Source organism: Agelaius phoeniceus, chromosome 6 (genome assembly GCF_051311805.1).
Source record: "Agelaius phoeniceus isolate bAgePho1 chromosome 6, bAgePho1.hap1, whole genome shotgun sequence".
Lineage (NCBI taxonomy): Eukaryota > Metazoa > Chordata > Aves > Passeriformes > Icteridae > Agelaius > Agelaius phoeniceus.
The window spans coordinates 48,356,882-48,428,388 of NC_135270.1; the positions used below are offsets into that span (position 1 = coordinate 48,356,882).

Consider the following 71,507-nt stretch of genomic DNA (forward strand, 5'->3'; position numbering starts at 1 on the left):
AAAAAGAAAAGTGGGAAATTTGGGCAATTTAGTGCCTATAAGAAAATGGCCCGGCATTCTATCAGAGCAGTGCAAAAAACCAAAACATGCCAAAACTAAGCTCACCGATGTTGCAGAAGCAGGGGAAAAAGTGAAGGAGAAAGAAACAACTCGGAGGGGAAGATATAATATGCATGGCATGGACACTGAATAAAACTTCCAAAAAAAAGGAATAGGTCTTTCCCATATACTATCAAGTGCAGGCAGATGCAGCAAAGCATGCCAAAATTGATCCGCGCTGAAGGCCAAAACAGAGAAGAAGGACTTAGAAACCCGCTGGAAAGGAGATAGCATCAAAGGAATTGCAATTGGAGGAGAAAAAAAAGAAAAGTGGGAAATTTGGGCAATTTAGTGCCTATAAGAAAATGGCCCGGCATTCTATCAGAGCAGTGCAAAAAACCAAAACATGCCAAAACTAAGCTCACCGATGTTGCAGAAGCAGGGGAAAAAGTGAAGGAGAAAGAAACAACTCGGAGGGGAAGATATAATATGCATGGCATGGACACTGAATAAAACTTCCAAAAAAAAGAAATAGATCTTTCTCGTATACTATCAAGTGCAGGCACATGCAGCAAAGAATGCCAAAATTGATCCGCACTGAAGGCCAAAACAGAGAAGAAGGACTTAGAAACCCGCTGGAAAGGAGATAGCATCAAAGGAATTGCAATTGGAGGAGAAAAAAAAGAAAAGTGGGAAATTTGGGCAATTTAGTGCCTATAAGAAAATGGCCCGGCATTCTATCAGAGCAGTGCAAAAAACCAAAACATGCCAAAACTAAGCTCACGGACGTTGCAAAAGCAGGGGAAAACGTCAAGGAGGAAGACACAACTTGGACGGGAGGAAATGAGGGACATGGTATGGACACTTGAAAAAAACTAAAAAAAAAAAGGAAAAAATCTTTCCCAAAGTCCAAGCCATCAAAAGGCATGGCATGCAATCAAGTGCAGGGACATGCACCAAAGATTCCCCTCTTGGTCCCCATTGAAATCGCAAGATTCCGTTTCCCTTCCCGAAAGGAAATTTCATTTCCTTTCGGGAAGGGAAACGGAATCTTGCGAGTCCGCAAAGAAAGGCTTACAAGCACTCTGGAAAGGAGATAGGATCAAATGAAATGCGATTGAAAAAAACCCCCAAAAAACCAGAAAATCAGGAGTTTTAGTGTCTTCAAGAAATGGTCTGGAAGGAAATGAGCTGCATTGCAAAGGACCAAAACATGCCAAAACTAAGCTCACCAATGTTGCAAAAGCAGGGGAAAAGGTCAAGGAGGAAGACACAACTGGGAGGGGAAGATATAATCCACATGGCATGGATGCTTAAAAAAAATCAATTAAAAAAAAGAAATAGATCTTTCCCATATACTATCAAGTGCAGGCAGATGCGGCAAAGCATGCCAAAATTGATCCGCGCTGAAAGCCAAAACAGAGAAGAAGGACTTAGAAACCCGCTGGAAAGGAGATAGCATCAAAGGCATTGCAATTGGAGGAGAAAAAAAAGAAAAGTGGGAAATTTGGGCAATTTAGTGCCTATAAGAAAATGGCCCGGCATTCTATCAGAGCACTGCAAAAAACCAAAACATGCCAAAACTAAGCTCACTGATGTTGCAGAAGCAGGGGAAAAAGTGAAGGAGAAAGAAACAACTCGGAGGGGAAGATATAATATGCATGGCATGGACACTGAATAAAACTTCCAAAAAAAAAGAAATAGATCTTTCTCGTATACTATCAAGTGCAGGCAGATGCAGCAAAGCATGCCAAAATTGATCCGCGCTGAAGGCCAAAACAGAGAAGAAGGACTTAGAAACCCGCTGGAAAGGAGATAGCATCAAAGGAATTGCAATTGGAGGAGAAAAAAAAGAAAAGTGGGAAATTTGGGCAATTTAGTGCCTATAAGAAAATGGCCCGGCATTCTATCAGAGCAGTGCAAAAAACCAAAACATGCCAAAACTAAGCTCACCGACGTTGCAAAAGCAGGGGAAAACGTCAAGGAGGAAGACACAACTTGGACGGGAGGAAATGAGGGACATGGTATGGACACTTGAAAAAAACTAAAAAAAAAAAGGAAAAAATCTTTCCCAAAGTCCAAGCCATCAAAAGGCATGGCATGCAATCAAGTGCAGGGACATGCACCAAAGATTCCCCTCTTGGTGCCCATTGAAATCGCAAGATTCCGTTTCCCTTCCCGAAAGGAAATTTCATTTCCTTTCGGGAAGGGAAACGGAATCTTGCGAGTCCGCAAAGAAAGGCTTACAAGCACTCTGGAAAGGAGATAGGATCAAATGAAATGCGATTGAAAAAAACCCCCAAAAAACCAGAAAATCAGGAGTTTTAGTGTCTTCAAGAAATGGTCTGGAAGGAAATGAGCTGCATTGCAAAGGACCAAAACATGCCAAAACTAAGCTCACCAATGTTGCAAAAGCAGGGGAAAAGGTCAAGGAGGAAGACACAACTGGGAGGGGAAGATATAATATGCATGGCATGGATGCTTAAAAAAAATCAATTAAAAAAAAGAAATAGATCTTTCCCATATACTATCAAGTGCAGGCAGATGCGGCAAAGTATGCCAAAATTGATCCGCGCTGAAGGCCAAAACAGAGAAGAAGGACTTAGAAACCCGCTGGAAAGGAGATAGCATCAAAGGAATTGCAATTGGAGGAGAAAAAAAAGAAAAGTGGGAAATTTGGGCAATTTAGTGCCTATAAGAAAATGGCCCGGCATTCTATCAGAGCAGTGCAAAAAACCAAAACATGCCAAAACTAAGCTCACCGATGTTGCAAAAGCAGGGGAAAAAGTCAAGGAGGAAGACACAACTTGGACGGGAGGAAATGAGGGACATGGTATGGACACTTGAAAAAAACTAAAAAAAAAAAGGAAAAAATCTTTCCCAAAGTCCAAGCCATCAAAAGGCATGGCATGCAATCAAGTGCAGGGACATGCACCAAAGATTCCCCTCTTGGTGCCCATTGAAATCGCAAGATTCCGTTTCCCTTCCCGAAAGGAAATTTCATTTCCTTTCGGGAAGGGAAACGGAATCTTGCGAGTCCGCAAAGAAAGGCTTACAAGCACTCTGGAAAGGAGATAGGATCAAATGAAATGCGATTGAAAAAAACCCCCAAAAAACCAGAAAATCAGGAGTTTTAGTGTCTTCAAGAAATGGTCTGGAAGGAAATGAGCTGCATTGCAAAGGACCAAAACATGCCAAAACTAAGCTCACCAATGTTGCAAAAGCAGGGGAAAAGGTCAAGGAGGAAGACACAACTGGGAGGGGAAGATATAATCGACATGGCATGGATGCTTAAAAAAAATCAATTAAAAAAAAGAAATAGATCTTTCCCATATACTATCAAGTGCAGGCAGATGCGGCAAAGTATGCCAAAATTGATCCGCGCTGAAGGCCAAAACAGAGAAGAAGGACTTAGAAACCCGCTGGAAAGGAGATAGCATCAAAGGAATTGCAATTGGAGGAGAAAAAAAAGAAAAGTGGGAAATTTGGGCAATTTAGTGCCTATAAGAAAATGGCCCGGCATTCTATCAGAGCAGTGCAAAAAACCAAAACATGCCAAAACTAAGCTCACCGATGTTGCAGAAGCAGGGGAAAAAGTCAAGGAGGAAGACACAACTTGGACGGGAGGAAATGAGGGACATGGTATGGACACTTGAAAAAAACTAAAAAAAAAAAGGAAAAAATCTTTCCCAAAGTCCAAGCCATCAAAAGGCATGGCATGCAATCAAGTGCAGGGACATGCACCAAAGATTCCCCTCTTGGTCCCCATTGAAATCGCAAGATTCCGTTTCCCTTCCCGAAAGGAAATTTCATTTCCTTTCGGGAAGGGAAACGGAATCTTGCGAGTCCGCAAAGAAAGGCTTACAAGCACTCTGGAAAGGAGATAGGATCAAATGAAATGCGATTGAAAAAAACCCCCAAAAAAACAGAAAATCAGGAGTTTTAGTGTCTTCAAGAAATGGTCTGGAAGGAAATGAGCTGCATTGCAAAGGACCAAAACATGCCAAAACTAAGCTCACCGATGTTGCAAAAGCAGGGGAAAAGGTCAAGGAGGAAGACACAACTGGGAGGGGAAGATATAATCGACATGGCATGGATGCTTAAAAAAAATCAATTAAAAAAAAGAAATAGATCTTTCCCATATACTATCAAGTGCAGGCAGATGCGGCAAAGTATGCCAAAATTGATCCGCGCTGAAGGCCAAAACAGAGAAGAAGGACTTAGAAACCCGCTGGAAAGGAGATAGCATCAAAGGAATTGCAATTGGAGGAGAAAAAAAAGAAAAGTGGGAAATTTGGGCAATTTAGTGCCTATAAGAAAATGGCCCGGCATTCTATCAGAGCAGTGCAAAAAACCAAAACATGCCAAAACTAAGCTCACCGATGTTGCAAAAGCAGGGGAAAAAGTCAAGGAGGAAGACACAACTTGGACGGGAGGAAATGAGGGACATGGTATGGACACTTGAAAAAAACTAAAAAAAAAAAGGAAAAAATCTTTCCCAAAGTCCAAGCCATCAAAAGGCATGGCATGCAATCAAGTGCAGGGACATGCACCAAAGATTCCCCTCTTGGTCCCCATTGAAATCGCAAGATTCCGTTTCCCTTCCCGAAAGGAAATTTCATTTCCTTTCGGGAAGGGAAACGGAATCTTGCGAGTCCGCAAAGAAAGGCTTACAAGCACTCTGGAAAGGAGATAGGATCAAATGAAATGCGATTGAAAAAAACCCCCAAAAAAACAGAAAATCAGGAGTTTTAGTGTCTTCAAGAAATGGTCTGGAAGGAAATGAGCTGCATTGCAAAGGACCAAAACATGCCAAAACTAAGCTCACCGATGTTGCAAAAGCAGGGGAAAAGGTCAAGGAGGAAGACACAACTGGGAGGGGAAGATATAATCGACATGGCATGGATGCTTAAAAAAAATCAATTAAAAAAAAGAAATAGGTCTTTCCCATATACTATCAAGTGCAGGCAGATGCGGCAAAGCATGCCAAAATTGATCCGCGCTGAAAGCCAAAACAGAGAAGAAGGACTTAGAAACCCGCTGGAAAGGAGATAGCATCAAAGGCATTGCAATTGGAGGAGAAAAAAAAGAAAAGTGGGAAATTTGGGCAATTTAGTGCCTATAAGAAAATGGCCCGGCATTCTATCAGAGCACTGCAAAAAACCAAAACATGCCAAAACTAAGCTCACCGATGTTGCAGAAGCAGGGGAAAAAGTCAAGGAGAAAGAAACAACTCGGAGGGGAAGATATAATATGCATGGCATGGACACTGAATAAAACTTCCAAAAAAAAGGAATAGGTCTTTCCCATATACTATCAAGTGCAGGCAGATGCAGCAAAGCATGCCAAAATGGATCCGCGCTGAAGGCCAAAACAGAGAAGAAGGACTTAGAAACCCGCTGGAAAGGAGATAGCATCAAAGGAATTGCAATTGGAGGAGAAAAAAAAGAAAAGTGGGAAATTTGGGCAATTTAGTGCCTATAAGAAAATGGCCCGGCATTCTATCAGAGCAGTGCAAAAAACCAAAACATGCCAAAACTAAGCTCACCGATGTTGCAAAAGCAGGGGAAAAAGTCAAGGAGGAAGACACAACTTGGACGGGAGGAAATGAGGGACATGGTATGGACACTTGAAAAAAACTAAAAAAAAAAAGGAAAAAATCTTTCCCAAAGTCCAAGCCATCAAAAGGCATGGCATGCAATCAAGTGCAGGGACATGCACCAAAGATTCCCCTCTTGGTGCCCATTGAAATCGCAAGATTCCGTTTCCCTTCCCGAAAGGAAATTTCATTTCCTTTCGGGAAGGGAAACGGAATCTTGCGAGTCCGCAAAGAAAGGCTTACAAGCACTCTGGAAAGGAGATAGGATCAAATGAAATGCGATTGAAAAAAACCCCCAAAAAACCAGAAAATCAGGAGTTTTAGTGTCTTCAAGAAATGGTCTGGAAGGAAATGAGCTGCATTGCAAAGGACCAAAACATGCCAAAACTAAGCTCACCGATGTTGCAAAAGCAGGGGAAAAGGTCAAGGAGGAAGACACAACTGGGAGGGGAAGATATAATCGACATGGCATGGATGCTTAAAAAAAATCAATTAAAAAAAAGAAATAGATCTTTCCCATATACTATCAAGTGCAGGCAGATGCAGCAAAGCATGCCAAAATTGATCCGCGCTGAAGGCCAAAACAGAGAAGAAGGACTTAGAAACCCGCTGGAAAGGAGATAGCATCAAAGGAATTGCAATTGGAGGAGAAAAAAAGGAAAAGTGGGAAATTTGGGCAATTTAGTGCCTATAAGAAAATGGCCCGGCATTCTATCAGAGCACTGCAAAAAACCAAAACATGCCAAAACTAAGCTCACCGATGTTGCAGAAGCAGGGGAAAAAGTCAAGGAGAAAGAAACAACTCGGAGGGGAAGATATAATATGCATGGCATGGACACTGAATAAAACTTCCAAAAAAAAGGAATAGGTCTTTCCCATATACTATCAAGTGCAGGCAGATGCAGCAAAGCATGCCAAAATTGATCCGCGCTGAAGGCCAAAACAGAGAAGAAGGACTTAGAAACCCGCTGGAAAGGAGATAGCATCAAAGGAATTGCAATTGGAGGAGAAAAAAAAGAAAAGTGGGAAATTTGGGCAATTTAGTGCCTATAAGAAAATGGCCCGGCATTCTATCAGAGCACTGCAAAAAACCAAAACATGCCAAAACTAAGCTCACCGATGTTGCAAAAGCAGGGGAAAAAGTCAAGGAGGAAGACACAACTTGGACGGGAGGAAATGAGGGACATGGTATGGACACTTGAAAAAAACTAAAAAAAAAAAGGAAAAAATCTTTCCCAAAGTCCAAGCCATCAAAAGGCATGGCATGCAATCAAGTGCAGGGACATGCACCAAAGATTCCCCTCTTGGTGCCCATTGAAATCGCAAGATTCCGTTTCCCTTCCCGAAAGGAAATTTCATTTCCTTTCGGGAAGGGAAACGGAATCTTGCGAGTCCGCAAAGAAAGGCTTACAAGCACTCTGGAAAGGAGATAGGATCAAATGAAATGCGATTGAAAAAAACCCCCAAAAAACCAGAATATCAGGAGTTTTAGTGTCTTCAAGAAATGGTCTGGAAGGAAATGAGCTGCATTGCAAAGGACCAAAACATGCCAAAACTAAGCTCACCAATGTTGCAAAAGCAGGGGAAAAGGTCAAGGAGGAAGACACAACTGGGAGGGGAAGATATAATCGACATGGCATGGATGCTTAAAAAAAATCAATTAAAAAAAAGAAATAGATCTTTCCCATATACTATCAAGTGCAGGCAGATGCAGCAAAGCATGCCAAAATTGATCCGCGCTGAAGGCCAAAACAGAGAAGAAGGACTTAGAAACCCGCTGGAAAGGAGATAGCATCAAAGGAATTGCAATTGGAGGAGAAAAAAAGGAAAAGTGGGAAATTTGGGCAATTTAGTGCCTATAAGAAAATGGCCCGGCATTCTATCAGAGCACTGCAAAAAACCAAAACATGCCAAAACTAAGCTCACCGACGTTGCAAAAGCAGGGGAAAACGTCAAGGAGGAAGACACAACTTGGACGGGAGGAAATGAGGGACATGGTATGGACACTTGAAAAAAACTAAAAAAAAAAGGAAAAAATCTTTCCCAAAGTCCAAGCCATCAAAAGGCATGGCATGCAATCAAGTGCAGGGACATGCACCAAAGATTCCCCTCTTGGTCCCCATTGAAATCGCAAGATTCCGTTTCCCTTCCCGAAAGGAAATTTCATTTCCTTTCGGGAAGGGAAACGGAATCTTGCGAGTCCGCAAAGAAAGGCTTACAAGCACTCTGGAAAGGAGATAGGATCAAATGAAATGCGATTGAAAAAAACCCCCAAAAAACCAGAAAATCAGGAGTTTTAGTGTCTTCAAGAAATGGTCTGGAAGGAAATGAGCTGCATTGCAAAGGACCAAAACATGCCAAAACTAAGCTCACCGATGTTGCAAAAGCAGGGGAAAAGGTCAAGGAGGAAGACACAACTGGGAGGGGAAGATATAATCGACATGGCATGGATGCTTAAAAAAAATCAATTAAAAAAAAGAAATAGGTCTTTCCCATATACTATCAAGTGCAGGCAGATGCGGCAAAGCATGCCAAAATTGATCCGCGCTGAAAGCCAAAACAGAGAAGAAGGACTTAGAAACCCGCTGGAAAGGAGATAGCATCAAAGGCATTGCAATTGGAGGAGAAAAAAAAGAAAAGTGGGAAATTTGGGCAATTTAGTGCCTATAAGAAAATGGCCCGGCATTCTATCAGAGCACTGCAAAAAACCAAAACATGCCAAAACTAAGCTCACCGATGTTGCAGAAGCAGGGGAAAAAGTCAAGGAGAAAGAAACAACTCGGAGGGGAAGATATAATATGCATGGCATGGACACTGAATAAAACTTCCAAAAAAAAGGAATAGGTCTTTCCCATATACTATCAAGTGCAGGCAGATGCAGCAAAGCATGCCAAAATGGATCCGCGCTGAAGGCCAAAACAGAGAAGAAGGACTTAGAAACCCGCTGGAAAGGAGATAGCATCAAAGGAATTGCAATTGGAGGAGAAAAAAAAGAAAAGTGGGAAATTTGGGCAATTTAGTGCCTATAAGAAAATGGCCCGGCATTCTATCAGAGCAGTGCAAAAAACCAAAACATGCCAAAACTAAGCTCACCGATGTTGCAAAAGCAGGGGAAAAAGTCAAGGAGGAAGACACAACTTGGACGGGAGGAAATGAGGGACATGGTATGGACACTTGAAAAAAACTAAAAAAAAAAAGGAAAAAATCTTTCCCAAAGTCCAAGCCATCAAAAGGCATGGCATGCAATCAAGTGCAGGGACATGCACCAAAGATTCCCCTCTTGGTGCCCATTGAAATCGCAAGATTCCGTTTCCCTTCCCGAAAGGAAATTTCATTTCCTTTCGGGAAGGGAAACGGAATCTTGCGAGTCCGCAAAGAAAGGCTTACAAGCACTCTGGAAAGGAGATAGGATCAAATGAAATGCGATTGAAAAAAACCCCCAAAAAACCAGAAAATCAGGAGTTTTAGTGTCTTCAAGAAATGGTCTGGAAGGAAATGAGCTGCATTGCAAAGGACCAAAACATGCCAAAACTAAGCTCACCGATGTTGCAAAAGCAGGGGAAAAGGTCAAGGAGGAAGACACAACTGGGAGGGGAAGATATAATCGACATGGCATGGATGCTTAAAAAAAATCAATTAAAAAAAAGAAATAGATCTTTCCCATATACTATCAAGTGCAGGCAGATGCAGCAAAGCATGCCAAAATTGATCCGCGCTGAAGGCCAAAACAGAGAAGAAGGACTTAGAAACCCGCTGGAAAGGAGATAGCATCAAAGGAATTGCAATTGGAGGAGAAAAAAAGGAAAAGTGGGAAATTTGGGCAATTTAGTGCCTATAAGAAAATGGCCCGGCATTCTATCAGAGCACTGCAAAAAACCAAAACATGCCAAAACTAAGCTCACCGATGTTGCAGAAGCAGGGGAAAAAGTCAAGGAGAAAGAAACAACTCGGAGGGGAAGATATAATATGCATGGCATGGACACTGAATAAAACTTCCAAAAAAAAGGAATAGGTCTTTCCCATATACTATCAAGTGCAGGCAGATGCAGCAAAGCATGCCAAAATGGATCCGCGCTGAAGGCCAAAACAGAGAAGAAGGACTTAGAAACCCGCTGGAAAGGAGATAGCATCAAAGGAATTGCAATTGGAGGAGAAAAAAAAGAAAAGTGGGAAATTTGGGCAATTTAGTGCCTATAAGAAAATGGCCCGGCATTCTATCAGAGCACTGCAAAAAACCAAAACATGCCAAAACTAAGCTCACCGATGTTGCAAAAGCAGGGGAAAAAGTCAAGGACGAAGACACAACTTGGACGGGAGGAAATGAGGGACATGGTATGGACACTTGAAAAAAACTAAAAAAAAAAAGGAAAAAATCTTTCCCAAAGTCCAAGCCATCAAAAGGCATGGCATGCAATCAAGTGCAGGGACATGCACCAAAGATTCCCCTCTTGGTGCCCATTGAAATCGCAAGATTCCGTTTCCCTTCCCGAAAGGAAATTTCATTTCCTTTCGGGAAGGGAAACGGAATCTTGCGAGTCCGCAAAGAAAGGCTTACAAGCACTCTGGAAAGGAGATAGGATCAAATGAAATGCGATTGAAAAAAACCCCCAAAAAACCAGAATATCAGGAGTTTTAGTGTCTTCAAGAAATGGTCTGGAAGGAAATGAGCTGCATTGCAAAGGACCAAAACATGCCAAAACTAAGCTCACCAATGTTGCAAAAGCAGGGGAAAAGGTCAAGGAGGAAGACACAACTGGGAGGGGAAGATATAATCCACATGGCATGGATGCTTAAAAAAAATCAATTAAAAAAAAGAAATAGATCTTTCCCATATACTATCAAGTGCAGGCAGATGCAGCAAAGCATGCCAAAATGGATCCGCGCTGAAGGCCAAAACAGAGAAGAAGGACTTAGAAACCCGCTGGAAAGGAGATAGCATCAAAGGAATTGCAATTGGAGGAGAAAAAAAAGAAAAGTGGGAAATTTGGGCAATTTAGTGCCTATAAGAAAATGGCCCGGCATTCTATCAGAGCAGTGCAAAAAACCAAAACATGCCAAAACTAAGCTCACCGATGTTGCAGAAGCAGGGGAAAAAGTGAAGGAGAAAGAAACAACTCGGAGGGGAAGATATAATATGCATGGCATGGACACTGAATAAAACTTCCAAAAAAAAGAAATAGATCTTTCTCGTATACTATCAAGTGCAGGCACATGCAGCAAAGAATGCCAAAATTGATCCGCACTGAAGGCCAAAACAGAGAAGAAGGACTTAGAAACCCGCTGGAAAGGAGATAGCATCAAAGGAATTGCAATTGGAGGAGAAAAAAAAGAAAAGTGGGAAATTTGGGCAATTTAGTGCCTATAAGAAAATGGCCCGGCATTCTATCAGAGCACTGCAAAAAACCAAAACATGCCAAAACTAAGCTCACCGATGTTGCAGAAGCAGGGGAAAAAGTCAAGGAGAAAGAAACAACTCGGAGGGGAAGATATAATATGCATGGCATGGACACTGAATAAAACTTCCAAAAAAAAGGAATAGGTCTTTCCCATATACTATCAAGTGCAGGCAGATGCAGCAAAGCATGCCAAAATTGATCCGCGCTGAAGGCCAAAACAGAGAAGAAGGACTTAGAAACCCGCTGGAAAGGAGATAGCATCAAAGGAATTGCAATTGGAGGAGAAAAAAAAGAAAAGTGGGAAATTTGGGCAATTTAGTGCCTATAAGAAAATGGCCCGGCATTCTATCAGAGCACTGCAAAAAACCAAAACATGCCAAAACTAAGCTCACCGATGTTGCAGAAGCAGGGGAAAAAGTGAAGGAGAAAGAAACAACTCGGAGGGGAAGATATAATATGCATGGCATGGACACTGAATAAAACTTCCAAAAAAAAGAAATAGATCTTTCTCGTATACTATCAAGTGCAGGCACATGCAGCAAAGAATGCCAAAATTGATCCGCACTGAAGGCCAAAACAGAGAAGAAGGACTTAGAAACCCGCTGGAAAGGAGATAGCATCAAAGGAATTGCAATTGGAGGAGAAAAAAAAGAAAAGTGGGAAATTTGGGCAATTTAGTGCCTATAAGAAAATGGCCCGGCATTCTATCAGAGCAGTGCAAAAGACCAAAACATGCCAAAACTAAGCTCACAGACGTTGCAAAAGGAGGGGAAAAAGTCAAGGACGAAGACACAACTTGGACGGGAGGAAATGAGGGACATGGTATGGACACTTGAAAAAAACTAACAAAAACAAGGAAAAAATCTTTCCCAAAGTCCAAGCCATCAAAAGGCATGGCATGCAATCAAGTGCAGGGACATACACCAAAGATTCCTCTCTTGGTCCCCATTGAAATCGCAAGATTCCGTTTCCCTTCCCGAAAGGAAATTTCATTCAAGGAAATGAATTTGAAACTTGCAGCCAGAACCTGTCAAACTATGTAGGAAGATGTGTAGCATCTTAGATCAGCGCTTTGGTCCTGGGGAGGGCATCTGTAAAGTGAAAAGACACCTGTAAAATTTTCTGTGGTAGTTAATGAAGTTTTATGCCCCTTGAGACTGAATATAATATTTTCACCTCGCAGTCTGGCAGTCACAGCATTCTGAGAAGTTACTGTTGATACAGCAGACATAAGGGACTCTATAAATCTGTCAGTTGAACAAGCAAATAGCTCTCTTTCCTTCTTTTGTCTTCCTCACCACCCTGCAAAATCTGGGAACATCAGTTTTGGGAATAAAAATACAGTTCTTAAAGAAGCACCAGGGAAAGAGATATCATTACTTATTCCGGGTCTCACCCAGTAAAGTTTTTGCTATTTTTTTTTTCTAATTTTATAAGTGGAAACATTATTTTTGGAAACTATCATTGATTGCGAAAATGTAAATAGAACAAATGTTAATAGTGTTGCTGTAACCTTTATATCTTTTGAAATCAGCCAGTTGCGAAGATTACACACCACATGTGAGACACTAAATAGTGGGGGTAATGTAGTGGAGTTACTACATTTTTTCAGAGCATTCAGGGGGAATAGCTGTTTTCCAGGTTACATATAAAGTATGATTTATTGTACATAATGATTCTATAACTGAAGAACTCAATATAAAATATATACAGGACTTAAAGGATTTATTTTCTCCCACTTTCAGGCAATCCCTTTATCAATACAGGATCTCTGTTTTAAAGGTTTTGTATGAACAGGGAAAGAGAGTTGCCATGGAATTTACTGTGAGGTAAATAATTATGTCCTCTGCAAGGACTGGAAATTCCCAGGCTGTGGGCAGTTCAGATGTGATCCTAGGACTCTGCCTATGCAATCCTGAATAAAAGGCACTTCTGTCCAACCATTTACTTATCTAAACTAGTTTACATCTGTGAGATGATTCAGTCAAACAAGGACCATGCAATGGCTCTAGAGTGGAATGGGACATGTTAAAATGTGAATTGAATTCCTCTTGCTGGTTAAGCATCTCTGCTGTGGGTATATTTCCTGAACATGTTTTCAGACTCTAATGCAGAGAAGTGCTTGCTAGATGCAGTGGTGCAATAGGATATTTTCTGGATTGAAACACACTTGTTTCTACCCCCTTTGTAAAAGACAGAGGTAATCTAGGCCGTTGGCTTTGGCCCTTCATATTCTGAACATTTTTCATGTCACTTTGGTGTGTAACGATCAAATATTTCAAACATTCACAATCATACCTAAATTTTCCATTGAAGGGATTTGTAACGTGCTTTGAAGGCTGAACAAGTTGAGTAAAGCAAGTGTAAACTGGTAATTAATAAAGTCTCTTAAAAATCTCTGCTTTTCTTAGTGCCTGTGGAGGTGATATATTCACATTAATTAAAATTATGTTTATGTGCAGCTGATTCACATGATTTAAAAGTTGAAGGTTGTGAATTCATTTGGTTTATTACTATTATTAGCAATGTGTTGCTTAATCTGAAATGAGGCAGGATGGATTTTCTATTAACTCATGCCAATACTAGTGCAATGAGTATGTTCTGAATAAGCAGCAGGGCTCATGTCTCCTGCTTGGGCTTAAGTCCTAAGGATGCCCAATGATAATTGATAATTCATATCTATAGACAAACGTTTGGAAGCCTTTGACTTACAGAGGAACTCTTCATAATCTTTCCAAACATTGTATGTTCCCCATTGGAAGAGGATTACCATGATAAGATATAAGGAAATTTCTGTAAACCAGGTAACAACATTCAGATAACTTGATAACAGCCTAGCAGTGAATTTAACCAGAGAATACTTGTAAGATGTGATCTGACAAGATAACAACTAGAGCTCTGGGGAAACATGGATGGAAGTCACCAGCCATACATTCAGCATTATAGTCAGGAGGACAACAGATCCTCTGTAGAGGAGGGTCTGAAGTGGCAGGAGGTGCAAGTGTTGTCTTCGTTCACATTCTTGCTGATAGTTCAGGCATGAGTAGAAACTCTCTGAGAAGCAAATGTGGTGGTTAGTTGTGATATGTTGGTGTAGAAGGTTGAGGAAAAAATAAAGGGGGAAGAGAGGATGAACAACAAAACCTTATGTAGTGCTTTAAGTACATCGTAAGTGTACTTTATGTACACTTTAACAACTATCCTTACTAAGAATAAGCATTTAAGGAAGAGAGATAATAGCCATAAATCTTGAAATGGCTCAAGTACTGCAGGTCTCAGACACTGAGTCACAGATGACTGGGAAGGATGTTACAGTCAGAAGTACGCAGCACTTGGGAATGTGGTTTGACTGGTGGGTTTGGCAGTGCTGGGCCAACAGCCGGGCTCGCTGATCTCTGAGCTCTTTTCTAATATAGATAATTCTGTGATCCTGCGGCAGGGGCAGTCCTGCCGGGTCTCCCCTCAAAGGTTACTGAAAGCACCGCCAGGAGGCTCGCGCGGCCAGCGCCGCTCCCGCCCGCCGGGGGCGGGGCCCGAGCGCGCCGGGGGCGGGGCCTGAGTGCGCCGGGGGCGGGGCCCGAGCGCGCCGGGGGCGGGGCCCGAGCGCGCCGGAGGCGGGGCCTGAGTGCGCCGGGGGCCAGGCGGCTCCGCTGCGCCTGCGCGCGGTGCACCCGGAAAGGCGGCCACGTCTGCCGGAAGCGCTGGGGTTGAGGCGCCCGGCCCGGCCGTGGCCCCGCGCTGACCGCCGGCCCCTCACGGCTTCCCCCGGGCCGGGGCTCCCCCGCGCTTGCAGGAGGTGAGGCCGGGCCGTGCTGAGGCCCCCGCCGCTCCTGAGTGGGGCCGGGCCTGGGGAGGGCAGGCGGTGCTGGGAGTGGGGGCAGCGGCCGCTCTGAACGTCCCTTCCCGGAGCTGGGGGAGAGGCGCCCGCCCCCGCTGTGGTGTCGCAGGCCCCTGGTGCAGGTGAAGGCACCTGTCCGCCGTGTTGGGGTCACGGGAAAGCAGCAGGCTGCAGAGTTTGTGGGGGAGGAGATCCTGGCCTGAGCCAGTTTGGGAATTTGCAGGCCAAACGTCTAAGGCGTAGTTGTTTTCTCTTTGTGATACTCTGTAGCAGCTGAAGATGCTAGACACTGATGCTGTGGTCTGCTTTTAATAACCTTGATTTAAAGACCTAGGTTTTGTCTGTTTCCCTCAGCAACTGGTTTGGTTTATTTCCTTTAGTTACCAGAACAGCAAAATACCAAATAAGCAGAAGAAAAGTATTATAATAACTACAGCACTAATACCTTAACACACTAGTTGTTTAGATAAACAGTACATCTTGCCTCAGTAGCAATCTGATTTGTAATGCTTCTGTCTTTCGCAGTATATGGTCCTGAAATTTTAATTGTACAGAGTTCATCGACCAACACTCATCATGTCTTGGCTTGCTGATCTCGCTGGAAAGGCAGAGGATCTACTCAACAGAGTTGATCAAGGAGCTGCATCAGCTCTGAGCAAAAAAGACACCTCGAGCAGTGCAGTTTATGATAAGAAGAACTTGGACTCTGCCAATGACTATTCTGAAGTGCACCAGCATACTGGAGAACTGAAATACCAGACCTCATCCAAAGCAGCCTACATCTCTTCAGCAGCTGAAAATATTAAACACCAAAAGGCCACAATCCTGGCAGGAACAGCAAATATTAAAACAGCATGTAGGACATCCTCAGAGGCAGCTTCTCCAGTAGAAAATGCTTCCGCACCCAGAGCTGCCTCACATTTTGTGAGAAGAAAAAAGTCAGAACCTGATGACGAGTTGCTATTTGATTTTCTCAATAGTTCAGAGAAGGAACCTAATGGAAGGATAGACTCTAAAAAGGAGAAGAGCAAGGCACCTGTTCTTCAGAATCACTCTCGGACTTCAAGCATTAGTTCTGTGTCTACCAGTACACAGAGTGCAAAAACTACTGAAGATAATTCCATCAGGAGCCAAGGCAATGGTAGTTAAATAGTATTGAACCTAGAGATATTTAAAACCCAAGTATGTCTGGGGTAAGGCTAGGTAACACATGAAGCTTCATGTCACTTCATGAAACATTTAATGGTGGTTATATGTCAAATGGGTGAGGTACAGCAGGGCCTTTCAGGTTTTTTCATCATTGGGGCAATACCAGATACTGTGCGAGTTTGACAGATGATATAACGAAAACCTAAATCCTTTGTGCTCTGGACCTGCCTTATTGCTGCTGCTGCTCAGCCTGGCCCCTCTGAGCTGTGCTCTAGCCTTGCCCCAGCCCCACATGTCCCCATGTAGAAGCACAAGTTCTGCTGCTTTTGTTTGGTCTCTCTTTTGTTTTGTAGCTGTTGTTGCCACGTGGGAAGGGAGTGACTTTCAGCCAGAGCAGTGCCTGGGGTGGGGTGAGGTGTTCCTGTTCCACCACGCAGGAGGGGTGAGCTGGCAAACGTGCTTGTCCTGCAGGAAGCTGGATGCAGGCAGGCTGGTGTAGAGCCACAGGCATGAAGGAGCCAGGGAGATAAAGTCTCTGGCTTTGCCAGCAGTAGTTCATGACTGCAGTCTAAATCCAGAGGCCTGAATCAGCCTCAGGCCAGGCAGTCAAAAGCTGGGGCTGGGCTCAGGTCAACCACACAAAGGACAATGTGGTTGGGAAGTGTCAAGAACTTCTGTTCTCTACCAGACTGTCCAGTCTGTACTCCTTCCTTGTTGCTGTGCTACTTTGCTGTTACTTATTTTTGAAAATTGAAGCAAGTGGTTCTGTTATTAATAATGTAGTTAGAATACTTTATTATTTGTTTAGTACTTTGAGCATGTGAAGTGTTGTAAATACCAGTTTTTTGCTTACTTCATTAAGTATGCTGAAAAGCTTTAGACATAAAAAGGGATAATTCCCAACCATGTGAATATTTTTTCTGAGTCCATGACTTTTCAGTGAGGTTTACTACTAAAAATAAATAATACAGGTATGTTAGACCTGACTCTGCAGCCTTGCTGGTTGGTGCTTAAGAAACATCTGTTTTGTTCAGTATGGCTTGTTGAATTTTCTTCTGAGGATTTTTGAGCAGAGTTTGCATTGTGGAGATGCTAAATAAGGAAGAATGCATTTACAATACAGGATTTGAACATACTGTTTTCCAAAGTTCATTGTACAAATATATCTGTGTCATTTAAATATTCAGCACAGAATCTGTTGAAGTAGTTTATGATGTATTAACTATAGATAAAACCAATTAACATTATACTTTTGATATTGCCATGGTTATAATCCAGTCTATGCTATAAATGGCTCATTTCTCGTTTCATTAGATTAATTAATCTGTTGAATTTTCCAGACAAAGAAATGAGCCTAAATTATTTCATAAGTTGGAAACTGTAAGTAAATCAAAGGAAAGATAATGACATTTCTTAGGATCACTTTAATTGGAAAAAGGCTTGAGAAAACGTGGTAGAAATCTTGTGTCATTGCTGCTACTTGTGGGTGTGGTGTTGCTCAGCATTAACAGTGTGCCCCCGTTCCCTGGGCTTGGGGTGTTAGGGGCTGCTGCAGTGGTAAGAAGAGTGAAGCAGCTTGGTTAATGATCACAAGGGGAAGTAAATATTCAGCAGTAACATTTTGGATTGCCTGTTTGTTTGTTCATTGCTTGCTATGTAATTTTTATCTTGACATTGCTGCAAAGCTTCCAACTATCTGCATGCTGGAATCAAGACTCTTACAGTGGATTTGTAGCTTTCACAGCATTAATCCAAGATATGTGTTGTGCATAATGGGCAAAGACTGTTGGTTCCTCCTTCCCTTGTTCAGAATACCTCTAGGAGTCCCTTTATTGTTCTTTTTTAAAACAAACTTGGCATTGGCAAAATCTGAATGAAAACCAGAGTTTGTACTAAAAATTCCTGCAGTTAGTTGCCATGTATATTTAGTGTTTTCTGTTACTCTTCAGCTTCTGAGGACTACTCTGAGCAGCAAAGTCATAAATCAAGTGTTGATGTTTTGAAATCCTAAAGGTGCCATTTATGTAATAAGAAATTTTATAACTTCTATTATGTTTTGTCTAGCAGTATTAACAAAAACATTGCATGATGCATGTAAATAGTCCTGTTTTGTGCAACCCCTTTTGAGAAGTAGCTCCATATTCCATTCCAGTATGAACTATTTTCATTTATTATTCTTGTTGTTCCTTAACTATTGATGCAGAACATGGAACTACTGTTTATAGAAAGGTAGTTTACGAACACAGGCATTTGTTCTAAGTTGCATCTCTCTGTACAGAAACTCCAGACAGTTCAGACTCTGGCCTGGGAGCCCAAGGGAATGATGGCCTGAAGGATTCATCACCAAGTACAGTCACCAGCCCCAGCCTTTCAGCCAATGATGATTCCAAATCCCATGAGCTGTCCAACCTTCGCCTGGAGAACCAGCTGCTGAGAAATGAAGTTCAGTCTTTAAATCAAGAAGTGGCTTCATTAATACAGAGGTCCAAAGAAACACAAGAAGGTGCTTCAGCTATAACATTAGCAATGTGCTAGTGAACTAGGAAACAGTGCTTTATGTATTTATGATAAAAACTCTCCAGGTACCTTTGCATGTATGACTTCCCATGTAATGAGATGGGAGAAATTAAAAGGCTTGTTCAACTACAAAGATACAACAAACGTTGATTAAAATGATGTGTTCAAGTTAGTTACAAAGCTTACATCTTAATAAAACACTGGCAGGCAATACCATGTTCAAAATACTTTTCCTGCATTTTAATGGCTTTTGCAAAATACTTATTTTTAAATGACCAAATTCCTTTGAATACTTCAAACTGACTACTTTCTGGCTGTAGTAGACTATATTCTCTGATGCCTAGAAACTGACAGTAAAAATATAAAATGAATATTTTTAATATGACATCACTTGCGTCTTCAAAGTTAAATGAAATGAAAATATAAAAAATATGAGTACAAATTAAATGATAAAACAGAGAGCAAACTCCTGCTGTTAGGCATAAAATTGAGGTACCACATTTTTTTCACAGTAACTGCATAAGCCAGATAATTTTTATATCCAGTTTAAGTGTAATGTGTGATGTTAGTTTAAGTGTAATGTGTGATGTTATGGTTAAGTTTTTATATCCAGTTGAAGTTTAATGTGTGATGTTAGATTAAAAACAGAAGCTTCTAAGTATTCAGGCATTATTCACAACTAGTACATTTTTCTGTTGTTTTTTATGTGACAGTAAACTCAAACTGGAATTAAACTAGATGCTTTATACAAACATTTCTCTTGGCACAGGGATGTTTAACCATAGGCCATTGCTGGGGATGGATCAGGTGAAATCTGTCATCCACAGTATGACTCAGAAGAAAATGTCTATTTTGAGATCACCTCCAAAATTTTCTGGGTTGTGTTTTGACAGCAAATCTGGCATTTGTTACTTCCTGGTAGCTTATAGATTTTCAGTTTCACTTCAACTTGGTCGTATTTAATTTTTTTCTTTAAGAAATGAGGTAGTTGCATCCTGACTGCTTACAAGACCTTGCAATATCTACTTTTGTAAACTTCAAAGAAACTTCTTATTTTGTAGAATTGAACAAATCCCGGGAGAAGGTGGAGAAGTGGAATGTTGACCATTCCAAGAGTGACAGGATGGTTAGAGACCTTCGGGCTCGAGTGGATGATCTGACAGAAGCTGTTGGTGCCAAAGATTCCCAGCTGGCTGTGCTGAAAGTACGGTTGCAAGAAGCTGATCAGCTCCTAAGTGCTCGGACAGAAGCTTTAGAAGCACTGCAGAGTGAAAAATCACGGTACTTCTTCATTTCATGCTTTGGAATTCTGCAAATAGTAATAAGTTTGAAAAAAATCAAGGTAGATCATTCACTGTCTTCAAGAATAAAAAATAATAAACTAATGAGGAAAGATTTGAAATACAAGGATTAAAGTTTGCACTGAAACTGCTCTATCATAGCTGGCAGTGGAAACAGGACCAATGAGTATTAAATAGGGCATCCATTGGCATCTGATTATTAGAATCCCTTTTGTGTATAGTATTTGTGTTAGAGGCATGAAGCTGAAGATCCCAAGAAATTTTTTTTTCTTGAAAAATAGACTTGCTTATCCACAAATACACATACTTATCTCACTGCTGGGATATGGATACTCCAGAATATAGGCCAGGGAGGAGAAGTGTGAGTCACTAACTGCAGGCCTCACACCTGTAGTCCATATGCAGTAATCTACTGGGCAAATTTTCAAAGCTGGTCTGGAAGCTAGGAGGTTATAGTTCTACACAAAAAATCACAATAGCTTGCTTCTTTTCCAATAAATTGTGTGTCTCTATTTCAGGATAATACAAGACCACAGTGAAGGAAGCAGTTTACAAAATCAAGCCCTTCAGACTCTTCAGGAGAGGCTGCGTGATGCAGACTCTGCACTCAAGCGAGAGCAAGAAAGTTACAAACAAATGCAGGTTAGACATGAAGAGTCAGGAAGACTTTAAGACTCTGATTTTGAGATCAGATCCATGAGGTTCCATGTGCTCTCTCCTCCCTTTGACTTCAGTTCCTGTTCAGGGTACTAATTGCTTGGAAGGGTGTGCTGTTGTCTGCTGCACCTAATACCCTTGAGTTGCTAATTTATTTCTTATATGTTATTTTGAAAGCTTCATGAGTAAAAGTTGTTGAGGATTAATATTGACAATTTTTACTGTGTTTTTTTAATGCTAACTTTAATGTTAATACATGCTTGAAAAGTAAATACGTAATCCATTTAGTTTTCCATGGTGTGTTGTTACACAATTTTACTGTGAGATCTTAAGATGAAGGACTTCTGTGGGAAAGATGCAAGTACATTATCAATAATGTTTTCTATACTTAATTTGGCCTTTGCTACATATAATAGCATACTGAAAATCTTTGAGAGTGTCTGTTCTGGTTTTTTTTTACAGTACTTCAAAATATGTCATTCTAAAATTGATAATATTTTTTGAGGGGCAAGCTTGCTTTTTGTTTGCTAAATAAATTTGAATAATAGGAAGATTTTTATTCCCTCGCTATTTTGTGGTGAGGGAAAGAAAAGCATATTCTTATTTGGATTATTTACCACTTGGTTAAGCAAGCAGAGTTTCTTCCCACGTAGCAGTAATGAGTCTTTAGGTCAGAGGTGATGGATAGGAGGTGGTGTGCTCTGTGTAGTTGCTTTTAAACTTTCTTTTTTCCTTCCTAGGTTGAAGTTGAGGCTGTGTTTAAACACAAACTATTGTTTCTTTCTTACTCATAGAATGAGTTTGCGGCTCGTCTAAGTAAAGTGGAAGCAGAACGTCAGAACCTGGCAGAAGGGATAACTGCAGCTGAGAGAAAGTATTTAGATGAGAAGAGGCGAGCTGATGAGCTTCAGCAGCAGGTCAAAGTAACTAAAAGCCACCTAGAATCTGCAAAACAGGAGCTGACAGACTATAAACAGAAAGCCACTCGCATTCTCCAAGTAAGCACTGTTGTGAAGAAATACAGTGTGGTTTGTGTGCTTTAACTGCTTTAAGGTGTTATGCTTCAAATAGTCTAACCTGTGGTCTGTTTTTTCATGTGACCTGTAATGTGTTCTGGGGCATATCTATAATGATACATATATAGAACAGCTACCAGTCTGCCTTTTGTAAACTTAAGTTCATAGATGAGGTTATGGAATTGAAATGGTAGTTCAGGTTCTGAACCTGAAAAAAAATCTAAGGGAACCGTTGTGCTTATTGTGCATCATCTGTCAGTGTGTTCCACATCCAAGAGTCCAGATAGATGAAACTGCAGTAGATGAAACCTACAATTTGTTCCATATCCAGTATTTTTGATTCAAGAATATTGCTCTGTTCTGCCTGGGGCTGAAGCATAGCATAGAATGGATACTTAACATGTAACCAGAGAATATTTTTCCATGTCCTGAAAGGTTGCTTGTGATTATTGTGATATGAACAGTGGCAAAATCGGGTATTTTGTGCCAAGTTCTGTACTATGTAAATTGTCAAAGATACCATGTCCAGATGTGGTTGGTTTGAGTCTTGTTTATAAATGTTAGCAAGATGTTGAAGATAGAGATCTCTTCTTAGAATAGTTAAATTTAGTCAAATGTTCAAGGGCAGGTTTTAAATCATCTTGGTAAATATGAAAAGCCTAAAATCACAAGTCAATGTCAACGTAACACTAGGCTGACTCCGGATAAAATCATTTATCCTCTTTCCTTGAAGGGTGACTGCTGTATCTGGTTCTTGATTTTGTTGTCAGGAGAAAAAGAGGGTCAATTTTGTCTGTAGTGTTTGTTGGTGTGCATCTTGTCTATTTCAGTACCAAGAGGGCCAAAATTGTTATCCATTACAAGTTTAACATTCCAGGCACTTGTAAAGAAAAAATACTGCACTCTTCCACAGATAACACAGACTTTCAGTTAAATTAGTCTTACAGCATACAGAAAATCAGAAAAATTATCCATATGGAAGCATTTTCATGTTCAAATGTGTAGGGTCATCACTGGATAAAAAAACAGATGAACCAGTCATTATAGCATATTGTAGTTGAGCACTTGTTCAATACTGCTATAAATAATGTATTGACTTATTTTTTCAGTCTAAAGAAAAGTTGATAAACAGCTTAAAAGAAGGCTCTGGTATTGAAGGCCTGGATAGCAATACAGCAAGCACAGTGGAGCTGGAGGAACTGAGACATGAGCGAGACACTCAGAGAGAAGAAATACAAAAACTGATGGGGCAAATACAACAGATGAGAGCAGAGCTGCAGGTAGCTGTGCCTATGTACACCTGTATTTGCAGTTAGCTACAACAAAGGACTGTTCTCTTGTGTACTGTGGGTCTGTTGTTTCTAGTATTTATTACCTTACTTCTCTCTTCCCTGTGTTCCTTTTGAGGGAAGCATTTCTTTCCTAACAGTCATAGTGATTTCTCTAGCCACCACCTATATTCTTTTCTGTAAGAGCCACTGATCCTTGAAGCACTCTAATCCAAGTCATCCATGCCCATCTGCTGGCATAATGGGCTCAACACAGCAGCTGCATGCAAGCCCATTTTACACAGTTTTAGCCTGTGGACAGCAGAAAGGAAGAAGCAGAGGCTTTTCATGTTCAAAAAATGTATTTATTTTATTACTGTGTTACTAAAAATATTGTGTATAAAATCACCAAATGTAATTTATCCAATACACCCACACCTTCCTTTTCCTTTGAAGAAATATTGTATATACTACTTTTTCAGCTGTTACCTATGACAGATTTGGAGTAACACCTGAATGTTAGTGAAATGGTTACATTTGTGTTCATTTCAGGATATGGAGACACAGCAGGTAAGTGAAGCTGAGTCAGTAAGAGAGCAGCTTCAAGACCTACAAGAGCAAATATCAGCACAAAAAATGGCCAAGCAGGAGGCAGAAGCTGAACTAGAACGGCAGAAACAGGTAAGGAATTCTTGAAAGCCAGATCTCTTTTTAGGCCCTGTGTGGTGTCATCAGAAAAGCATTTGGCTTAAGAAGAGACTATTTGGATACTTGGGCAGTGTTTGATTAATTTTTTGTCTAGTGCTCCACTAGGTCAAGGAAAGTGCAGCCAAGATTAAGCAATGGTCAGGGCCTTCTGGATACTGCTGATGAGCAGAGATCCTGGTGGATAAACAGGACCCTAAGGGAGGGCACAGAATTGAATTTTATTCAACAGGGAAACAATCAAACAACAGGGATATAGTAACAAGTGTAACATTTTTTATATTAAAAAACCCTAATACTGGAAGTGGCTATTGTGAATCTTCCTCTGCTCAATCCATAAATTGTAGCTTGCAAAACAATGTCATTGTAGTACCAATTTTAGCAGTAATTTTTGTTACTCAGTTCTGGATCTAATTGTCATTACTTCTAAACTGCTGTAGTGGACAAATTGCTGATAAAATTATGTTAATGGATTCTTTCAGATTTTGTCATCTTTTTGAGCAAATTCTGCCTTGATTTAAACAGTTTTGTGCTATAAAGAGAGGGGGTGAAAAAAGGAAACTTGTATTTCATGTGAGCAAACTTAATATGCAGTAGGAATTGGACAAATCCTTTGCATGTTAAAATTTTTCCTTGTAAGAAAAAGCTCATGTAAAGATAATTGATAATGAAGAAAGCACGAGTCCTCTGTATCTGCTAGGAACAATTTATCTTACAGGATTATCTATCCTTTCAGAAATTACATTTTAATGGGATGCTCGCAGCTTGAACTAATTAAAAGGCAGAAGTCGAGGTCTGCTCTTGATGGGTAGCTGATGTTTTTTATGTCAAAGCAGATGGTAGATTGTATTTTGTTACTCCTGCCCTTCTGAGGAATATGCTTTAAGGCAATAGAAAGAGTGAGGTGAATTTAAAAAAACATCAGTTGTTGCAGAAACTGATGCTTTCAGTTGATGACACCCTTTGATGACACCCATTTACATGTGCTTTTAACATAATTGCTTGTGTTGATACTTAATAAAATTATGGTCAGTTCTGTCTGGGAGTTGCTTTAACTATTGCCATAAGGTTTCTGAAACCAAAGATGGAAAATAGGTAGAGGTGTTACTTCTTTGTGCATCTGATGGTTCAAAGGGAGAACAGGATTATCTGTTTTCTGTAGTAACTGATGGCTGAAGTCAGAGTAATTTGAATATTGTCTTAATTTAAAAGATAAACTTGACAGGTCTGTAAGTGGGAGCTAAAATAGCCACCAAATCATGGGAGTAACAAAACAGTTATATTTACTCTTCAGTAATTTTTTTTTCTAATATTCCTTCTCCTTTCATATCTGCTATGTTAATTTGTCCTAAACTTTAGAGGAAGATGTAGGTCATACAGAATTATAGATAGCTATACAAAGGGTTTTCAAACATGTTTAAAGAATAGTATTTTGAATTAATGAGTTTATTTTAGGAATACAGATACCCTCTAAGTATTTTGTAATTGTTACATTACTGACATAGTTTTAAGGTAGCACTGCAACAAATGGTGAAAGTGTAAGGAAGATAAAATTTTGGTCCCAATGAAATTGTGTAAGTCCCATTAAATGAGTCTGGATTGATATTTATATTAGGGCAGTCTCCACAAAAGAATTTAATTAGCTTTGAAGGTTGTGTCTTGATACTCAGCTCTCTATCCCCATAACCCCTGTCCATGACAGACATGTAACTAAGATAATATTTCAGTTTGTATTTGATTACAGCATATTGCTTTCTTGTGTTCTGTTGTGAAACTCTAGATCTAGAGTTTGTCTCTCAAAATACATATATGTATAAAATCTTTTCTGTGTGATTGTGATAAATTTTATAGGAACTTCGTTATACTGAAGAAGAACTGTATCGGACAAAGAATACTTTGCAAAGCAGAATAAAAGACAGAGAGGAAGAAATTCAGAAGCTCAGAAATCAGGTGTGTATAGAAAACAATTTTATACCCCTCAGTTACGAAAACAATGTTAGGAACTACTTATTTGACTACACTGTCCTGAAAAATCCTGTTAGCATTCTACAAGCGAGGTACAGTGTACTTGTTTTCAATAAAGAATAGAGTTTTGAGAGTAGGGAATACAAGAAGGGAACCATGTAAATAGCCTCTTTTATAGTTGTGTGTGCTTTTATATAAAGCAGGCGGAAAAAATCAACCACTGTCCCAACTAGAGCTGGTGGGGGTGTTGGATCGATGTTCTTCTCTTTGCAGACTAAAAACACTCATTGGAGTTTGATTAGGTCATTATGAACTCTGCCAAGATCCTTGTAACTGTTCAAAGAACCTTGGTTACATCCTGCAGACTCTGTGATCCATGTGCCCCACTCACTGTTCTGTCTTGGCCAGTGGCAGTGGGGGCCACCGTGTGAGCCTGGCCACTTCCTGCACTCCTGTGTACCTGCTCAACACCAGCACTTGAATTAGGGCTGTTAGTGTGTAAGTCTTTACTAAGTTCTGCTGTGTTGATGGACCTGTTTCCCTTGTATCAGTCTAATTCCTTTTGGAACCTCCCCATACTTGTGAGCCCCCATAGTCTCCTTGGGCAGCCTGAAGGCACAGGCCTCATTCTGTTACCTTAGCATACTGAAAGCAGGCTGTTCATGGGGAAATTGGCAGTCTGGAGGCAGATGTGGTCAGCTGAGCAGTTACAATGTCAGCATTTGGAAATGGTTGTCATGTGATACAGATTTCTTGGGCTTGTTGGCAGATGAATCTTCTGGTGGTGCTGAACTTCAGGACTACCTGCACCTGCCTCTGCCTGGTTGCAGGCACCTAGTTTGTATTTTGGGTATCTGTAATTCCTAATGATTCTGTTTCTTCATTAATGAAGCTACATCTTTGTGGAATATGATGCCACAAGGTGGCTGAGGTCTAGGACTGGAGTGAATAGATGAGCTATTGCACATACGGCAGATGTGGTGATTCCCATTTGCTTGAAATATTTTCTGCAAATTGAATGACAACATCCATGTCAAACACATGAACCATTTGCTGGCCTTGCAGTTTCTATTTGCTAGTACAGTCATGTTTTCTGCCTTGGTGCTCCTCAGTTCTTCTGCAACATATCCTGCATTCTCACCATTTCATTCATGTTTTCCTGTAAAAGGACATCAGGTCTGCCTATTTGTACTGAGTTTTTCCTTCCTTGTGTGAAAACATTTTTACATACTCACTAAGTTGAAAGTATGGTAGGCAGGCTGGATTAGCTTGCTATTGATTGCTGTTTAAACCTGTCTCTGAGGCACAGCATCGATGTTGTGATCAAATTTGGGCTCATACAGAAACTTTCATATGATTATAGGTGGAAAACAGAAAGATACATTTTCACAAAGAGTTTCTTGTGTAAGGTAAACAGTTAACAATTGAAATTAGGTTTCCTCTTTATTGCACTCATCAGTGATAGTTTTAATGGCATTATCCTGCAAAACTTCTGCTGTGGAGTAACTTGGTTCTTGAAAGCTTAGGTTGTTATAGAGCTTTGTAATAATGTCAGTTGGTCAGAGTTTGAATTGAGAATTATTTTTTTTTTCTTTGCTTTTTTAGCTGACGAACAAGACTCTAAGCAGTAGTAGTCAGACAGAATTGGAAAATCGGCTTCACCAGCTGACAGAAACACTAATTCAGAAGCAAACCATGTTAGAGAGCCTGAGCACAGAGAAAAATTCCCTTGTGTATCAACTGGAACGGCTCGAGCAGCAGCTGAAGGCTGTCCAAGGCACAAGTGCCAATGGACCTTCCATTAACATGGCAGGCATTGATGGTGCTGAAGGTAAACAAGAAAATACAATACTTTAAACTCTTCTCTCTTCTGCAGTCCAGGCTATTTTGTCTCCTAATGCCTTTCCCTGAAAGTCTGAGTTTGTAAGGAAGAATAAGTGCTGAAACTAGGCCACTTATTCTAGAGACCTTCTCTGCAGCAGCCAGTATCAAAGTTAACCAGAAGCTCCTTTTTGTGAGCAAATGACTTCAGTAAATTTAACAAAGCAAATTTAGGCTTTAATTCTCAATACTATGGCACTGTTAGAATAATTCTGTCACAGGTGCAATTAAACTTGTATTTTGAGTTTAAACTGAATATTAGAAACAGGATTTAAGTGTTTGCTTGCAAAAAGGATTTGGGAAGAGAGAATGGAATACTTCCTTTTGAGAATTGATCTGGTTGAAATTAACTTCTTCCTTCCTTGCTCTCTGTTTTTCTTGAAAAGCATGTTGGTTCTGATGAGGTTGGTTTGTCAGTCCTGTATTTCTGGGACAAACCCAGCAGTTGATCCAATGTGTTGAGATGTTACTTTTCAGAGTCAAAATTTGTCATTTTGTGTGTATGTTAAGTAACTTTAAAAGCAAGGGACAGTCACCAAGAGGTGTGAAATAACAGTCCAGACTTTTTCTCTGCTTATCAAAGCTGGAGTTGTTTGTAACTTCAGAAAGCTGAAGTTTAGTTACACAAAAGTAACATTATCAATTTTTAAAATGAAATTGATACATAGTAAAAATGTAAATAAAGTAAAAAATTGTTGAATGTACAACTTAGTGTCAGAAATGCTAATCAAAGTTTTACCGTATGAGAGCAAAAAAATTTGAGAAACTGTGCCATTATCAAGCCCATCATTTTATACACCTAATAATAGTTATTAAGTGTATAAGTAATATATATATATGTATATAATAATAGTGACATGATGGAATTGAATATCAAGATATCCATTTAGTAAACTAATAAATTTTAAAAATATATTAGGCTGAAGAGAAGTTTGATTTGATTGTAAGTTTATCAAGAATTGATGGCCCTACAAACATATTGATCAGTGTATATTATTTATAAATATATTTGTTACATGCTATCAGTTTGTGGTATTTGACAGCAGCTTGTGTAATTGCTTGTTCCCATGGGGCAGGGGCCCGCCTGCGCAGTGTCCCTGTCCTGTTCGGCGACGCGGACACCGGCGTGGCAGGAATGTACGGGAGGGTCCGCAAGGCTGCCAGCACCATCGACCAGTTCAGGTGAGGCTGTCCCCAGGGAACTCACCTGTAACCACTGCCATCCTTCTGCAGTGTTCAAGTGACACACTTCGGTGGGTATTGTTCCCTTTTATGAAGGGAAAAGGTTAAAACAGTACAGCTAAAGTATGGTATAAAATACTAAGTATTGACCCACTTCACTTGTGCTTTCCTGTGACATTAATTTCTTAAGCTTTTGCAAATTATTGTCAATTATTTAAACAAAGCTCTTACAGATTTTGGTGCAAGAGGTTCCCTGAGTTATGAAAAAATATCTAATCAAATTCATTACATCCATCTTCTGCGTTTTTTACTTTCAGAGGTTTTGACTGTGTCTGTGATAAAAACTAAGAATGTATTAGTGGGGGAGTATCATCTGTACTCTTGCAGTCCTGATGAAGACAAGATTCTGCCTTCTAAGCCAATGCAGCAGATTACCTTGGAAGATAATCTGTTTGAGAAATCAGTAAATGAAAACCATTCTGGATCCAGCAATAAATTTGCTTTGATCCCTTTCTGAGGAGTTAGGTGAATTGACAGTATTCACAGCAAAGGTCTGCTACAAAACTTGAAACAAATACCAACAGAAAACAAAATTTAGTAGCACTTCTTAGTCCTTTGAAAGCAAGATACCTTGATAGAAAGTCCTTTGTGCTTCCATGACTTTCATTGTGACAGGATTTCTGTGACTGGGAAAAAATTAGGAGGGTTTTATGGTCTGAATTTTCTCAGCCCACTTAATGTTTTGAGTACATGAAGTAAAATTTAAGACAACAACAAAGCCTTATGTGTATTTGAGAAAATTCAAGACAGAACCAAAGCCATAATGTTTGAATTTTTGGTGGCTGAGATGAGAGTAACAAGAATTTATTTCTCAGTGTTAAATTGTGTGTTTTGTTTTCTCTTGCTCCCTGTGTAGCATTCGGCTGGGAATCTTTCTGAGGCGATACCCCATAGCAAGAGTCTTTGTCATCATTTACATGGTGAGTCAGCTCTCTTCAGTGCAAGATTTCTAGAGCCAGTTTACATGCCAGTGTGTCTTAAATGGAAAGGCTGATGCTCAAAAGGCTATAATTAACAACTTGGTGTGGGTTTTTGGAAAGTGGACCAAATAATGCTTTTACAACAGCATTTTGGAGTCGTGTTGCTTGGCAGTTTTCAGTTTTTTCCAGAAATTCTCAGTATATCAGTCTTAAAGACACTTATGTAACTACCATTTAAAGGCCTGTGAAAGTAGATTCTAGTAGTAAAATATGGAATAATAGTGACCAGTTGCCAAGGTTAGCCTGCCATACCTGCATGCACTGCATTTAGGAAAATGACATTTTTTTAGAGGTTTTTTAATATTTGACTCCTCACTTTGGTGTTTTTTCAGTGGCTAATGGTCACTCTTCTTTAGTAGCTGCAAAAGTAGCAAGACAAGTTGTTCTTGGTAGACTTCAAAAAATAGTAGAAAATTGCTCTCCCACATTGGGCCAAACTGTCAGGCTGGCAGTTGCTAGAAGTGAAATGCCCCCCTTATCCACTGGAGGGCAGGTGCCTGTCAGCTGCAGGGACCTGTGGACAGGCAGGCTTTGTAAAAACACTGCAGACTTCTGCTGCCTAAGCTGCAATGTGAAGGGAAACTTGATGGTGGCTGTACAGGAGCTGGGCAGTCAGTGGCAGTTACTCCTTTTCAGCTCAAACTTTGACTTCTATAACTTGAATTTTTAAAAATATTTTTAAAATAAATGTGGATTAGGTATTCCTTTTTGCACTCCAGGCAATTTGTATTCTAATTGGATAATTTCAGCCAAATTTGAATGAGAATTAACATTCCTACAGAGTTCATAAAAATGCCTCAAATCAGTGCCTGCATTAAAGAGAAGGCAATCAGAGCTTGGCTGGCTTACAGTCAGGTGTCAGCCAGTTGGCACAGGAGTAGTGGCTCACCAGTCCCTCGAGGCACATCACAGTGTGCTGACTGGGGACTGGGTGTCACAGGGAACAGCTGGGGTCACTGTGCCATGGAGGAAAAGAGAAACCAGACAACACAAATCTGTAGGAAAACAGGCTGTTATATTTTTGCTGCTTGTGTAAAGTCTTCAGTTCTCTGTAAATAGGTTCTTCAGAATCTGATTTAGTATTTCAATCTTCAAATGACAATTATTTTTTAGAAGTGTCTGATTAATAGAAAAAATATTTTAATCAAAATATTTCTACAAAACAAGTTCTATCAGTAAATAGGAGAGCTCTCCTATTTACTGCTGCTGTGGATGGTGATTGTCTATGCTAAATTTCTTTCTTTTCTTTTCCTAGGCCTTGCTTCACCTCTGGGTTATGATTGTTCTCCTTACCTACACCCCAGAAATGCATCATGACAGTCCCAGTGGCAGGTAGACTGAGACAGGACCACATGCTGTGCTAATGTGGGGTGGACTGGCAATGCCTTGGAATTATCAGTCCTGAAACATCAGCAAAATTTCCTCATGGTGTTTTGGAAGGATGAAAACCATCATGCCTGATTTATCACTACCTTTCAAATACATGTGTAATACTACGTAGCTTTTTCAATTTACCTAAAAGAGCATTGCTTCCCTGGAGAAATGAAGCTGTTAAGCTAAGCTCTGATTAGCCTTTACATTTGATGCAGACCCTCTGATGGTTAGAGTGAAAGATAAGGCCTCTTCTGCAGAGAAATGCAAGGAATCCTGAAATTGCAGATATATCTGGTACAAATTGTTTTAGGTCATACTGGATGTAGGCTATAGTCAGGTAATAAACTGTATTTAGCATTTTAAATAAACTTCTTTCTGGTTTCTTTCAGTCTGCTTTTGCACTTCTGTTTTTAACTTTGTACATAATAGGCTTTTCCTTAACATTAACTGGAAAAAGGAAAATGGATTGGTGCAATATATTTTTGTAAATAAGTTTAAGAATAAAATATTATGCATTATTCTTAGCTTTGTACTCCTAGTGCAATAGATGTATCTTTCCTACCAACTGAGTAGTGGGGCTGCCTATTTAAAGGCTGGTATTTTAGCTTTATTAGAGAAAGAGACATGGTTTTTGAGAAGGAAGGTTTAAACTATTGAGAAGTGATGGTGTTTCTTTTTGCACTTGAAATTTGTATATTTTAACTGCATTTTCTTATACCTCTCTCATTAGTACATGTCTTAATCAAATCTTATTGAAACATTTATTTTCTAAAGCTTTGGGTACTTAATTAAAGTATTTCTATATGAAATCTATCAAAACATTAAAATTTTCTCATGTCTAAACACTCGCCAAATATACTAGTAAACAAACCTCATCAAATATTTATAGTAAAACCCAAAATACCAAACCTACTGTAGAAGTTCTGTTGTCAGATTGTGGCATTCTGTAATCATGGATTATCAATCGACAATCACACAAGGTCACTTTCTTTCCTTGAGGAATTTCTTGGTTTTTTGTGTGGTGCTCACAGCTGGGTAATGAAAAATGACTGCAAGCAATTTGTCACTCTTGCTCTTAAGGATGTGGCTTAGTTTTTATGTGGCTTGAACACAGCCTTGGGTCCTGTGCATGAGGTGTCACGCTGGCTCCTATGGAAATGTTACAGTGGACAAACGACTGTATTGCTGCTCTGATTCAATCTTGCAGAGAAAACTGAAATGTTTGGATAAACTGAATAATAAAAGACAGCATTTATTCTAAGTTGTGTCTGCCCTCTTCTGCATTTGTTGCACTTTGCATAATTCTGTTGCCTGTTTTCAATTCTGGTACTAAAGCCACTTTTGAACCCCAGGGGGAGCTGGTTGGTATGGAAGGAGATCAAGTAAAGAATTTTTGCACACTTATTTTCTACACACATCCAGCTTTTTCATTTAAACACTTCTAAAACACTGAATCTTTGAATATTTCAGTATATTGTGATATTTGGGGGGGAACATTATTAGTGGTATAAATGCCTTAGAGCTTTATATCTATTCTTACTTCCTTTTCTCTTGGTTTCCCTTTGTGTGTGTCTTTGTGTGTTTGGTTGGTTTCTTTGTGGGGTTTTCTCGGTTTGGCTTTTGGGTTTTTTGGTTGGTGGTTGTTGGCTTTTAGGGTGGTTTTTTTTGTTTGTTTGTTTTTGTTTTGCGGGTTTTTTTTGTTTTTTGTGGGGGTTTTTGGGGGTTTTTTTTGGTTGTTTTGTTGTTGTTGTTGTTGTAGTTTTTTGCTTAGGCAACTTCAGAATGCAGAGACTCTTTCTTTTTGGTGAAACTTAGTGAAGCTGTTACAAAACCCTTCATCATAGATTAATATTCTTTTCTTCAGTATTCCAGACTTTATGGTAGAAGTTTCACAGGGGTAAGCACTAGAAGGTTTCTGCTAACTTTTGCCTATTGAACTGAGCTCTTGTACTCCAGTATCTGTTTAGGCTTTTGTGGTGTTGGCCCTGTGATGAGGCTGAGGATAAAGTCTTTGACACGAGGCACTTGAATAGCATCAGCCCTGTGTTGTGGGCTGTGCTAAACAGTTTCAGAGCTAGATAAAATAGAACTACTCCACAAAGCTTTTGTTCAAACACTGGAATTTCTGCCCCACAGTTCATTGCCTGCACAGATGCGGTGCAAGAACGTGCCAGAGCATGTGTTGGAATCTCTCAGAAGATAAATGTCACATTTTGAGTTGAAAGCTAAGATGTACTTCCTGCTCCAGTCAGTGGTGTTGGTCCCTAATGTCCCCTGTGGAGATTTGTGAAGTGAGCCACAGCTACAAGTCAAAGGTGCCACCAGGTCTCCATTCTGACAAGCAGCTCCTCATGGTGGTGCCTTTCTCCTGCGAGGCTGCCTCGCTGAAGAAATGGCTTTGCAGTGAGCAAGCCTCTGGTAGCCTCTCTTCTAAGAGGTGGGGAGATATTCCAATTGCCAAGTCTCTTCTTGAGGGACTATCAAACTGCTGGGCAGTTCAACTACTCCCACTTCAGAGACCAGAATATCACTTTCAGGGTTTTGAAAATGTTTTGCAAATGCTGACCCTGTATTTCCACACTCTAGCCCAGCACCAGATATAAATGGTTGTCATGACTCACAGAAAACAGGAATGTAATTTCCCAGCTGCTGTATCTCACTGCTTGAGAGCACAATGTGCTGTGTTTTGTTTGGAAAGTCTAGTTTTATTTCCTTCTTTCCCTCCTTCCAGGACAGAAACAGCTCCAGGTACCAAGCCTACAGTTAGAGTGAAAATGATGAAAAATGAGGAATATGGGTTTATAGGGAGCCCTGCATTTGTTTGTTTATATTTGCTTGCCCCCTCCCCATTTGTGCCCAGTTTGTGGGCTGTGGTCAGAAGGACAGAGTCCATCACGCTGCCTTTGGGAAGGAGGTGAGGGGAGCTGTCCCCTCCAGGCTGGCTGCAGACAGATTGAGGGCAGGGCAGGAGCTGCTCAGGGGGAGGAGGCTGCACAGGGAGGCAGGGATGGGAAGTGAGAGCAAAACTACTCTTTCCCTGATACTCTGCAGCCTAGGAAAGGCCTATTTGTTTCAGATTCTTCTCATCTTGGTACACGTTCAATTAGGCAGATGTGCTTGGAGACAGATTTGGGTTTTTGCAAAAGACAGCTTTGTATGCATCCTCACAAGCCCTCATGTGACATCAAACTCTTCTTTGCCACCTTGGTTTGCTGATACCTGATCTGTGCTTTATTTGCTGTGCCAGGTCAGCCACATGTACACTAAGACCCTGTGCAAAGGAAGTGACTTTATTGCTTGATTGCAGATAACATTAACAAGGGGGAAATCAGAATTGGACTGTAATTAATCTGCTAATATCTTGTCAATATAGATGAGAGACATATTGCTTTACCAGAGAGAATGGATTTCTCTGCTGGCTGACTGCAGCCTGATTATAAGATTTGACATTAATGTATTGCTAGATATTTAGCTATGAAACTGTAAGAATAATACAAAGAATTCATCAGAATTTCATGTGCTTTCGTTTGTGTGTTATCTTCCTGCCCTACAGCTTGAGTTTGAAAGCATTGACTTGGAAACAGGCAGACAGATGTCAGCAAACCAGGAATTGTGACAGATGAATAGCAGCTCCCAAAATTATCTGCATTATTCTAACAGGCATCCATGTGCATGCTGTCACAAAAATAATCCTCTTAGATACAAAATTTCCTTTCAGAAATGCACTCACTAATTTATTCTCTATTTTAGGCTACTTAATATTGGCAAAACTGGATCTCAGCACTGCATTCCACAAATAGTGGGATGATCTTTTGATTTCTCCCTACCTAATGTTGCCTCCTGGCAACACTGCTTGAATGAAATGCTGTTCATCAAGGAGTTACTGCAACCTGTTTGAAGAAAGTATCTGATACTCCAGGAAGCTCAAAGAACTGGAGGGATCATGAACCAAAGACTGGGCCCAAGGTGTAAGTAAATCAAGATGTGCAAAAAGATTGGGCTGGGGACACAGAGACATTTCTTCAAGTTGGAGGGGAAAACCAAAAATTGCTGATTTATGATTGCAGATGTTTACTAGTAATGATGTTAAAAGTCTGACAGGTGAAATACCATAAAAGAGGCTTCTTGTGAGAGAGTAAAAGATAATAAAAGAGGAGCAATAGCCATTTTTGCCATTACTTAGGTTTTTCTAGTCAAGAATCAGGAGCATGGATGAGTGTTTTGTTTAGAATTGACCTTTCCTATGCTGAATTTTAGCTTATATTCAGGGAGGTGTTGCAGGTGCAGGTTTTCATGTTTGCGTGTTCAAATCAGGCAAATCACAAAAAAAGTATTTTGAGTCCACATTCTTTGAGGAGAAACTGGAGGGGGACACAAATAAGCAAAAATCTGAGTTCTGTAGCAGCAAAGGGATGGGCTCCAGATGTTCTGCAAAATCAAGCACGTGTGTTTGGTAAAGGTCTGTGATAAGAAATGGATGTTCTTATTTGCTGAAGTTAGCAAAGCTGAAATTTATCAACTGCAGCAAAATAACTGATAGGATACAGGGAAGATCTGGGCTTAGTAGAATGGGATAGAGTGAATGTTGATTTGTTTTCCCCACAAAAGGAGCCTGTTTTGGCATTTATAATAAAAAGAAACATCAAAGGCAGCACTTTCTACACTTTAGAGCTAATACACTTGATGTGTTTTCTCAATAACTTATAAAAAAATATCACCTTAACACTAGTATCTTGCTGCAACCTGAAATGGATGTAGCCTACATATGCAAATTCAAGCAATAATTGTGCTAAATTGCTCTATTTAAAAAATCAAGAAGCTTGTTGAAAGCATTTGTGTTGATATCTTTAGTGACAAGAAAACATGATTCACAATTAGTGTTTAATTTGTAATTAGAAAACACATTCTGCTCTGAAAGAGAGATGGGAATGCCATTTTTCTGCCCAAACTGGTGGTTAGCTGCTCCACAAGATCCCTGCCCATGAATGTCCCATCTCCACTGCAGCCTTCCAGTTTCCCTCCTGCTGCAGCAACTGGGGAGGCTGCACAGCTGCAGCAATGAAACAAAGAGCAGGAATTGGTATTTCCTCAGCTCTTCATGTTGATGTTCAAAGCTTCCCTCTACAGTAGAGCTAGCTTAGCTTGAATTGCCAAGTGGATATGCAGACTGACACTTTCCCAAGTGGAATCTCTTAAAACATATTTATGCACCTGAAGGTTAGAGTCTGGGTTTTTGTTTTTTTGCAAAGCCTTGATCCTTCTGGGCCCTATTGCCCTCGTGAACCATGACTTTGGCCTCTATGGGACACTCAGCTGCCACAGACTGTTGACGTACAAACTTCCCAAAAGCAGCACATGGTTTGCCCTTGCAGAGTTGTGTGTGCCCCCTTTGTCAGGGGTGTGTGGGGGCACTGTGGGCTGCAGCTCCATGGCCCTGGCCCCATGGAGCCTGCTTGTCCCAGCCTGCTGCCAGCACCCTGCAAGTGACCCCACCTGCAGCCACGGGGAGGGAACATCTGCCCCGTGCCAGGCAATGGGGTATCAAGGACCAGGACACACCTGGTTCATCCTGGTGTGTGGGGCCATAAGACCTCACCTTGCCTGGGTGTCTCACTGCATGTGGCATTTTTGCAGGAGAGCAATAGGGGAAGTTGTCCAAAATTCTGCTTCCAAGCCTACACAGAAGCAGGGTTGCCTGTGGAGAAGGTGGGAGTGATGCTGCCTCTGCCACCCAGCCAGCCACAGTTGGGGGCTGTTTACAGACCCAAATCCTGGGTCTGCCTGTGGGGATCAGGGAGGGAGAAAAGGTTGTCTAAGGACTGGGGGCCTGGCTCTGCAGCCAGAACAGACCTTTCCAGAGCATAAAGCACCGTGGTGTGATCACCTGTATCAGTTATACATGACTATTTATCATTAACCTGAGGTTATTGAAAGCACTGGTTTGAACTGCATCTGCTGCTTCCCAGGGGTTCACACAGATATCAATTATGCAACAACAGGCTTTAATAAAAGGGAACAGTACAGCTGCTGCTCTGTGGGGGCTGTGTCCTCCTGCCTGGGGCCGTGTTCCCAGCCAGCCTTGAGGCCCATCACAGCCACCTCCAGGCAAGTGCAGCCCTGCCCTGGCTCTGCCCACCCCCAGCAGGGTGGAGGAGTGGGATCAGATGGGGCACCCACTCAGAAAGATTCACCTCATCAATTCTTACAGCTGATACAAGTACTATTTGCTATTATTTTTACCTGGAACGCCGTGCATTTTGGGGAGAGAAGATGTTGAACCAAATACCTCTCACATTGTTTTCAAAAAAGCTTAGCATGTGATGTTGAAATACAGTTCTATGAATTATTTTCCTAGGATAAAACTAACACCCAGAGCTGAATGGTGAGGTGCAGGCTGAAAAGGAAGTTTCTAAGAGGGTCAGCGCTGTGTTCCAGCAGCTCTAAGTTTCTTTGCCTCAGTTTCCTCTTGGATAACTCAGGTAGTTTCAAGAAACTGGTGCTTTCTCTGACCTCTAGAATTTAGATAAAATACCTGTTTTTAAGTCTTTTCCTCTCATTTTACTCTCAAGTTACCTTGCCTTTAGCTGCAAGGCCCTAAAATGCTCCAGCCTCTCCCTTGTGGCAGGAACACAGAATGCTCCATTTGGCCTCAATGATGGGTTCAGGTCAGCACTGTGGTACATTCTCCCCCTGGACTCCGTGAGGAAAAGCAAGGAGGACACTGTTTGCAGCATCCTTGTGGACCTGTGGAAGCTGAGTTTCCATCCAGCTCAGCTCTGGGAAGAGGAACCCCTGAGCCATCACAGCAGCCAAACCAACACCAAGGACCTGCTCTAACCTTGACACCCAGGGACCTCAATATGGGAGCTGTTGAAGCCCAAGGTGCTTCTAAGCCACAGCTTCCTCTGCATGTGCTCCCTCAGGGAGGCTGCTCTTTATTTAGTGCCTCAGATATTTCAAGGACCTTCTGAGTTCCTACCTAGGAATTCTTCAAGATTTTGGCCTTACTGGCTTAAGTCCAAATTGGGGTATTCCCTGCAATAAAGGCTTATGTTAATGAAAAATTATTTCCCAGTGCTCGACCATGAAAAGTTCTGGCAAGTGTTGCCTTGACGTCAGTGACTGATACAGTGGTATTAGGAAAGATAAAAATAATAGCAAATAGTAAAAATAATAGCAAATAGTACTCATCTGCTGTCATGCAATTTCAGCTGGGCTGAGTTAGGGGTTGGTTCTGTCAGTTTTCCCCCACTGAGCTGGTATAATACTAGTTCAATGATTTTTAAGGCCTGGAAATGAAAGTTTGTCAGAGCATAGGCAGATCTGGTTTGTTTTAACCTGTGGCAGATTCTGGCAAGACAAGGCCCCAGTTTGTGTTTAGGCTGAGGTGTCCCAAGGGGCAGCAGTGGGCAGGAGGCTGGTGCAGGGTCCCTGCTGCATCCCCCAGCTGAGACCTCCACTGCACCTTTAATGTCCTGGGTTACAGAAACCAGGGGCATAAAACCTCCCCAGGGCTGCACTTTCTTAGCTGCAGGTGTGCTGAGTCCTAAGGAAACACACTGAGGAGGGATTAAAATGGACCCACTGTGTCCTAAAGCCACTCCTGCCTGGAGCTGAAGGAGGAGCAGGCACAAGCCTGGCCACGGTGGCTGCTCTTGCAGAGGGGAGGAGAGGCCTCTCCTTCACAAGGCTTGGAGCTCATCCTTTCCTCCTAGTCAGGATCAGCCAGGTCTGGCTTTTAACAGCAAGGTGCCTGCCTAAATCACTGGCTGGTAAATTACATTTTTCTGTCTAGAATGAGGTAACTGTGTATTTTATCTAGGTAATTAATCTGAGGGATAGAACTAACATGATTATTGTGTTTTCTTTTCCCTCACCCCTGTCCATATGGCCATGTGGCATTTGTATCTCAGGGCCTTTATTAAACTGGTTTATTTGTAAGCAATCAAACAAGGAAAATTACAAGGACAAGGATGATGTTGTTCAGGCTGTCACCTTTATCTAGCACTAACAAGCTAGGAAATGTCACTGCCTTTTATTGTCTTCCTATCTCTGTAAACTTGCTTTTATTTAAAAAAAAAATAAAGCTCTTAAATAAGCAAAGAGGAACAGGCTTGGAAAATTCTGTGGACTCCAAGGTCATTCTGTGGTTTTCCTCTGCAGGAACAAACAGCACCCATTCCCCTTTTCCCACACACAGAACCTGTTCATTAATGTGTCAGGAAGCCTGACTCAAGCTGCAGCTTTGTCAAGACAGGAAGGAAATTCAGGTGCTTGCATTACCAACTGCCACTGCTTGATAAATATTTCCCCCATAGGTTTTGATTGTTTGGTGCCTTAGCACAGGCTGCTTCTTTGAAAATAGTGACTAGTAAGATACTCAAAGTTATCTTGCCATTAGAACCTCTTTAGGAGGGCACTGAGTTATCTGAGAGGAAATTGCTGTATGTTACTGGAGGCCAGAGGCAAAGCAGTAGGAGAGTGTTGCACCTGCAGCTCTGGCAGAAGTCATCCAGTTTCCCATCCACAGGTACCCATTTGTGCTGTATTCTCCAGGGACTGTCCAACAAGTCCCTCCCATGTCCCCTTTGGCCAGAGAGGCCAAGGTGTCCCCTGACATGGCACCGGGTCACTGTTTGGTGCTGTCCATGGGCAATGCTGGGGCTCATCCTGGCTGGACCATGCCTGCCTGCACCCTGCTCTTCACTTGCAAACTGCCTGACCTCCAGAGCACTGCAGCACTGGCACCTGGCCACTCACCTAATCCAGTTCCATGGGGTTTTCATAGGTGTTTTCTCCTTGGAATTTTATGGTTTCAGTGTGTGTTTCCCAAAGGCTGAGGCCCAGGCACAGATCCCAGGTGCCTCGTGGCCAAGAGCCATCTGCACCACTGCAGCAAGCTCTGCAATCCAGCAATGATCTACCAGGTGGGAGACTGGAAAAACTGTTTTCTTCCAAGTTTCAAAAGCTTTAGGATTTGCTCATTACATTTTTTAATTTTCCACACAGGTTTGAGTAACAACTGAAATTACTGTTTAGTGTGGGACTTGAGATACTTTGGAAATGACCACTCAGGCTGCTCAAAGGTTTTAAATTTCATGATGAGGTAAATTCATTCTATATTTTAATTTCTGAAGGAGAGAAAGAAAATGATGGTATTGGACAGAGCTGGCTGCTTGCCCAGGGTGAACTAAGTGACCTGGCCCAGCATAGACTGGAGAGCTGGCTGGTCATCCCTGCTTTTCATGAGGGCTGCAGCTTTTAAAAATAAGAAAATGCAAGAAAATAAAATAATAAAATACAATAATCTTGTTAATCAAAGCTTTTACAAAGCCTCCTTTTGATCTTCTCTTTCACATATGAACATCTTATATAGATATATGCTGATATGAACAAGAGCAACCTCAGCAAAAGGAGTGTTAATCTCCTTCACCATCCCAAAAATGGTTCTATGTTACAGTCATTTGTAAATCTAATTAAACCAACACACTTTTACTTACCAGTGTTGCATTAAAACAAGTCAGGATAACATAGCTGTCCAGATTTCATTCTTACTATGTATAGTTCAGATATCTTGCATGGATGTCTTATGTCCTCTTTAAAGGAAATTATGTTAATATGTCAAATGCAAAGAAAGAATAACTCCTTTCTGAAATGTCAATGTTTTCTTATTGAAACTATTCCCCTGAAAGGCTGAAAACCCCAATACAGTAAAATATCACATTGCAGGAGAAAGTGGGACTGACTGTCAGAAATTAATTCCTCTGTTCATCCAGCCTCTGGTCATTGTTGACAAAGGGTTGAGACAGACAAACCCAGAAATTGAATCATCTCTGAAAAAATAACAGCAGTAGTGGGTTAAATAAGTTAAATAAGTTAAGGAATTGCTTAGTTCATGGAAGAGAATTGTAGAATGTGTTAAAGGTTCTTCAGATCCTGTATTTTTCAGTCTGGAGGGTGGGAGAAAGAAGTTTAGAAGAATCAGGCCAGAAAACCAGCTGTATCTAGGGCTGCATCCAAAGCAGCATGGCCAGCAGGCTGAGGGGGAGGATTCTGCCCCTGTGCTTTGCTCTGGTGAGACCCTCCTGGAGCACTGTGTCCCCAGCACAGGAAAGGCACAGAGGTGACCAGAGGGGTGGAACACCTCTCCTGTGCAGAAACATTGAGAGTTAGAGTTGTTCAGCCTGGAGAAAGCTCCAGGGAGACCTTGTTGCAGCCTTTCAGTAATTGAAGGGGGCTATAAGAAAGATGGGGACAGACTTTTTGGAGGGCTTGTTGCAACAGGACAAAGGGCAATGTGTTTAAACTAAAAGAAAAGTTAGATTTGAGATTTGGTTATAGTGAAGAATTTTCTTACAATGAGGGTAGTGAAGCTGCACAAGCTGCACAGAGAGCTGGGAGATGCTCCAGCCCTGGAATATTCAAGGTCAGGTTGGATGGAACTCCGAGCAACCTGAGCTGGTTGAAGATGTTTGTGCTTGTTGCAAATAGGTTGAACCAGATGACCTTTAAAGGCATCTTCCAACCCAAACTATTCTATGGTTTTGTGATTCTGTGGCTCAGTGGGGTGTGTCTGTCTGATCTCCATTACACCAGAAAGTGTGGTGGGCCTGGCTGTGTGTGACCTGCTGCTCTGCTTGAGCAGGGCTGCAGCAGGTGGGCCTGAGCAGTGGGCTTGGAAGAGGAAGAATAACCTAGAGCCAAGGTCCAGCCACTCTGCACCTGGGAGGGCTGAGTCCATCCTTGCTTAAGCCTGTCTCTCACCATTGTTATCAGCACACTGTGGGCATTTAAGGATGTGACTGTCTCTTAAATCTGTTCGCCAGATTTTATTCCAAATTTATTCCTTCATGGTGTTGAAAGCAAACAATGAACATCTCCTGCCTGTCATGATTTTAATAATTTCCTTTCCCTTGAAAATTGAATGTCATCTGTATTGCAGAACCTGAGGTTTAACAGTACAAATGAGGCAGAGAGTGGATATAACTTTATGCTTTTAATAGTCACCTTCATGCAGAATTTCCCAGTAAAAGATATTTTTGCCTGACCTCTTGATTAGCAAGAAATTATTATACACTTGCAAAGAGATCAGGCTTTCTTTTGTGTCCTCTTTGAGGGTTGAGACAGTGGCAGCTGGTGTTCTGGAGCACTGCTTTCCATAGAAGATGACTTCTCCTGTCCTTCTGAAGGACTGTCAAGCACATGTCATTGCTGATTGCTACTTTCTATTCTGGTTTCAAATTAAGTCAAAAGTGCTCCATTTAATGCTGACAGGTGGTTTATCCTCAGTAGGCATGGCTTGCCCTGGGCAGTTTGGAGAATATACATAATTTTTTTAAAAGTTACTGCTCCAAGACACATGTAATTGTCCCACCTAACCCTGAACCTTGAATCCTTTAGCCCCAACCATCATACTCCTTAGCATCTCCAAACCAGTGGTGCTGTAAGCAGCCAGACATTCCTCTTTTCATCCACATAACTGGAAAGGAGTTATTCAGGCACTCCCCCTCTTTGATAGCTGATCTTATGAAGGTCACCAATTGCAGTGACAGGTAAAGAAGGGGCACATCTGTGAGAGGAAGCACTGTAAAGCTGATGTGGGTACATGGAAATCTCAAGGGGACACTGTCTTTTACAAAGCTGCCTGTGTCTGCATTGAAAATCCATTTAACATGGATGCTTGCCAATCTGGGAACATTTTGGAATCACTTGTCATGGCAGCTTCCCTCTGTGACCTACTCCTCTCTTTCATGTCTGGCCTAAAGCTGGGAGAAGTCCAAGCCTTTGAGTTCAAGTCCAAACTAGAGCGATTCCTGCTTTATTGTCATCTGGTTTGTCAAAAAGGTGGAGCAGTCACTGGTGCACTGTGGGTGTAGCAGCTTAAGTCACAGGGTCCCCTGTGCACATGGCAGCTCACAGCTGGGCCTGGGACCAGCACTTTGCCACTTTACCACTGCACCAGCTCTGGGAAAATTATGGGCTCTGGGGTTAAGGCATCCATTCAGGCTGACAGTCTTCTTTTTCCTCCACCCCAAAGCCAACAGACAGAAAGACCAAAGAAACAGCTCCCAACCTCAGAGCAGCAGTTTGTGCCCTCACTCTGCCCTCCCGTGTCCCTCTGCACGTCAGAGCAGAAGGACAGCTGGCCCTGCCACAGGTGGCACATCCAGGGCATGTGGATGTCAGAGCTGGAGCCCCAGGCTGCCAGGCACTCACTGCTCCCTGCCAGGTCCTGCCTCCCACGCTGCCTGCAGGGCAGATCCAGCCATGGAGCTCTTGGCAGGCTCCACAGGGCTGCATCACTCATCACCCAGCAGGAGCAAGCTGTCCACCTTGGGCATGGCTGTTGGGACTGGCTGTCCTGTGCAGGAAAAGGTGCAGCACATCTGCACTAGCACGAGTGGGCTCTGCTCCTGCCCCAGTTTGCCATGGCCTGGTGTCAGGAATCACCATGCTGTCCCATCCCATTAGGTACTTGCTTGTGGCAGACCTCAGGGAACTGTTCTGCCATTCCAGATTGGATGTGGAAGGCTGTGGGTGGAGGGTACAACCATGAGGCTGTGCTCTCAGAGAACCACAAAATAATGCATTGCCCTGCATTGCTGGTGACCCACTTCTGACCTTAAGAAGTCGGACCTGGAATGGCAAAGCAAAGAATAAAACTCAGCGCCTTAAGCATGAGCTCATTAGGAACTTCCTGAGAGTTGCTCAGCCACATCCAGAGCAGAGGGCAGTGACCCCACCGTGGCTTTGAAGAGAGCTGAGTGATTGGCAGCTTGTCTGAAACACTCAGATTTCCCACATTAACCAATACTCCAGGTCTGCCATGCATCAGGTCCCACCCTCAGCCAGCAAAGTCACCTCACCAAATTAACACGGCTGCAGGGGTGCATAAAAACATGGATCTGCATTGCACAGGAGTTCAGTCAGGCCTTGGGAATCACACTCTAGCTAATGTGCCACAATTACCCCTAGAGTAAAGTACCCCTAGCTGCTGTAATTCTCATGGGAAAAGCACTCTAAAATAATTCCAACTCTCCAGGAATGTGTCTAAGATAAATGCTGGAAGGCTCATTGCCCATGTGTTCAGGGAAAATAGGTAATTTTCTAGTTTGTGGAGTCCAACTAAAGTGAAAGCTCTCAGCATTACTGCACCATGGAGGCTCCTGTTCATCGTCTCTGGACTGGTGGCTGTCTCCACTTAGCATCAGGCATCACAAGTCCTGGCCACAGAGTCCTCAAATAGAGGCATCCAGAACTTAAACTGATTTTTAAAAAGCATGGTTTAAGCTATATCAACCTCTCTGTACCGGGTTTCTTACCTGTTGAAAAGAAATGTGGTACCAACACACTGATGATATGGTGCTCTTGCATTTGAATAATATAATTATTCAGAAAGTTCAGAAAAATGGCTTTTTAAATTTCATGTTGTTTCTTTTGGGGATGGAGCTGAGAATGGAATTTGGCATTTCTCTGGCATATCCCACTGCTTTGCCAGTATAACCAGTGCCCTTCTCCCCACAGCACCAGTGAGTCCAAACCAAACGACAGAGGACTCTCACTGACAGATCCCAATCCCTCCCTTACAATTTCTCTGCCCAGGAGCTCCCTTTCCTGTCTGATCCTCTAAAGGTCTCCTGCTTGACCTTGCTTTTCTCCTGCAAGAACCAAAGCTCCTTTCTGCCTTGAGCTCTGGGGTTTGCCTTCTTAATGCTCCAGGAGGGGGAGGTGGAATGGGTTAGAGCATGTCCCCAGAGATGAGAGCTGAGAAATGGTCTCAGTTACAGCATTTTAGATGTTGTCAGCAGCTACTGCACTGTTGAAACTACCCAGCAGTGTGTGGTATGAAAAGCCTGTCCTTCTGAACCCTTCAGCAAAGTCAGAGGAGGATGGATTCTTATATCTGGATGAGAATGTAAAAGAGGGATGTGAGCTTTAAGGATCTCTTGGATGCCATAGACCTGCTAAAACTCTTTAGATTATTTTACATTATTGTCTATGTATACATACATACCACTAATATCTCCACCAGTATGGACTTTTTTTCTGCCTTTCTTGTATGTTCATGTCCAAAAACATAATTTATCTTCTGTGCCAGGAAGAAGCTTATTCTAATGCTTTTTTCTACCATGTTAGTAATTGGATTTGGGAGTCCTGAATGTCACAAAACCCCCCAAAAGTTCTGCATTTAGAGGAACTATGTCACATTTCCAAAGAAGTGCAAAGCCCATCTTGAAAGCTATGAACCTCTTTTTTTGAGAATCCCTTGATTTCCTTTCTCACTTGAATTCCCACGCTCCTTGGACTGGGTTTGAACCCATCTGTTTGGATCCTCTGACTGCAGCACTCACATATAGACCAAATTCTCCTGGGATTAATGCTAAAATGTACTTACTTCAATAGATGGGATATCAAAGTATTGACTGGAGGCATGAGTTAATTTCACTGTTAATTCATGCACCTCATTACCCTACTCAATCAGAGTGCTCTCATTCCACTGGGGAGTGTCGCTGTAATTAAGATCTGGAGCTTTTTGAGAAAAAGGAGCAGAGACAAAATAAATTGAAGGAGAGCTGCTCTCACCTTCTGTAAAAGCTGTAGCTGCATTTGAATTTTCTACCAAGCCAGAAGATTGGTGTTTGACACATGTCACTGGTTGCTTGGAAGCAAAATATGGATCCAGACCCATGAGAAAGTGCCAATTTCAAGAGGAAACTACAGCATGCAGCAGCTGAGGCCTTGAAGCAATGTCTCAAAGACAGACTTTCTTGAGCACTGGGATTTCTTTCATTTTCTAAAGATGCTTTGCCTCCAGTGTGTTATGGTCTGATGCACAGTGAGTTTGGGGAGAGGATTCATTTACCTTAGGGAAAGAATCTCTGGGTAGGCGTTGGGAGCATCCATTTATCAGTGCAGAGTGTGCAAAGGGAAGGAAGGTCTGCTACAAATGAGTGAGCAGACTGATTTAAAAACCAGTCCACAGTGCAGAAGCTTTGTGGTTGGGGTAGGGAGACTGCAGATGGAAGCTGAATTACTTGCCTCCAGCATGGTCTTCCAGTCTGCAGAAGGCATTAAATGTGGGAAGTGCATCTGAACCAGCAGAAACTGGCAGAGATAAAATGGATAATTTATGCCCTGTGTCCTCTCACTGAGATCCCTCACTATCCCACACCAGCTGGAGTATTTGAGTTTCTTTCTGATGTCCCAAACTACCCCATTTTTTTAACCTGGATATAGCTTAAGTAAGAAAATATAAAAATACTCAACCCTTTAGTCAGAAGAGAGAAAAGCACTTTGCATCTTCTTCCTCCTAAGCCCTTTCCTATAACCTTTGTTCATTTACTGGATATTGTATTAGCAATCAATTAGATAAACCCTAACCTGGATAAACCCTAACCTCAATAATCAGTGTTTGCATGGTACAGCGAGCAGCTGGAGATGAGGAGGGAAAAGCTGTTTTCTCTTCCCTATCAACAGGGCATGTTCAGCACAAAAAAGCAGATATTGAGATATTGAGATCAGGCCAGGCAGGGCTGGTATAAGGGTCACACCTTGGCAGGGTCGTCACCCAGCCTGTAGCACTGGCCCGTACTGATAATCTCCTGATACTATTACAGGCAGTGCCATTATGACTGTCAACTTTAATTAAGCACACTCCCATTTGCTGTTTCCTTCTAAACATCACTGCAGGGCCACAGCTAATTCAGTGCACAGCCAAGCTTCACCAGGAGGGGTTTTGCCTTGTTTCCATCAGCCACGGGTGGGTTAGCCACTGGTGTGCTGTGGCAAGGAGACTCTTTATGGTGCAGGAGGGAACTCTGGATGCAATGGATCATCCACTTTCTGCCTTTCTCCAAACTCTCAGCTGCTGACAGTGCTGGTCCAGGGCCCTCAGCTCTCAAAGAGGCTCAGAAGCAGAGCCCCCTCTCCTCCTGCAGGCAGGGGGAAGCCATGCAAAGGGGTGCTGGACCACCACAAAGCCCCTTCACATAAAACCTTCAACAAAGCCTTCAGCATTTGGTTTCTTTAAGCCTTGGCCTTCTGTTTATTCTGCAAACATGAATTAAGCATTAGGACACCTCTGTTCTGCAAGGACACTGAGCACTGATACAGCCCTGTGTTTTATTCATTATGAAGGACTGAATCCTATTACATTAAAAATTCAAATATTAAACTGTATTAAATGGACATGTAGGGGATATATGTCTGTATATAAAGATATCCATTTATTCATAGGCTTAGTAGGGTCTTAGATATATGTAAAAATAAAGGGAAATTAAGTTACTCATCCAGTCTCATAAAGCAAATTGGTAGTTGAGTCAGGAGAGATGCTTAGGAGAAGTTAATATTTGCTATTGGTTACATGTGGAAGCTTAGACCCTCTGTCCAAGAGTCAGTTTATATTTGCAAACTATAACTGTCTTTCCTGAGGTGTCCTTTGTTAAACACACTGAGAATTCCATTGTCAGCTGCTGAGAAAAAAAAGATATGGCTTCTTTTCTATTCTTCCATGGAGTTCTATTTTAAATTTATCAAATTACTTGTCCTCCTCTTCTTAGCATGTGAGCCTCACTGACCCTTCCTAAGTGAGCTTGGTCCTGCTCAAACAGGCACCCAGCCCTCATCACATTGAGAGCACAGCTGGAAGGACATCCAGGAATGCAGAATCTGGACCCTCTGGGCACCTTCTCCCTGTCTCACGGTCAGGAGCAGGAGCCAAGTCAGGCTCTTACAGAGCTGGGATACTTCACCTCTCAAGCCTGGTCAAAGTGTGGATGTGCTGTACTACCCAGAGAAACCCTGTGTGTGCTTTGTGTACATCTGGTTCATACTCTCAGAGTGGGTTAACAAGGTGTTGTCTGCTCTTGCAAAGCACCATGGAGTCAAAGAGACAACACTACTTAAAATTTTATCTTCCCCCATCCCAAAACTGACCACTGCCCTTCCCTATCTGGAGTGTAACTTGTTTTTATTTGTGCCATAAAGCTCCTCCATCTCTGACTCCATCCACTAGGTCACACTAGGAAATCTGCCCTCAGCATTGGTCTAAAAAAGCTGTTTTCTAGAGCAACAGTGCTCTGATTTGAAGATTGCTAGCCATTAGTGGCTGTATTATCCCTTACCCAGCTCTTCCTGAACAGCATCCCTGGCAGTGATCTTATCTTACTTGAACACTGAAGTGGGTATTTGTGGAAAATACCCAGGGGGTAGATGAAGGTCATCGCTGTCCACTTACTTAATTATGGAATAACTGCTTTAAGGGTGGTAAACAACTCTATTACAGATGGGGCTAACGGCTTCAACAAGGTTTCACACATCTGTGAGTGGAATGGCAGGGATAATGTGGACTTTATGAGCTGGACTGACACTCTAGTCTTCTCTTCATTGAGATCAGGCCTGGATCAGCCTCTGAAGGACCAGGTTCTGTGTATGTCTAAAAGCTGTTAAACAGTGCATTGACAACATCTCCCTGTCCCTTGTGGTGTTCCAGTCATTCCACCTGAGGAAGCTGGACAACATCATTCAGGAAAAACACGCTGCTAAAAAAAACTTTATCAAGAAATATTGAAGCTAGTAACAAAAGAGAAAGTGTGTAAAGGACCCTGCATTGCAATCTCAAAATTGTCAATGTAATGTCCTGTCCCTGGGGCAGCAGAAGCAGGTTGATATGGGATTTTGTCCTCCAAAGGCATCTCTAAGAGAGGAAGGTGTAGGTGCAGCCCAGAAGTTTGAGGCGATCCTTGTTCAGCCCACTTTTTAAAATGCCACTCATACTTTGCCAGCAGGGAGGTTACAGATTGGTGGATGTGGATGTAGAAATAGGACCACCAGAGGCCCAGTATGGATGGAAACCTTCTGTTCCCTCAGCCATGAGACAAGGACTGGGGTACAAACTCTTCATTTCAGGGAGCTTGTGCAGATTGCCCTGTTGTGTAGAAGTGCAATGGCCTAAGTACTGTTGCATTACATCACTGATGTGCAAAAAGTTTTTCCATTTAAGAAAATGCCCCAGAGACATAGAGGCTTTACAGAAATTGGAAAGGACAAATTCAGAATAATAAATTTAAAATATGACCTGAATCTCTCATTGCACATCATGTGTAGCAAGAGCTCATTTTGTGTTGCTCAAAAAATAGTTACCTGCAGTGCAGGGATCAGCACAGCAACATAATCTTGAAGATTAAGGAATGATTTATTTTTTAGTTCTGTATTTGTAGTTGTGATATGGTGGCTTGGGTGAAGCATCCAGGCAAGAAGCCAGTCTTCATGATTAGCAATATAATAACAACTGGCTAAACAAATATTTCACACACAGAGATATAATGAGGCTGCTGCTAGGGAAAATGAGTATTAAAAAGTTAATTAGGATGTGCTTTTTTAAACACATTATTCCTTAGTGTTGCTAGTGTATCACCTGCAACACCCAGCATGGTTCAGGGAGGCTGTAGCCAGATATAGATACAGAAGCTGTGCTGAAGAACAAAGTGTGAGTGTCCTCCTCAGAGCAGTGGCACTGCAGCAGAGGGAGGTGTGAGGCCCCAGCAGTAGCCCTGGCTACATCCTCACATGCAGCACATCTTGCATAAGAGTGTGGAGGTCAATGCAGTATTTCATAGGAGCCCAGAGAGCTCCGGCCATTCAAACTTCTCAGGGTCAAACAACTTTAATTGTAGGGAGTCTTATTTTAACTCTTCCTCTGAGAGGCATGTGGAGAAACACAGTTTGTGCCCAGAGTATGATTCCAGTACTGGATCACCTCCAACCCTGCCACCAATACCTGCATGATAGCCAGGAGACACAAGCACTGCCAGGCACCAGCTTGTCTGAAACATCAGCAGATGTTTCCTCTCCGCTCTCTTGTCATGTGGGAAGGAGCTGCATGGCAACATTATGCCAAACCCCTGTTGTAAAAGGCTTTGGTTGTACTACATGATGTTTGATCAGACATGGGTTGGGATAAGTGCATCAAACTACTAACAAGGTGATTTTTGCCTTAGTTTCTCCAAATTATTTTGTGTGTTTGCTTGACTTTTATGTCTATTGTGACTACTGAATCTGAAAGGTTTGTTGGGCAAACATGTCATAATAGAGTCTGTACAAACTGCAATAGGTGGATTAAATCAAGTTACTTTGCTCTTGCAAACCAATAAAGTTCTTTGCTCTCCCCAATTAATTTCACAGGTACACATAAAGCAAAAGATTTAATTAGACAGTCCTTTATGTTAGTTGATATTTACTGTATATGCAGTAAAAAATAGTGAGGTAGATGTATACTGAGAAGATCCTGCCCTGAGTACTTTATTAGAAGCAAAGCAAAAGTGAAGCTACTAGGCTGTATTTATTACTGGTGTAATAAATAAATGAGTCTAAAACAACTCTGCACCTGAGCCAAGGAGCCTCAAAGCTCTTAATGTGCTCTTAATGTTCAAACTTTGCTACAAAGGGAGTAGTTGGGATGCAATTTTCAGCAGCAGTTTCAACATTTATTTGGATGAACAAAAGCTTTAGGTGCAGTTCTATCCTGTCTGCTTCAGAGAGGTTGCTGACACATATGCCCAGCTCTCTGCTTTTTCCCCAAGCAGTGCATCCCAGTTTGTGACCAGAGGCATAGGCTCTGGATAAGAGAATCCATGCAGGTTTTCTAATGAGAAGCATTGCTAGTTTTAGTTGGAGTATTTTAAACCAGATAGATTTTTCTCAGATCAGAAATCCCAGCCAAATGTGAATTTTGTGAATTCTCTACCAAGTGGATTCCAAATCCTGGTGAGAAAAGCTTGGAGACATTGTGTGCCAGAGCTGATGGCTGTCTCTCCACACCTGCTCCTCACCCAAGGGAGCTGCTGGTGTGCCCCTGCCCAGAAATCACAGCAGCTCTCATGGGGACCCTGGTGATGTGGATGTGCTCAGGAGCCAGGCTGTGGGTCCCAGGGGAAAGTGGTTTTTTTGTACCCACATGCTTAAATTGTTGTTCCTGCCTCCACAGACATGCCTTGCTTCCACAGTAAGGCAGCTGAAGCCTGGAGAAGTGCTAGAAGCCAAACAGGAAGGTGAGAGCCTCCTTGTGATCAGAAACAGAGCTCCCAGAGGGGGGTGTGAACCAGCAGTCTGCAGCACAAAATCAGGCTCAGGTCTTGGGTTCCTGGTCATATGATCAGATAAAATAAGCTCCCTTTTTGTCAGTCACCAAGTGACCTTGAGGCATTTTAAGATCTGGAGGAATGACTTGTCTAACAGGGCTTCTTCCCACAGTGACATTCCCTGGACATCTGTTCACCTATACTCATACCTGCTGCTGTGTGTTAAAGAGCAGCAGACCCCTCTATCCCTTCTCCTTGTTCTTTCATGTTAAACCCAGCTCCTGCTCCCTTTCTGATACAAATGTCATATATAGAGTCTTTCTCTCTTGGCAGGAGCTTCTTCAAATTTGTGCAGCAGCCCCATTTCCACTCATATCCACCCCACCTCCCAGGTTCCAGGTTGCTGCTGGTGCTCTGGAGACCCCATTTGTGACAAATCAACACTATAAATCCCACACTTGGCACAAAGGCAGCTCAAGCCACCTTTTCTTGTCTCCTTCTCCACCCTGCCCACCACTTACATGCCATCAGTTGTCAGGTGCCTCAAGACATTTTTGGACTCAGATTGTCTCATGGTTTGATCTTCCACAGTTCACCCATATATACACACATTCATATATTTTCTTTTACCCCCCCCCCCTCCCTTCTTAAATTCTACCATGCAGTAGAGCAAAACAAATAAAGGTGTGAAATCAGCTTAACCTGTGTCAAATAACATCTGTGGTAGTATGCCTGCCAAGAAATCTAAGTCATTGTCAAACCATCTGGGGCTATACCATACATAGGCAAAAGCTTATTTTTTGAGTCCTGGAGGTGGCTTCTGTTTGACTCCAAAGCGCTTGAGTTCCTGATTTAGGCCACTGAGACTGGCACCTTTTTCTGAAGTGGTGAAATGCAAACCCAGCACTCTCAGGAACCTGGTTCAGAAGATTGTGCCCAGCCTCTGTGTCAGTTTTAAACACCCACGGTCATGTTCACAGAATGAGAAAGGTCAAGCTCACTTCTCCCATCCAAGTGCCCTAAAAAGCAGACTAAGAGTACATATTCCTTTGCACTCATTTATTCAGGCTCCAGTTGCACTGCGGACAACTCAGGCAGAAGTGAGGCTGTGTCCATGGCCTGCCAAGGCCAGGAGACTCTTAAGGGGATGGGAGTTATGGATTTGATGCCTGTCAGACTGAGGGAAGCATTAAACCTTGAAATATTGCTTTCTGGTTTTGGGAGGGGAAGGTGGGGATATGCTCTAAATATTGTCATGGTAAGAAAGAGGCACTGCACTACCACTACCTCACTGACTCCTGTTTATAACATGAAATTGTGAATCTTGATCATTCCCTTCCACAAGTAGGCCCCTTCCTTGAGGAGATGTTGCAGGGTCTGGGGCTCAGGAGGTAGAGGGTTCTCCTCCTCTTGGGTCAGGTACCCAAGCTGACTGAGGGATGAGTCTCTCCATAAAGCTTCACACACTCCTCTTAGACACCCAAACCCCACACCATACTTTACATCAGGACCTCACCTCTATCTTCTAGGTTTCATTCTGGGGCCAGTGTAACACAGAACACCAAGTTATGTACCTCACTAAAACATGTCTGCCTATAGCTCTGAGCCTATAGACAGGGACAGGGAGTGCCTGAGTAGGGGTAGATCCTAAGACTCTTTGGAGTTTTCCTGAATCATTTGTGTTAATACAATAATAGGGTATCTATTGCATGGCTTTAACATCACACTTTTCTCAAGTCCTGAGAAGAAGTCTGAGGAAGTCCTAGGGAAAGGGTTAAAGGCACCACAGTCTACAAAGCTGTATTCTGGAGAGGCGACAGAACTGAGACCAGAACCCAGCAGAAACTGAAACATCCACTGTCATTTTCTGCTTCAAACTTCCTAAAAACCTTCATAATAACCAGATGTTGAAGACAGCTTGAAACGTACAACAAGAGAATTGAAGCCATGGAATGGAATAAGGAAAGAAGAGCTTAAAGAACATTTAGATTAGTGAGATGTGTTCCATCTTGCATAAGCACACAAAATCCATCTGTGAGAGCTTAAGAACCATCCAAAGCCATTTCCAAGCTATTAACAATTGCTTTTGAGTAGCTGGGGAATAAGAGAGGAGTGACAGGGGAACCCTTAGTCCCTGTGTTTCAGGGAAAACCAAGGAATTTAAACATATGTCACTTTTATTCTTGGAAAAATCACCAGAACCTATTATGAAACCCTCAATTTATAATCAGGTACAGATTAGTCAGTTGATATGAAACACACTGCAGGGATTTGTCAAGAATTAACCATGCCAATTTTTTTCATTTTTTCCTTTCTTGTGCAGTGGTTAAGGGAAACAGACTTAATTCTAGAAGTTTGGACATGTTCCTGGTGGATATGTTCAGGTGTGCACCAGAGAAACACAAAGTAGACTGACTAGGAGAGCTGAACCCACCTACATGAAAAATTGGAAGAGTAAAAGGTGGCTCAAAGCATTGCAAGACTGAGGGACTGTGTGTTCAGCCTATGTCTGACCACTGTGTGGAAGAACGGATGATGGGGAAGGGAATGCAGCTAAAAGATGTCTGAATAAAGCCAAGCTGTTAGAGCTTGAAAGACACTGGAAGGCAGACTCCAAATGATTCAAAATGATTGTGATCACTAGGAAAAGTGCTCTGAAATCCTCAAGGTGAAATTGGGCAAGTAGAAAAGCAAAGTACTGCAAGCAGAAAAGGGAAATCAATGTACAGCTACAATGAGGTCCACAAAGAAAATTCTAGGGAAATAGCAGCAAAAACCTGGGGATGAAGAGCTGTTGTGCAGCAATTGCAAAAACATCCAAAAACCAGCAAACCAAATTCAAACAAACAAATCAAGAAATGGGTTTAAACTACTTGTGAAAACCCATGATTTGGAAATTAGAAGGGTATCTGTACCAGAGGATGAAAACCTGAAACAGCTTTCCAATAGATGGGAGTAAGTCAAGAATCCTTACAGGGTTCAAGATGGAAAAGGGCAATTTTTGCAGGGAGTTACCAGAGGTGGTTGCAGGAACACAAGCCCTGTCTGTGTGACCCAGGAGCTTCCCTGCTGATGTCTTCCACCTGCTTCCCTGTAAGACATAGGGGGTGGTGCTGCTCTTGCAAGGGCTCAGCTGGAACTGCTGCCTTCAGCCTTGGGAACCCCACTTTGCGGACGAGGGAGGAGATGGAAACGACCCAGGACACAGCACCGTGAGTGAGAAGTTTGGAAAATAACTGAGTGTGAGGAGAGGCTTGGTTGATTTAGAATGGAGAGGACTGGGGAGCAGGCTGGGGAAATGTGATAGCAATCCTGCACAGAAGAGCCACAGAATGTGGCACCTCTGTATCCCATCCTGGACAGCCGCATCTGAAGAAAAGAGCAGACATCAGAGAAAATTGTAGAGTTCAATTTTCAAAATCCAAGGACAGCCAAACATTCAGATGAATTCCTTTAAGTGTAAGACTTCATGTGTCCATCAGGCTGTCAATGCCAGAAGGTCCCACATTACCTAATCCACCCTGAAGGCCTGGACAGGTGACTGTTCTGTAAGAGATCCCTTCAGCCTGATGCTTCTGGGAGTCAGGCTTGCCAAAATCAGGGACAAGCTGGGTGATATGCACCTGAAACCATGACAGTGCCAATACAAGAGATCTCTGTGAACCTAGAATGAATCTTCCACCTTCCTCTGATCCTCACAGCTGTACCAGGTGGTATTTTCTCAAAATTTGTTCACACAGAGGTGCACAAGCAGTAAAAAAATCCAGTATACTCTTGGTCTCCATGGGCAATAACATGGTACTGCTTTCACCATTTTCTTTCAGACAGAGTTTGAAGAATTATTATATTATAAATAATTTTCAGTCATATTAACCTTGGTCCTGCCCAGTACCCCAGGGTGTCTTTTTAGTTTTCAGTCCTGAAACAAATTATTTTGGAAGGGTGATAATTGGCACTGAAATGAGAGAGTAAAAAGGTGATGGGTGTGAGGAGGAGGGCACAGCAGGTGTGCCCATGGCCCGAGTGCTCTGCCATTGCCCTCAATAAATTCCAAAATGGAGGAGAGCACCTGGAAGGAGAACAAGGTACCCAGCATTTAATACTAAATGACTGTCAAGAGAAAACAATTATTTCATTGTTTGCAAGACTGAAAGCACAGCGGATGCTAACAGCAGGCTTCAGAGTGCAATGATCTCTGTTTACTCTCCTAATAAATAATTTTCCTCAGTTAGCCTGCCCCATGAAACAGCTCTGACTTGTTGGATTCCATGAATGTGCTGATGAATGTTCTCCCAGCTTAATGACTGCCTGTAACCTTGCTGCTCCCTCAACCAGTTGTTTATTACTGGCAGCTTTTTCGCCCTCTAGGAGATTGTTTATCCAACAACCAGGGCACTGCCACTGGAGCATTTCTAAAAAGATTATTCTGCTAATTATTTGGGTCATTAAATGAAAGGTGAAGCAGGCACCAGCTCTCAGCTTTGAGTTCTCCAGTACAAGAATGTTCCTGTTACATAAAAACCCATACTTTTTAATTCTGCAGCACTTAACTTTTATGCAGCCTTTGAAGGAAGGTTTCAGCTCCAGCAGGTGTGGTTTGTTTGTAAGAAATGGAATTTTTCTTCTTTTTAATCTAAGATACATTCAATAATCACTGCATGCTGAAGATATTTCTCCTGCCTCTTTGCACAACAGCTTGTATTGTGAGGGGGAAAAACCAAAAGCAGCTAACCAGGAAATACCAAATGGGCATCAGCATCATCCACAGGCAGACACTTCAACTACCCCCTCAAATACCAGCAGGTTTTGGCCAAAAACCATGGATTTTTCTTCTTCCCTCATTACCTCAGGGGGCTGTGGAAACAGAGGCAGGCTAGAAGTCACCTGTTAGTCAGGTAGAAGGTTTTAAAAGGGCTTATCAACTCTCAGTCATTGCTCACCACTGCAGGGAGAAGGGGGCAAAGTCCCTGCAGTGCAGATCTCATCTGGAGCTGCTCTGCTTCCTTCACTGGCCTTGGTTTTGCCCACATCTTCAGAGCTGCACTGCAAGGAGCTGCACAACTTTGTTAAAGACATGAGGAGGAAAGGCCCCAAAGGAGGTGCATGTAGATTTGACAGAAGGTGAAACAGCCAGGTCTGCAGATGGTAACTGGGCTGTTTGCGTAGCTGGTCAAATGCCATGCCAGAGGCAGGGGACTTCAGAGGGACCTCAGTGACCTGGTGAATGGAGAAGAAGGTGGCAGATGAGCTTCAGTGGAGATAAAGCAGGTGATGCAGCTTGGGGAGTGTTTGACTGACTCTGACAGTTCCAGTTAAAAGCACTGCCTAGGATTCACTTTGCAATGGGGTCATACAGAGGAAAGCTGCATGCCTTGCTTCACCCAATAGGCAAGGATGAGGTGAAAACCAGCAAATTTTACTCCATCAAAGGCTTCAGTTCAGGATTGAAAACACAATCCCCATAAACAACTTTTGAGAACTCCCTTGGGAAGATGCCCAGCAGCCAGATGTTTCCCAGTGTTTCCCAGCTCCTTTGGGGACAGCAGCCAGCAGTGACTTGCAGTGCTGCATGGGCCTGAGCTGTGGCAGATGCTGCAGCAGCACTTGCACCGCACACAGTCAGTGACAGAGACTCTGGAGCCAAGGCCATGTGCTGGGGCTGTCTGAGGGGAACAGAAGAATCCAGGTTTCATTACCTCTGCTGCTCACAGAACAATTTGTTCACTCAAAATGTGCTGCTGGGAGCAAGTCCCTTCTGGAGAGGCACCGAGGAAAGCACATGACAGTTGTCCTTATCAGCACATCTCTTGCTGTCTGATCTGAGCCTAATGAGACCCATTGCTCTTTAAATCACTCTGTCTTGTCACTAATTCCATTTCCAGCCCCACAATTGCTAAATATCCCTTCATGCACATATTTATTTGCTCCACAGTTACTATGAGACTAACAACCCATCATGCAGTTTGCCTAGTCTCTGAGCTGCAGCTTTGCAAATTCATCAACAATGTTTGCAATTAAAAAATGCAAGTAAAAGGCCATTTAACATCAGTTACGGAAGGTAAAAAGTAAGTTATGGCTTCCCAAGGTCTCTCAGCATCTGCAACCCCCTTGTTTGCCAATGGAAGCCAAGGGCCAGGATTGTAAACTTGCTGCCTCTGACCTGGGAGAAGGGCTTTGCCACAGGACCAAGTGTTTCATGACAAAAGCCCTGCCTACCCGAAATTATGTATTTGGGGAAGGGTAGGATCAACTGCACTTTCCATTTTCTAGATGTTTCAGCCAATGTTACTGTTTGTAACTGTAAGAAAGGATTCAGGAAATAACTAGTTGTGTTTAAAAAAGGCCTTGGGGATATAACCAAAGTATGAGAAGGAATGGCATGCCAAGAAGTAAAATATTTCTATTTAACTTCTGTATCGGCTGTTGATTAATAATAGCTGCACAGAGAGACACTGACACAGTTTCCAAGCACACAGAAATCCCCTCTGCCCCTTATGCTCCATGTAAGTGATAGAGGAGATTATATCATGAGCACTAATTCAAACCTACAGCCCCAAGGCTTCTCAACATTGAGTGTCCCCACTGTTTCAGTGCCTTTGTTGCATTGACAATATTGATCCCCTTTAGGGTAGTGGGGAAGGTCAATCTCTCCCTTTGCACAGCAAACCCCCTCACTCACTTGGAGGGCCTGGTTACAGAGGCATTATGTGCCCCCAGAGTCTCAGACTTTGGAAGAACCTTCCCACCACTTCATGTGTAAGTCAGGTATGATCCCTGAGCATAGACCAGGATTTACAATGGACAAATGTTCCACTTCTTCCTTCTGTCTGTTTGGAAGGAGATGCTGACAGTCCCTAGAGACTCACCAACCAGCCTGGTTTGGAGACTACTGTGGTCTTCTCTCATGGAAATCTCTGCCAACAGCTCCCACTGCCTTTTATTCAGACACCTTTCCCCACACACAGGAGCTGCCCCTCTCAGCAGAAGGATGCTGAGGTCCTGCCACTTCTAGGAGAGGTTTTGTACCAAGAGCTAAATGTGATCTGCTGCTGGGATTCCAACCCTTGAGTAAATCCCACTGTACTCTGGCCAGTGGCACCCTGGGAGGCCAAGCCTGCCACTGCAGCCAGATTTGAACCCATGGGGGAACCCAGAGCGCCAACCCCATGCAGAACTGTGCATTTAATGGTACCATAGGGGTAAGCAGTGCAGGCAGCAGCACCAACAGGAATGGCACCACGGGCTCCCAATGCCAAGCAGAGTTAACAGAGACACCAGCAGCCTTGCCACCTCCTTTTTTTCTCCTCACCCTTCTGAGAACCTGGTTGTGATGGGAAACAACTGCAGCTCTTCACCTTTTCAAAGAAGCTGTGCCAATGCCAGTGCTACCAGGTGGGTAGAGCATCCCATTGCTGTCCCTTCACCCAGACAGGATTTACACCTGCCCTGCAGCATCTGCCTCCAAACTCCCTGGGTCATTACTTTGCTGGAGGGGTCTTCAGGACACCCCAGCCTTTGCATATGAGGTCACAAGGAGTGTGTGCTTCAGTTCATCACTCTTGTCCCAAGCAGCTGATTAGCAATTCTGCAGCAGCAAAACTGCACTGCTGCATAAGCCAGGTTTAGATGGTGATCCTTTAAACAGGAATGATCTCTGTCAGAACAGCTTTCTTAAATCCTGAGAGAGATGCTGCTACTTGCACTTAATTGTTTTTCTGTGTATTAGCTATTAAATGGTATTAGCATAATATGTGCTCCCATTTACAGAGGAAGCGTTTATCTGTGCGCCTTCACCAAAAAGTGGGTTTGATTAATTAAAAAAGGAGGACGGATGGGATTGCTGTGGGGATTTGAATGTAAATGCACCAGCAGATGCTTCCTGATCCTCCCAGCAGAGTACATCACTTTTAATAAACTCGGAACAGATGGCTGGCTGCTGTGTCAGAGATGATACGTATCAAAGTGCTCTGCACTCCCCTCCCAGACAACTCTGTCCTCAAGTCTCAGATCCAGAGGGGTGAATCCTCACCTGCAGCCCACTGGCAAAGTTCCCTCCACCTCAGGGGTGCTGTGCTTACTCACTGCAGCCGTGGAGTCCTGCCAGGGATGTGCAGGTTTTCTGCTTCATGAGTCCTGGAAATATGATTGAGGCGCTTGCTGGAATGCAGAGACTGTAGTTAGATTACCCAGGCTGCATAAGAAGCAGCAAGAGATAATGTCCAGTTAGTTAAAAGTTTAGGTGTTCTTCTTCCTCCTCCATGGGAGCTGGATCCTGCTGACTGCAAACAGGAAAAGCTCCTCTTAGTTCAAAAAGCTGTCAAGCCAAGCCTGCAGGACTGAAGTGACATCTCGCTGAAATATTTGGTGTATCAAAATTGCAACTAAAACTCTTTATGTGTTCTCTTCATCTCTTGACCAAGCAGACAGGATAAGAATCCCACTTTAACATGGAAAAAAATAGAAAATGAATGATCAATGCTTTCTTGGGTTTTTCTTTCCTAGGTGCCTCTACAAAGAGGATTTTGTCCAAAGAGCAAACTGAGGCACTGGATGATTAAATGTGTTGCAGTGGTCATGTGGGAAGGGAATGGCAAAACTGAGCATAGAAACCAGGTCCTCAGGTTTTTTTCACAGGCTGAAACATTTTCCCCAGTTTCTCATGCCCATTACCTAACTCATTGCTACCTTTGCTAGTGCTGGTTTGAACCAAACTATGCAGTGAGTTTCCTGACTCCTTTGCACCTATTTGCTGCCAGGTGCTGCTGCCACCTGAGCGGGCTGCTGGCAGTAACTGTGGGAGTGGCAAAGTCTCTGTGACTTCTGGAAAGGAAAAATGAGCTGTATAATTTGCTAGAAAATAAAAGGCAATATTCTGAAAGCAGGGAGACGAGTCAAGCAGGTCTTTCTCCCTACTATGACTAGGAAGGGAGAATATTTTTCTTGGGGAACACTACTGCTCAGCTCTTTCTGGCAGCTGTTTCAAAGACCATAGAATTAGGTTAACAAACTGATTTCTAGGTGTCTTTACAATCTGCAGCTCAAGCAACATAACCAGAGGAAAATGCAGATCTCATTCCATAAAATAAGTTATGCCTCATGCACAGTGCTGGAGATGGAGAACGTCTGGGATCTTGTGATAAAATTTCCAATGTGAAATCTTCATGAAGGATAAGGGCTGGCAGTAGGAAGCTCTGTGCTCTGTACTTGTAGAAGGAAATCTGGCTTTGGTGCAGCCTAGCAGGAAGACAAGAGGGAATGAAATTCTAAGAGAAAATGAAGATCTGTGCTGAGACTGCTTTTGAAACATCTCTTTTTTAGCCAAAGCACAACAGAAAAGCCACGTGGATATTCAGCAGAAGGGATGGCAGACTGACAGTGGAATTTCCTGGAGAGGGTGATAAATGTGCAGCTCAAAAGCCCTGACCCAGGTTCCCCTTTATATCACAAGCCTCCAGTGAAGGCTTGGATGAGCCATACTGGGTCTTGGTACCCACCATTCTGTAGGTTAGAGACAACACCTATGGCAGGCAAGCCTGCAAAGCACAACATCCTGAGCTGCACTTTAAAGCAGATCAAAATTGTCTGGTATTGGTTAGGATGATGTGTGGACATTGTGTTCAGGGAAAGTGCAGGATGAAATTGAGCTCTTTCAAATTAAAATCAAAAAACCAGGGCTGTTTTAAAGAAAATTGGATGGATATGAAGGGGGAAAGCAAATAAAATATCAGGCAGGATATTCTGGAGAGGAGAAAAGAAAACATTGATAATAGGCATTGTGAAAGAAACAGAGAGGTTTGAATGGTTTTGTGCAGCATCTCAGTGTGTGTGCATGACACAGTCCCTGACCAGCATGATCCCTGGGTATCACACAACTTCCCACTGTGCTGAGCATAACCTCCAGCCTGTCCTTCCTATTGCACTTCAATAGGCCTCTCCTATAAAACTCTGTGCACACTCATTTCTTGTTCAAAAGTAAATATTATTGTATATTAGAGGAGCAAAATTAAGACAATGGCAGAGTGATTGATATTGGAGGGGTAAAAAAAAGCTTCATAAAACTTAGTCCCTAGCAGTACAATGGAGGCTTTGCTGATGGATGAATGTCTGTCTTGGGAAGTTCTTTAAACTGTAGCAGGGACCATTGGCTGCAAGCATTCAGTGACTGGAAAATGAACTTTCCCATGAGTACAAACTCATCATTCAGCTCTAACGAGCCAAAGAAAAGTTTCAAATTAATCCATACAAGAAAAACAGTGGTGTCACCTAGGATGTTGATAGGAACAGAAACACCATGGTCAAGGTCACCCCACTAATATGGAGGAGCTCTATGTCTTCAGGCAGAAGCACCAACTATGTATCCAAGGATTTCAAACCAAAGCCCAAGGCTCCTGCTGAAGCAAAGAGCCTGTCCCTGCATCATTCCAAAGTCCATGTGAATCCTACTGAAATCAAGTGTGTGTGAGGGCTAAGGTTTAACAAAAAAGGAGATTAAATATGATGGTAAGCTTCTCATTATTTACCTGTTGATCTCTGCAATACTAGCCAACGTATCCCAAGGTCATTTCTGGTGCTAAAGGGATACCTCTAACATGAAAGATGAAAATGAAAATATCAGTATCCCTCAAAAATGGGGAAGCACCTTCTCTTGGTGTGTGGGGCACAAGGTGGGTGTCTGCCTCTGAGCTAAGTAAACACAGCAGCAGCTGGAATAGATGAGCCAAGTCTCCAGCTCACTTTTACTCACTGCAATCATTTCCTTGCTTTGTGGTGGTTTTGTTTTACCCCTGAGGGTCTGACTTCTTTAATTAGTTTGTTGTTTAGTTTTGTATTTTTCATAGGAGTGATACATAAAAATTTCATTTTCTCATCTCTGGCTAAATAGAGGATAACAGCTTCGTTAGACAATTGAGTACCTTCCAATCAAACAGCAATACTTTGTCTCTGGGGAGCTTTCTTTAACCACAGAACACAAGCAGCTCCTGTAATTGTGCTGTTCTTGAGGCCCTCTGCAGGGGCAGCTGGGGCTGCTGCTTTTCCTGAGAGCATCTTTGGTGCAGCACAAGAGGGAGTTCTGTGCTTGGATCCACAGTGTAGAATTCCAATAGGCCCTTCTGCTTACCCCCTCTTCCAATTAATGAAGCTGCTCTCAGAATAGGAAAAATTCATTCCTTAGCCTAAGTGAAGGAATAAACCCCAGATGGTTGATGTTTTGAAGCAATTGCATAAAATAAAATAAAATAAAATAAAATAAAATAAAATAAAATAAAATAAAATAAAATAAAATAAAATAAAATAAAATAAAATAAATAAAATAAAACTGGAGTGATTGTGATATCCAGGAATGTGAACAAAAGGTCAGGACTGAACTCCCAATTCTCTTTGTGGCTATTGTACAATGTATACCCGCTGTTTATAAAGTGTTAATAAAGCACCAATAGATGCAATAATAATTTTAAAAACATGAGTAGCCCACAATCCAGATGGCTATAAACATACCAATTGATGGTGGTAGAGATGGGCTTCAGCAAGTAATATTAGGGCTGACCAAAATATGGAAGTGTTTCTGCAAAATATTTCAGTGAACCAGAACTGTTCCAGTTCAAATGGTCTGAAAAATTCATCCTTATGTTAGAAAAAAAGTTTTTTTAAAAAATGCCATTTAATTTCTGTTTTCATTTATTAAATCACAATCAAAGTAGATGTTAACAATTTGTATAATCATCAAAACTAATGAAAAATATCCTGCTACTCAACTTCCAAGGTGGGAGCTGCATTGCTGTCTGCACTGATCCTGCAGAGAGTTTCAACAGAAATTATTTAGGACACTTATTTCATTGTTAGGCTCACACTTGCTTCTCCACATTTTACAACAAATTCAAAGCAAGTGAGAACCACACTACTGGACCCCTAAAAGCATGGGGAACACCTGCATGGCTTGGCATCAGGTAAATGAAGTTAAAAAGGAGCAGGTGGTGTCTGGAAGCCAAGGAAATCACACATCCTTGCAGGGAGGGCCACAAGCACTTGCCTTAAGAGGTCACCTCCAGCAGGAGTGAGAAAAGCACCAAGAGCATGGCTCCCCCTGTCCCTGGACAAGTCAAGTTAGGGCTGCACTTAAGCTGCTAAGGACAGAGGTGATGCAGAGCCAGTACAGGAAACAGGAGAGTCACTCCTGCACTGGGGTCACAACAACCCCACAGTGCCACAGGCTGGGGACAGAGGGGCTGCAAAGCTGCCTGCTGGAAAAGGACCTGGGGGTGCCATTTGGCATCTGCCTGAACATGAGCCAGCTGTGCCCAGGTGGCCAAGAAGGCCAATGGCATCCAGACCTGTGTCAGCAATGGTGTGGCCAGCAGGACTAGGGCGCAGATTGTCCCCCTGTACATACAGAATTCAAATTTACTTCCTGTCTTTACTTTTGCTGATGAACAACATTGACTGATGTATTTTTCCTTTTTTTTTCCTTTAAAACATTCTCTGAGCAGGTGTTCCTCCTTCTTACAGGTGTTATCCTCACTATTACCTTTACTCCTTGCCTAAATACACTTAAATTCTATCCTTGCCTCTGGGGAATGCATCCCAACCTCAGGGAAGGAAGCTAGGTCTAGAATTGAACCCAAAACCCACTGGAAAGGATAAAAGTCTTTCTATTGATCTATGTTTGGGTTCAGGCTCTCAATGAGCAATTCAGTTAGAAATGCAAATAGCACATTTTCTCCTTACATTTCCAGTTTCTCACTGTGTGAATCTGCCAAGCAGCTGCAACATTCCCCTCAGTACAGAAAGTCATGTACTCAATGCAGTTTTAAACACAAAGTGAGCCTAGTAGCCATTTATTTTATCTGCCTGGGGGAAACCCTCCTTTTTCTGCTCTTTTGGGATTACACGTGACAACAGTTGCCTTCTACATGGCAAGTCAAGTTAAGGTTGGGAGACAGGGATTTCACCATGTTTCTGGTTAACTAGCTGCCTCCATCAAACAAAAAGCTGTTGAGAGCCAGCAGATCATGTTTTAGTAAAACTCTGAAAAAAAATAGATAGAAAAGCATGGTCTGGATATTTTCCCCGTTGGTTTGGGTTTTTTTAATCCCCAAAAAAGCAGAAAGTGTGGTTTGTCCTGACACGTTCTCCCAAGCACTTAGTAGCAGAGACTGAGTCTGAGTTCAGCTGAGTACAAGCAGAGGAGATCGCTGCAAGGTCAGGGGTGGTCAGTGGTCCAAACCCTTTCCTCCAAACAGAGCAAACTGGGAGCTGCAGGACTTCTTCAGGATCTCCCAGATTTTCTTTGGGCTCATCCTGCAATGTGGAGAAATCTGTCTGGACTATTTTATCTGCAGAGCATATGAATGAGGTGGGTTCAGCAGAGACTTTGATGCATTTGAAGGTGCCTCATGCTGCTGTCCTCTTGCCCTGCAGAAAGTAATTGGGCTGCTCCCCAAGGACAGGCACAGCAAACCCTGCTCTTCTGTGAAGAAAAAGCATTGGTCAGGTAAGAAACCTGAGCTCCTGCAGGCTGAAAAAAAGCCCAGTAATAGTAATTTAAGATTCTGTGGCTGTTCCTCAAGCTGCTCTGTGCTGATGCTCTCAAGCAATTTAATACCTGAAAGGCTACCTCCTCCTGTTCCTTGCTTAGTATAGAAGAAAAAGGCTTGCTGTGCCTGTGAAGAGAACATTCATTAACTAGCATTAACATGCAATTTGATGTTCAAAAACTGCCTTACCAACAGAACATCTGAGGTAGGAGCCATCTGCACTGCACAGGCTACCCAAAGCTCTGCTCGGGCTGTGCAGAGAACAGCCTGACCCAAACCAGGCTGAGTGGATGGAGGGAAGGCACCGAGGCGCCAGCTGAGACCAACAGGGAATTTTTTTCTTTGCCTTATCCAGACAGAGTCATTTCCCTGTTGCAGGCTAGAGCAACTCTTCACTGACTTGATGCTGGAACAAGCCTAAACCCTCAAGAAATCCTCCCTGCCCTCTCCATAATGTCTTTTATGTGAGGGATTAATAGATCTTCAAGGATACTGATTCCTGAGACATCTGTGTGTAGCCATTCTCAAAGTGAAAACCAAGCTTTTTCAGGTATCCCCAGAAAGTTTCTGGGTCACTGAGTGAAGACTAAAAATATCCTACTGACAGTGCTCTAGTGAGAGCAGGATACCCCAGGCTCTCTTTGCATTATGTTATAGGTAATTATATGCTATAGGTAATTAACCTGTGGGACTCACTGGCTAGTAGCCAGGTTTAAAGGAGCCTCATGAGAACTTGATGACTGAAATTGTTTCTCCTGGAAAGGACATGAGTAAGAGAGAAATGTAAATATCATGAAAGCCTTGCTGAATTAGGGAAGAAAAAGAGGTTTTGTCTTTCCCAGGTTTAGAATAGAAGTAATTTAAAAATAACAGATGAGATATTTTTTGCTGTGTTTAAGCAAGCTGTGGCATTTAATGCCATAAAGCTGAAGGAGGTACCAAATCTGAGAAGAGACTCTCAGAGGGACAATCAAACTAGCTACTTCTAATTAACACTAGAACATTGTGTAGCACTGTAAAATAAATCTCAGGGCCAGTGCCCAGTTTTTGGGAGGCTTGGAAGCTGGGATTCAGCCTGGCACACATGAAGGAAGAGGGACCTGTTCCCACCCCAGCCCTTGTCTCTGCCTCTGGGGGAGGGCCCAGGGTCTCCAGGTCCCTACTCCAACCCAAAATAGCAAGTGCTGTGTCCCTGTGCTCCATATCTCCACATCTGGTAGGTGGTTCCAGGGATGTGCTGTTGTCACTGTTTGAAGAATAATAATCTTGTGGGGACAGCAGTGCCCCGAAAAGGTCTGGCTTTTGGGACAGAGATATGTCAGCAGTACATGCATGAATCCTCACACCCTTCCCTCATCCTTCTGCAAGAGTGGCAGGGAAGCAGACTCTTGCTCAGTTGTCTTTTCATCTCTTTAAGTGCATTGCTTCCAATGTGAGCAAAGGGAAATCAAAGAAAGCATCCAGAATGGAAATTGTTTATGTGTTTCATGATTCTAAACCTTGCCATTGGCAGGGGGGAAGTTCTAATTACAATTGCTTTTTAATTAGGGATTTTGCCATTTCATCTCCATTAATTGGAAAAGTTAGCACAAGTGCACCTAACTTTAATCTCAAAAAAAGTCCCTTACCATGCTCATGCTCACAACATTTGAGCTCTGGTCTTGTGGGCAGCCCAGAAGACCCACAGACCCCTGTGGCTCACTTGGTTTTCACTGAGCAACTGGCCTGGAATGGACAGACAGATTGCATATATAAAGGAAGAGGAATAAAAGTGATCTCTACAAAATATACCAGGCAGTCAGTCAATGTTCAGAATCTGGGCTGATGATGCTGGCTGAGGATCCATCTGTTGGCTGTGAGCTGCTGGCAGAGCAGAGGCTGTCAGATGGGCTTATGGATCCCCAGAACAGGAGTGCTGCTCCACACACCTTAGTCACTCTTGTCACTCTTGTTCCCCCTTAACTCTCATGAACCCTGTTGGTGTCTGCAGGTCAGTAAGCAGCACTGCCTGTCTCTAGCTTCAGAGCTAAATAAATAGCAATTATGTTCCCATGATTTTGTTTAAGGCCAGTCTAGAACTTACAGAATTGTTTTATCTTACTGAATATGTAGATCAGCATCACACAAACTTTGCTGTCACAAGTCAAAACCACAGCCAAAGGAACAATCAGTAATTTCCAGAGGAGGCTGTTTGAGATCACTGTTCAGGAAGAACCTCTGTCTCCACATCTTTTTGCAGATTCAGTAGGGCTCACAGGAGTCAATGAAGGTTTTCTGGAACTGCCAGGTAAACTGACCACAGTATTGGAAGGATATGACACTTTCCAGATTGGTGTTTGAATAACATTTAGAACAATTACATTGAGATCCAAGCTATTTGTAAGGGTGTCCAGATGGTATTCTGTGATCACTACAGAGAAGTCTCTTCTTCCAGCAGGGAACATATTCCATTTGCTGTGAGAGCTGTGCATGCCAGGCAAGGATAAAAATGGATAGGCAGAGCTAGCTACTGTCAGGTTTGGCACAATGATGGGCTTTTTTATGGGGTGCTTTCCTTTCAACAGGAAAATAAATTAATTTCAGGTTGGTGCAAGGATAGTCTAGACTAAGAAAATCAAAGCAAGTCAACATCATTTTGCCTCTGACCTGAAAAAGAAGAGAGGACTCCCTTTGAGCAGCCAGATGAGTATTCACAGCAGCATCTGCGCTTTGAAGCTTATTTCTATTTACAGGCAGACAAGCAAGGCTTGTATGAGGGAACTGAGAGCTGAGTGTGACTGACTAAGGTGGCAATGAAGAAAAGGTGTGATGTGGAGGATTTAATAGACTTTGCTAGTAATTTTGCAATGAGCTTACATTCAAGTTTTTCAGTCCAACAGTTATCAATTGATTTTATACACGAGAAGATAATTGTTGCCTATTTTTTGCTTTGTGTCTTTTTGGTTAGGATGTGGTATTAGCTGTGCTTTGGCTTCAAACCTTTTCAATATCTTCATGAAGATGACACTTTCCCTCTTTATGTGCCTCAGTATCTGGATCCGTAAAATCACAGCTGTTTGAAATGCAGTGTTTCCAAGCACAGAAGGAAGAGGAGTGAATTGTTAACCCAGTTTCAGCCGAGAAATTAGACAACAAAGCTCTCAGAGTAACTCACAGACAAACACAAGATCCTTTGGTTTCATTTCCTGAATTCTGAAATAAAGTAAAAAATATTTTACTCTTGAGAATAGCACTTAAGCCACATAATCTCTCAATCAAATGAATTTATGCATAGAAAGATCATATATCAATATGGCTTTTAAGCTGACCCTCCTGTTCCCTCAGCTCAGAGCATGGATAATGCAACAGTCCTGGGTGGCTGCCTCCATCCATCAGGACATTGCCATCTTCTCAAATCACTTTCAGGCTGGGAAGGCAAGTATCTCTTTGTCCATCTGCAGGTGTTACGTTGGTAACTGCAGACACATCATTGTCTGTGGCTCTCCACAGTCCCACTGCACTTCATGCATGAGAAATTGTGCAGCTATAAGGAAAAATGGAACTGTTCTCTATAGACATCAACAGCTTTTTTTATAAGGCTGGAAGTGGTCAGAAATGTCCATCTTCACTTCTTTGCCACCCATTTAAGATCTACTCCTGTTTTCTATATACTAAAACTACTGTAGAGACTCACAAACCTGCTCTTTCCTTGTAGTCTGCTTCAGGCACTGCCTTTTTCTGAGTGGCAGAATACCTTTCACTTTTTTATTTGATCACTTTTGCTCTTTTGACATAAATCTTTCCCTGGCATGCTTTACTGTGACAGTTCCTAATATAGCTGTGCCTAATGAGACAAATTCCAAGAACAGAGGTACTGATTGCTAGATTAGCAGTTTCATATCCATTTTTCCTGGGGCAAGAAATAGAAAAATTAATCATCTATCATGTGCTATTATAGTGGAAGTATGTGTGCCATACCTGAAAAGCATTTAGTTTCTCCTTTGCAATGAATTCAATGGATGCAAGACCACACCTTGATAAAGAGAAGAAAAAAAAGTAGTTATGGGCACTACATATCCTATTAAATGTCTCAAAAAGAGGCCCCAGAGAAGAAAATGACTTCATGTAAGAAGCTGGATTAGAACTGAGATAATTTATTGCCCCAATAAGATCATCATTTATATTTAAGGACAAGTAAATATTGACTAGGAAAACAAAGCCTGATAAGCAAATCAATCTGTTTCTCACTTAGGAATACATAGGAATTTACAAGCTTTATAATGCTCAGTTTTTCAGACTCAGAGACTTATGTGCTCTGGTGTATCCTGAATGAGGAAAAGGCCCCCATCCCTCCTCCCCAGTAAATAATTCAACAACACACACATCCTGAAACAAAAAGAGAAAAAAAAAGGGGGAAAAAACCCAACAAAACAAAACTACACAACACAACAACCAAAAAGAAAGGATATCTCTTATTCCTGGAGGTTCCCCATGGAACAAGAACTGTCATGGGTGTTCATTTCACAGACTTATGAACATTTAACCATGCATCAGTGCCATCCCCAAAGCACTGTTCAGAAGATCAATTTATTTCCATCTTTTCTCTGCATTTAACTAGAAAATGCAACAGACAAGAGGAGCTCTGATTTTGTATGAATGGCCTTTTACAATCCAAATGTGTCTTTTGAAGCGTGCATTTAAATCAGATAGATATTAGAGCACATTTGGGAACACATTTCCATGTGCACCTGGAAAGAGAAAGGGAAAACAATGGTGCAGTCTGTACTGCCTAATCTCATAGAAAAGTTCTTGTCATCTTAGACCAGATGACAAGTGATGACCTCTTGGATTCTCCCTAATTCCTTGGGTGCAGGACTCCCCAGTGAGCAGAATGAGGCAGGGTGAGGAAGAAAGATGGTGCATTTTTCTGAATTTTGTTTTCTGGTCTAATTCCCTGCATTTTGTGATCTCTGAAATTGCTTGAGGGGTCGAATGGAGTAGCAGAGCTGCTATTCCTAAGAAGCACTGTCCTAAAGAAGCATTGGAATCACTTTAAACAAAGAATCCAGCTGGCTGACCTGCCAGATGCTCCATCCAAAGAATAGACAGCCATTTTTTCAAAAGCATGGAAATGTTTGTGACTAAGAGAATTACACAATTTGTTGTTTCCTTTCTCTCCCTTGTCAATGCTCAACTGTCAGCCAGGTAATCTTCGTTACTTCAACTTTGGAGTAGATTTGGAGTGTAGGGTATTGCTAAAGAGCGTAATAAAGCATTGAACAATGGGTAGCAACCTATTAAAATTTTGCATGTAGAGTCATAGGTGGACAGCAGATGCACCAGCCTTTGATCTTTACCCCAAATAATATCCTTCTAACAAACTCTTCATAGAACTGCTGGGACTTACCATGTCCATTAGCAAGCCCTTTTCATGGTTCCCTGGAGTGGTGGTCTTTAAAAGACATCTAAAAATTTCAGCACCTGTTCTAAACTTCCATGATCAGTGAAAGACAAGGGGCCCTTACAGGGCAAAACCATCTACAGATTGCAATGCTGGCTGGGACTCGTGAGGTGCCTCACGTCTGGCTCCAGGTACATAGAGAGAGGGGACATGGCAGAGGTGCTGCAGATTGCCAGTGTCGAGTGAGGTGCTGGAAAAGCAGTGTCCTGGAAACACCTCCCAGCCTTCCTGCGCCTGCAGAGTGCAAGCAGATGGAGCATCCAGAGCCTGACACCCTTGCACGGGCAGCCGGGGAGGTCGGGGCTCCTCCGACAGCCGGCGAGCGATGGAGGCTGATGGGAAGCCAGTGTGCGAGGGGAGGGGGCAGAGGAGGAGGTGGCTTCCTCCTGACGCCATTTCCGAGGGCTGAGATATATAAATGAGCCGCTTGCTGCAGTGCCCCATCTGGGATCTTCAGCCAGGGCACTGGTGTAGATACACACGCTCTGTGCTGCTCTCCCCCCGGCACCTCGCCTGGAGCCCCCACGCCACGGCAGTCCTCTGCCCCTTTCTCCCTGCCTCCATCCCGCCAGCACCATGAGCCGGCCAGAACTGCTCGCCGTGCTGCTCCTGGCAGTGCCGGGTAAGTGGGGCTGGGACGGGTCCGTGTCCCCCCGGGCCCCGGGCAGCGCTGCCCGCCGGCCCCGCTCCGCCCGCTCCCCCAGCACCGCGGACAGGGACGGCCCGGCGCCTTCAGCACCACGGACAGCGGCTGCCGCAAGGTCACTGCCGAGCGTCGCAGGGCCCTGCCAGCCTAGGCACCTTCCCTTCCCTTCCCTTCCCTTCCCTTCCCTTCCCTTCCCTTCCCTTCCCTTCCCTTCCCTTCCCTTCCCTTCCCTTCCCTTCCCTTCCCTTCCCTTCCCTTCCCTTCCCTTCCCTTCCCTTCCCTTCCCTTCCCTTCCCTTCCCTTCCCTTCCCTTCCCTTCCCTAGAGGGGCACAGTGCACACATCCAGCTGCTGCACCCAGGGACCACTTCCATCAGAGAGAGTTGCCCCTTTTCTCCACTCCCATTTTAGCAGAATAATGTTTCTCTGCTTGTCTTCCAGATGAGATGAATAACAAGTTCTCCTTTTTTCCCCCTCCCCTTACGTTACAGCTGTCTCCCTTCCTGTGACAAATGACATGAATAAGGGCGACACTAAGGTAAGGCTGAGCCTGTAGTGGAAGGGTCAAATGAAGAGAAAGGATGTGATATTTCACCTCCACCTAGGTAGTTGGGTTTGGGCCACTCCCACTGAAATACCCCGTAGAAAGTGCCAGGAATTTGCATGAGATCCCCCAAGCAGGATCCATCTCTGCTCCCTTCCTAACAGAATTTAGCCTTTGTGCATCCACTTCTGGACAGCCAAGGAAGTCCTTCAGGATGCGACAGGGGGATGAGGCAAGCCTGTTTGGAGAGGAGATGGAGGCTGGGTAAAACTCTCCTTAGTCCTCCTACTTTCAGCTTTTCAAAGCTCCCAACAGGACGTGACTCAGGGGAGAGTGGGGGG

The 71,507-nt window shown here is 42.6% G+C and overlaps 2 protein-coding genes across 3 annotated transcripts in view; both read left to right on the forward strand.

Moving 5' to 3' along the window:
* The first annotated feature begins 14,676 nt into the window (after positions 1 to 14,676).
* GOLGA5 (golgin A5) lies at positions 14,677 to 32,188 on the forward strand. Of its 2 annotated transcripts, XM_054634746.2 has the most exons (13): positions 14,677 to 14,830; positions 15,398 to 16,013; positions 18,300 to 18,524; positions 19,600 to 19,819; positions 20,358 to 20,481; positions 21,291 to 21,494; positions 22,622 to 22,792; positions 23,333 to 23,461; positions 25,337 to 25,435; positions 27,056 to 27,281; positions 28,408 to 28,513; positions 29,430 to 29,493; positions 30,809 to 32,188. In XM_054634746.2, the coding sequence occupies exons 2-13, from the start codon at positions 15,449 to 15,451 to the stop codon at positions 30,887 to 30,889; spliced, it is 2,214 nt and encodes a 737-aa protein (XP_054490721.1). In that variant the 5' UTR covers positions 14,677 to 14,830; positions 15,398 to 15,448; the 3' UTR covers positions 30,890 to 32,188. The 2 variants fall into 2 exon arrangements, 1 of the variants encoding a protein (XP_054490721.1); XR_008534430.2 differs by lacking the exon at positions 30,809 to 32,188 and having other exon boundaries at positions 28,408 to 28,584.
* Positions 32,189 to 70,381: 38,193 nt separating this feature from the next.
* Positions 70,382 to 71,507, forward strand: part of CHGA (chromogranin A) — a 13,273-nt gene continuing 12,147 nt past the window's right edge. The window contains exons 1-2 of the mRNA XM_054634958.2: positions 70,382 to 70,599; positions 71,114 to 71,160. Of these exons, the coding sequence (XP_054490933.1) occupies positions 70,554 to 70,599; positions 71,114 to 71,160 (93 nt within the window). The 5' untranslated portion in view covers positions 70,382 to 70,553. The remainder of the gene's footprint in view (positions 70,600 to 71,113; positions 71,161 to 71,507) is intronic.

Coding starts and splice junctions, on each gene's coding strand:
- GOLGA5 (XM_054634746.2), top strand. CDS start 15,449: ATGTCTTGGCTTGCTGATCTCGCTGGAAAGGCAGAGGATCTACTCAAC. Junction 19,820..20,357: donor CTGCAGAGTGAAAAATCACG/GTACTTCTTCAT, acceptor TCTCTATTTCAG/GATAATACAAGACCACAGTG. Junction 28,514..29,429: donor AGCACCATCGACCAGTTCAG/GTGAGGCTGTCC, acceptor CTCCCTGTGTAG/CATTCGGCTGGGAATCTTTC.